Source organism: Podarcis liolepis (genome assembly GCF_965112155.1).
Source record: "Podarcis liolepis genome assembly, chromosome: 16".
Taxonomy (NCBI): domain Eukaryota; kingdom Metazoa; phylum Chordata; class Lepidosauria; order Squamata; family Lacertidae; genus Podarcis; species Podarcis liolepis.
The window spans coordinates 9,532,934-9,593,881 of NC_139567.1; the positions used below are offsets into that span (position 1 = coordinate 9,532,934).

Genomic DNA, 60,948 nt, shown 5'->3' on the forward strand with positions numbered 1-60,948 from the left:
GGCCTCACTCTATGATAGGTTAGTCAAGTGTCCTACTTTACAAGGACAGTCCTCTGTCTGAAAGGCTTCTCATCTAAGTCTGGTTTAAAGTTGAAGAACCATCCAATAGGGGAACAGAGGCCTTGGCCCCTGGAGAGAAGGCACTAAAGAAGGTATGGAGAACCTTTGATGATTGGATATTACTGAACTGCAATTCCCATCATCTCCAGTCATGCTTGCTGAGGCTTGGTTCCACAGAAAATATGAACAATTCTCACCAATTATATCTATTATCATACAGGTTATTATACCTATAATATTATGCACATATTCACTCCAGGTTTCCTAATGTAACGAGCACATAAACAGATGCATGCAGCAATGCATAAAACGGTATAAGAATGTATATGTATTAATATACTTATAAAATTATACTGAAGAAATATAGAACCGCATGGGGCTCAGCTTAACATATAAGCAAAAAAATGTTTTTTGTAAGTGTATAATTTTGCATAGCATTAGTAAGGCTTTAAAAAAAGAAAAAGAAAACACAAGCAGCTCAGACATAAGAGGGTGCTCAATACTAGAGGTTGATCAAAGCTCAGTTGGGTCAGACCTGACTCCTTCTCCTTCCCTCGCAGGCACACGGGTCATCTGGCAAGAGTCTTGTCCCCCAGTGCCATGGTGAGATGTGTTTCTGCTGCAACTGCAGTAATTCTATATAATGTTTCAGCTCTTCACAGAAGTCCGCCAATCTTCCCCGGTGGGCAGTGTTGCAGCCGGGCATCTGGGTCCTCAGAGTGATCTGGCTGGTGGCAGATGGGTGTCACCCCCCTCACGCCGACGCCAGCTGTGTCACGTCCCCGCCAGCCAATCATTGCCAGCGGGGGCATGGCTGCGGGTGATTTAAACCACAGTGCAGCCAAGGGGCTGCTCTCTTTCACCACATGCACATTTTATGCAAATCCCTGTCCTCCTTGGGCAGTGCATAACCCAACTACATGAGCAGTCTCAAAGTCATGCAAAGCATTTAATCATTTATAAATATTGTGGACTAAATAGGAGAAGTTGTTCAGAAGTGGGAAGTTTCTAGCACCAGGGAGTCATAGGGAGTTTCCTGCACCACAAGATCTCAGCACCTTGCCTCCTACACCAACAGAGTCAAAATTCTACCTCAAGCCTTGCAGGCTGGAAAGTGTTTCTTGACGCAATCTAAGTTGCAGTGCAAGCTGGGTCAACACAGTCACTTTACTTTTGACCTTTTAGTCAGCCACTTGACCTCAGCCACTCACACTAAGCTTTCAAAAATCACATAATCACTTTATGGTCTTCAGTCTGAGCAACTTGCCTCACTACAGAGGACCAGCCTGGCTGAGTGCCTGTTGCCCTTCCTACACTGCTGCCTTTAGAGGTTGCCTCACACCAGACGACAGTGCTTGTTTCTGGCCCTTCTGAATGTCAGGATGCCAAATGGCATGACCTCATCCATGCTAGATGGGGATATCAGCAAGCTTAGAGAAGCCCCCCAAAAAATTTGGCAGTGGAACCCAAGTGGGAGAAAAATCACCCTGTAGCAACGAGGATCATGCTCGGTGTGCATGAAATATTGACTAGCCATGTGATGGAAGACGGGAACACTTTTGTTGCCGGTCAAATATAGGCTGCATTCAGATGCTTGTTTTATTGTGTTTCTTTCACTCTGCAGTACCTGTTGTGTTTGATCAATATACTTTTTGATCAATATACTGCCATGTCACACTAAACCTCTGCTGCCATGCTATACTCATTTGTAAACCCTGAGGGAAAATCTGTACCCACTCCCTTGTGGAGCATCTTCAGGAGAAAAAAGGCTAAGGACTAAACCCTACACAAATGTGGAGTGGAGTCCCAAAGACGGTTGGATTGTGTCTTGTACTTCTGGCAACTGCTGCTGGTGCCCAACATATTGCTCTGCTTTCCTTTGGACCACATCAGTGAGGCTGAGAAGGGGAGTTTTGTCATCTGGGGAGCCCAGAACCTCCATACATACTGCCCAGACTTGTGCCCTGGAGAGGTCACTACAAGGTTTGATTTCATTCCTGAAGGCGCACTCCATTGTCTCTCAAGAAAGACAGATGCCAACAAGAACAAGCTAAATTTTAAATGGCTGGAAAGAACTATATGCTGTGATACCACCCCAGTTTTCATCACATGAGTATCATCATGAAAGCCACAGGAAAATTATATCATAAAACTCAGGCAGTGTAATTTTTCTAGACACAATTGTTCTGGAAACAGTTGACATGGAAATGTGTACTAAACCACCATGAGGTTCCACCAGATTTCCAGGAGTGGCTTTGGTATCATGTGAAAGACAGCAGAAATGTGAAAATTAACAGGTAAGGAAATGTCAGGAAGACAGAATAAATTGCTATCTGCATGCAACCATAGTGATAGAAAACTCACAAGCTGAGTTGTGACTGATATGTAGTGAAGACAATATGATCAAATTCAGAAATTCTAATTCATGCTGTTCATGAGTAGCGAAATTGGAGAGGAGGGTTTCCCACCAAATATTATTGGGAGGAGGTGAAATTATTACATGTGTCCAATTCTTGCCATACTCAGGGTAGACCCACTGAAATTAATAGACATAGCTAACTTGGATCTTTTAATTTCACTGGGTCTTCTCTGAGTCGAGCTTAGGTGGGAACAACCCATTATTATATTTGTTGATCACTTTTCGCAAAATGAATCAAAGCAGATGACAAAAAGAATTAAAATGCAGAAACACTTTTAAAACCCACAACACAGAGTAAAACAAAAGAATAAAAAAGTGTCTGTCTACCAATAAAAATAAAAAGGACGAACCCTTGGCGGGAGATGAACTGCAGTGGAGTGGAAACAGTGCTACAAGAAACTTGTAGGGCAAAATGGAAATCCAAGCCTTATTACATCCCTACCTTTGTATCATAGCTACAGCCAGTGCTTTTGACTGGCAAACCATCTCACCACAACTGCCCCTTCACACATACATATCCAGGAAACTTGAAGGTTTCCCTGATGTTCCATGAGGGCCAATCGGGTTCTTGCCCACTCCCAGTTCTCTGAAAGGCTCCTCAAATCTTACTCTAGAGAAAGTGAGGGGGCTTAAAAAAACCTGTGGCCCCCTGTCTCCCCCCACATGTGCTTCCTTTCCCCAACCTGCTTACTGATAATAATGAGCCCAGACACTTTTATTATCATTATTAATTAGCACTTTCAAGCAATGGAATTAAATCAATATGGTGGACTGAAACTAATTTTAACAAGCCATTGAGATCAATCATCGGGACTTTTATCTACATAAATGCCACTAAACTCAGCTCGTTAGTGTAACATTAGCTGGGGAAAGGGGTGGGGGAGAGAAAAGGAAGACTGGCGGGGTTTTAATTAGGGAGACATAAACCGTGCCATGATTTTTCTTCTTTGATTTGCTTTTAATCTCATCTGCAAGTTCTGCCAGTGCCCGACTTGATTATTACTCCCTTCAAAGGCAGCAGGGGGAGAGCAGGAGAGAGAGAGACACGCAGAGAGAGAGAGGACAGTAGCAAGGAGACACTCAGAACTGCTTGGCAAACTTAACTGGCTGTCTAGCACTTTCCCCCATTTATATCACTAATGGCTTCCAACTGCCAAGTGACCTTCGCTTCAAGGTAGACTAGAGTCAAGGGAACATTGGACAAGAGGAGTAAGGTCTGCTCTGGCTCCCCTGGGAGAGCACACATATACAACAATGTATAATTTTGACATTCAGTTCTGAATCCAGTCCGATGGTGCTGATGTGGTAGGGAATGCTGAGGCCTGAAGCAGTCTTTCCTCCAAGGACTGCCACTCATAGAAGGGCATTTCTGTAGCCCAGTGATGGGGCACCAGTGGATCTCCAATTGTTGTTGGACTACAACTTCCCTGACAGTCGGCCATGCATGCTGGGGCTTATGGGAGCTGTAGTCCATCAACAGCTGGAGGGTGGCAGGTTCCCCATCCCTGCTGTAGTCAGTCACCACCATTATATCAAACAGCGGTCATAATTGCCCACCTCATGGATGAAGCTACCAACACAAACACATTTGTCTGGTCTGCTGAAACTGGGCACAAATGACCCATTCCAGTTATACCTACACAAAGGTCTATATAGTTAAAGCTATGGTTTTCTCAGTAGTGATGTATGGGAGTGAGAGCTGGACCATAAAGAAGGCTGATCACCAAAGAATTGATGCTTTTGAATTATGGTGCTGGAGGAGACTCTTGAGAGTCCCATGGACTGCAAGAAGATCAAACCTATCCATTCTGAAGGAAATCAGCCCTGAGTGCTCACTGGAAGGCCAGACCCTGAAGCTGAGGCTCCAATACTTTGGCCACTCATGAGAAGAGAAGACTCCCTGGAAGAGACTCTGATATTGGGAAAGATTGAGGGCACAAGGAGAAGGGGACGACAGAGGACAAGATGGTTGGACAGTGTTCTCGAAGCTACTAACATGAGTTTGACCAAGCTGTGGGAGGCAGTGGAAGACAGGAGTGCCTGGCGTGCTCTGATCCATGGGGTCACAAAGAGTCAGACATGACTAAACAACTAAACAACAACAGTTATATTATACTATATACTATACCTTAAGAACATGTGAAGACCCTTCTGGATCAGATCAAAAGCTCATCTAGTCTAGCATCCTGTTCTCACCATTTGGGAAGCTCACAAGCAGAACTAGAGCACCACAGCACCCTTCCCAGTTGTCATTCTCCCTTACATCTAGTTTTCTATGTGCAATGATTTTTTGAGTATGGGGTATGGAGGAAAGCATTCAGTAATGTGAGTCTCCGCCAGCAGTATGAAGTGACAAAGCTCCACCATTGGCCTAGCATCAAAGTGAGCACTTTACTTGCAAAATATCAGCCTGAGTAATATTTCATTGGCTGCTTGAATGTTTAGGAGTAAAAGTGTGTGTTTGTTGGTACATTGGTTTGATCCAGAGGTGGGAAATGTGTGTCCTATCATCCCCAACCACTGACCACTTTGGATGGAGCTGATGGAAGCTGGACTCCCACAACATCTTGAGGGCAGCATGTTACCCATCCCTGTCTTAATGAACGGCCAAATTAGACTGCTACCAGAGGCAAACTTGCCTTTTGCATTCATTTGGTTCTCCTTTTCTCCCTTCCTTTCTTCACCAGCTTCAATCAATTTTATTTATTTATTTTTACTGTGGTTCTTAACTGGTGAAGATGTGATGGATTAGTAGAACACCATGTGTGATGTGCCCTTGTGAATGCTTCAGTCTGTGTCAAGATGTTTCAATTCTGGTTTGAGGATTTGCAAATGGGTTCATCATGTTCCAGAAGTCAACTTAAAAGTAGCTTTGACATGGATCCAGATCATCAAAACTGTATTGTGCAGACTTTCACAACAAATCCAGAATATCATTAAATATTGTATACTTCTACCCAGAAAGTAAGCCTCATTTAGTATAGTTGCATTTACTACGAGGTAAGTGTGTATAGATTTGCAGCCTGAGAAAACAACAATTTGCATATATTTGATTCCCACCCACCCCCATCTTTAGCCATGGACTAGATATTCAAAAGGCTGTTCATCTACAGGAATTAACATTTTCTCCTGTTAGACATGTGTTTACTCAGCTCATATTACAAATGATGACCACATAATATCTGACCTGTACATATCTGACCAATGGCCATCTTTGTTTGTGTGGGTCAGACCAACTGAAGGCATTGTGAACCATATTCTTTACTGCCATTTATACAACTCACCTAGCAAATTTAAAAATAATGACTATAATTTAAATAGAAATATGGCTTCCTAGAATGGGGAACAAGACTGTGACCAGATGACGTGTGCCTGCTCAGTCCCCTTCCTGGTGCTGTGAAAGGGCAAACTTGAGGCCTCTGCTCTCCCTTCTGATGGTACTTTATCTTTAAACCAGACTTGGACTGGCAAACATTTGAAGAGAGGTAGCCTTCAGACAAAAGGACTGTTCTCTGTAAAGTTGGACATATGGCCACCCTAGTCTCAGCTTAGCTTAAAATTTAGGATCTGTCCCCCATTGCCATGTTTACCCTACACATTCCTTTCATTCATATCTATGAAACAAGAGCCACTTCACCTCCTTTTTTTGTTTCCATGCAGAGGTCATTACTTTCCATTTGGAATCAGAGCTGAACAGGATCTCAAAGGTCATTTAGTCCAGTCCACTGCCAACGCAGAAAATCTCTAATAGGTAGACATCCAACCTCTCTTTAAAAGCTAAGCACAGTCTGCCACGTTCCAAGGCAGTCTCTTCCCATATTGAACAGTTCTTCCCATGAGGACATTCAAAATCCTGTTTCTTGTAATTTGAACCCATTGGCTTGACTCCTAGAATTCTGGAGCCAGGATAGTCAATGTGAAACCCACCAGCTGTTGTTGGACTCCAACTCCTATCATTCCTGATCATTGGCGATGTTGGCTGAGGCTGGTGGGAGTCCAAGAACATCCAAAGGGCGCCAAGTTGGTTGTCCCCATTCTAGAGCAACAGAAAGCAGATTTGTTCCATCATCCATTTTAGGTAAAAGGTAAAGGGACCCGAGACCATTAGGTCCAGTCGTGACCGACTCTGGGGTTGCGGCACTCATATTGCTTTATTGGCCGAGGGAGCCGGTGTACAGCTTCCAGGTCATGTGGCCAGCATGACTAAGCCGCTTCTGGCGAACCAGAGCAGCGCACAGAAACACCATTTACCTTCCCGCCAAAGCGGTACCTATTTATCTACTTGCACTTTGACATGCTTTCAAACTGCTAAGTTGGCAGGAGCAGGGACCGAGCAACAGGAGCTCACCCCATCACGGCGATTCCAACCGCCCACCTTCTGATCGGCAAGTCCTAGGCTCTGTGGTTTAACCCACAGCGCCACCCGCATCCCTATCATCCATTGGGATGGATGTCCCTTCTTTTTCCTTACATTTCCAACATTGCAACAACGGCGGTAAGAATCTTAATAGCACAAGGATGGAAGAACGAATAAATCCCAACCAAAGAACTGAAGCAAGAGAAACTGATGGACTATGTGGAACTGGTGAAATTGACACACAAACTGTGTGATAAGGACAACTGTGACTTTAAAGAAGAATGGGAACCCTTTACAAAGTACCTAAAGAAACAACAAAATGAACTGGACTCCTTGGCAGGTTTTGAATAGACATACACAAATTTATTATTGGAAACATACAGATAGATAAATTAAGGATCTTTACAATTTTATAATATGCAGAGAATAACATGTGCTGAAAAAACAGATAGGGGAGCTGAGGGAAGTTTGGGGGTGGGTTTTTTTCTTTCTTTTTGGGGAGGGGGGAGGGAAAAATAGGGGGGAATTAGGATGACATGTTTTTGATAAATTGTTATGTTGAAGTTCCTAATAAAAAATATTTTACAAAAGAAAGAAAGAAATGAAACATCCCCCAGATAACAGCCCCCTCCCGGCAAAAGCGGGGGGAAGAATCACTATGACAAGATCAGTTTGTGACAGCTGACTTCTTTTGTGAGATCTCCTCTGCAGGAGCTATTCTACAAATGAATTTGGTGAAACTCCCAATCCTTTGGTCCTCCTGGCCCAGTTCCTTCTGTGGGGTTCTTCGTGTGTGTTCACCTATCTTCTCAAAGCAAGGTTAGCAAATGAGAGGAGTGAGCAGGTACAATAACTTGCACACACTTTGGTCTCTCCTCTGGGAAGTAGTGTGGATCAGGCCCCAGAGGAAGATGGGAGTGAATGGGTGGCAGCAGCAGTGGCATGGCAGTAGCCACATTCAAGGGGTAGGGGTCCCACTTTGAACATCTCCTGCAAAAATCTGGAACCAGCACTGGAAACTGCAGTGATGGCTGCAGTGCAGGCTTCCCCAAGCTGGTGCCCTGCAGGTAATTTGGAACACAGCTCCTATCACCCCTGGTTACTGGTCGCATTGGCAGGGGGGCACCAGTTTGGTGAGCACTGCTATAGTGCATCTAGGTAATGGATGCTGCCCCTACTAGCCTTTGCATGTGATTATCTTGTGGTTCAAAAAGAGAGAGAGTTAATATTTGTATGCAGTGGGGGGGTGCGGATATTGAGAACATCAGGATGGCACTGGGATTTTAAATCACTGAGCCCTGCCTGTCAGCCAGTTTCTCTGCAGAAAGCTCTTAGCAGTTAATTTCTGGGTAATTTATTATCCTTCAGCTTAGCCCCACAGTACCATTAACAGTACAGTGACACAACTGAGTGAAATATTGTCTAATTTATTATCTTATTACTCCTCTGGAACAGGATCAATTAATTACCCATTAAAGTATTTCAGTTGCAGAGATTTATTAGGGGACTCAGCGTTTTAACAGATGATTAGTTATATATGTTTGTTTGCCGGAGGAACACAGACTAGCAAACAACTGGAGGGGAAGGGGAGAGGCACACTGTGCTAGGAGGGAGCTAATGGATCTTTTCTGGACTCTCTGAAAATGGAGCAGTCAATGACAAGAATTATCGACTCATTCACTTGTGGTTTGGAGATAACCATATGTACCAAGAGGGAAGGAGGGGGGAAGAGGGAGAGAGAGTGAAGGGAGAGGGGGAAAAACTCTCACTCAACTGCTTTTTCCATTCAATAAATTTGCTTCAGAATATATTGGATTGGGGTTTGATGGCTATTTCGTGTTTTGCAGAGTGCTGACACTGGTATGATTCAGTAATTATTGTTTCTTTTAAGTTATTGCTGTAATTTTGCTTTCTAAGATCCCAATCAATTCCTGCCTCTCAAGGGCACGCTTGAAAAGCGATATTTGAAAACAGCCCTCTGATAGATTGCGCCGTTAGACAGTGGCTGAGACAAATAGCCTAATCTGGCAGAAATTAGCTTGGCTTCCACAGATAGTTTTATACAGCAATGTAAATTATATTGTCAGGGACAGTCACTTTCCTGCTTAGAGTGCAGCTAACAAGAAGCCATGGAGATATTACAGGGGCTGCCTTTCATCCCTAGAGCAAGCTGCTGCAAAGCCATTTATAAAAGGGGGGGGGGGAGAGAAAGAACTCCACAGCAGGCGGCTGGGAGGAAGAATAGATCTGACTGTGCCTGAGCCTAGGCTCGGCTCATGATCAGCTATGACAAGGTGGGCATTGACAGGGGGTAGATGGAGTGTTCTAGAGTGTAACCCACACCACCTGTGGCAAAGTAGAGGAGGTCTCCTGAGGTGGAGTCAGTGTGGTGCAGTGACTAGACTAGCATGGGGGGAAACCTAGATTCAACCCCTACTCAGCTGTGAACTGAAGAAGAGGTGTTTGGCACAGCCCCCATGGTGGTAGATGGCGCCTCTCATCAAGTCTACACAGGGGAGTGGGCAGGCTTACTGAGGTGTAAGGTGGAATAATATCTTTCTTCAAATCAGGACCAGATTACCACCTTTCTAATACTCCACACTGCCCTGGAATGGTATAGAGGAGTTGTGGACAATTTTGAGGCACAATTGTAGGACATTGTGGACAACTGAAACAGCAAATACTGAGGTTCATGGAAAAACTGGGAAAGATTGCCCGAGGTGGTAGCATCAGCAGTCACGGGCTCTGAGGGGCTCCAATGCCTGCAAATTCCATCCACTTCTGTGAAAGAGGGAAGGAAAAGCTATAGCTGTTTTTAGATCCCCCATTTTAGTGAATGGGCAGGGAAGCACAGAGCTTCATTTTTAGTCCTGAATAATGAGTTGCACTGAAAAGGCACAGATCAGCTTTGAAACAGATTGGGATGCCTCCCAAAGCAGAAACAAAAGAATGAGCAAATGCTCTGGGTTCAAAAGGGAATCCAATAATACAAACTCTGCCCCAGAAGGAACAGTAAGTGGCTATTTAATGACCACTTCAGGAATGCCAGAACCACATGAATGGACAGGAAGCAATTAATTTAAGAAGCAGAAGCAGTTTTAAAAGGAAGCGGTAAGGGGGAAACTACTAATTAAACAAGTTGTTGTAGGGAGAATCTGAAACATTGTTAGATGGCCAGAAAAGGGAGGTATGTTGATAAATAGGGTTTACTATTGAGTAAACATGTAGTAGGGTCTTACCTGTAAGTATACTAATTGCAAGATTGTGTTGTCGGTGATATTAAGTGCTGGGTGAAACCAATTCTGCTTCCACTTATTATTCTTATATATTTATTTATGTCCGACCTTTCCCCCCGATAGAACTGAAAGACAGCTTACAGATAAAAATGAGAATCTCTGAAAACCTAGAGAAAACAATCATTAAATAACAACCAACACTGATAGAATTAAAATTATATACATATATAAAATATGTTTAAAACATACCAATAATGAAGGAAGGTAAAAGTAAAGGACCCCTGGACAGTTAAGGCCGGTGAAAGGTGACTATGGTGTGTGACACTCATCTCACTTCAGGCCGAGGGAGCCGGTGTTTGTCCACAGACAGCTTTCCGGGTCATGTGGCCAGCATGCCTAAAACTGCTAATTACCAATAATTTCAACAACACCAGGGAGCCAGCCTTTTCATTAAAAATAGTCAGTTTCTCAAAGCGCCTTGGAACAAGAAGGTCTTCATGTGCTAGTGGAAGGACAACAAGGAGGGAACCAGTCTAGCTTCCCCAGAGTCTGGGAGGAGCCCCTGAGAAGGGCCTTGGTTGCAGAAAATAACTCCTTAGCAGCATTCAAGGGTCCCCATGTGGAAACAACCTTAATTTGCTTTGTTGAGGGGACCATTTCACCAGGTAATCTCTATGCAGAGTGGAGGGCCTAAGTTAGTCATGCCCCATACTTTCAAAGGGTCTACACTGAGCATAACTGGCACTGGATACAAATCTTGATTTCTTCACTGATGCCACCGAAATAATATTGTTGACAATATAATATGATGGCTGTGTGTAGATTACCCTGTTCTACCCAGTGACGCCCTGTGGGGATTTGACCTGTAACACCCCAGAGCCCACCCGACCTGGATCCATCCCTGAATCAATTCAGAGGGCAAAACTAAAGGTTTTTTTTTAATATTTTTCTTTTCACCCATCAAAACCATTTTAAAAGGCAGGGATGCACAGCACCTCGCAGGACTGGATCCTCCTGCTTAGCTATTGTTAAGTGAGATGGTCCAGTCCTGTGCAGGTGCTGCTTTACACTCCACAGGAGAGATGCCTGATCCTGCAGGGTGAGGTGTCAAGCAAAAAGGAGAGACGTGGGAAGGCACAGTTGCCGGTGAGGCAGGTCTTGACCTTTGTCACATGCTGCCTGCCTCTTTTTCCTGCTTGATGCCACACCTCCTGGGAGCCACAGGTGGCTTTTGGCCGATACAACCCAACTCGCAGCAATCTGTGGCTGTGTGCACGTGATTCATCTGAGGCCCAGGGTCCTCTGAATATATGCAGTTCTCCTCGGACTTCAGCCAAATCTGGTGTGCAGCCCTAGATAATATTGCAAGAGCTGATCTTGGCGACCCTCTGTGCAAGACCTCTTCTGCAAGTTAAGAAAATAAGTAAGATTACCCCCAAGAGGTGAGCTTCCAATTTTATGATTCTAATCAACTATGCCTGTTGTCTTTGTCCATGGAGTTTTCTTGGCAGGGATACTGGAGTGGCTTGCCGGTTCCTGCTCCAGGTGGATCACGTTTCGTCAAAACTCTCCACTATGACCTGTCCATCTTGGGTGGCCCTGCAGGGCATAGCTCATAGCTTCTCTGAGTTATTCAAGCCCCTTCGCCATGGCAAGGCAGTGATTCATGAAGGGGGCAGTGATCCATGAAGGGGAGCAGAGACATCACCTTACCAACAAAGGTTTGTATAGTTAAAGCCATGGTTTTCCCAGTAGTGATGTATGGAAGTGAGAGCTGGACCATCAAGAAGGCTGATCACCAAAGAATTGATGCTTTTGAATTATGGTGCTGGAGGAGACTCTTGAGAGTCCCATGGACTGCAAGAAGATCAAACGTATCAATTCTTAAGGAGATCAGCCCTGAGTGCTCACTGGAAGGACAGATCGTGAAACTGAGGCTCCAATACTTTGTCCACCTCATGAGAAGAGAAGACTCCCTGGAAAAGAACCTGATGTTGGGAAAGATGGAGGGCACAAGGAGAAGGGGACGACAGAGGATGAGATGGTTGGACGGTGTTCTCAAAGCTACAAACATGAGTCTGACCAAACTGCGGGAGGCAGTGGAAGACAGGAGGGCCTGGCGTGCTCTGGTCCATGGGGTCACGAAGAGTCGGACACGACTAAACGACTAAACAACAAAATCAACTATGATTCCAACTTGTTAACAGGGCATTCTTGCCCCCCCCCCATATGGTTTTCACAGTGTATTCCTCATGATTTGTGCCCATGGTGGTGTCCGGGTGGTTATATAAAAACCTGCTTTCAACACAGTTGGCCCCTGCAGCGTTTTTTGGACATTTCCAACCAAGGCATCTCCTGCTTTTTATACCTCTTTTTTTGGGGGGGGCAGTCCACGCTTGCTGTGTTATACTGCAAAAGTGCCCCTCCAAATGACAAAAATGCAATAACGTCAGGAAGCATCCCGGACTGACGTGTGGACAGTCCAGTATAAATCCACCACTAATATTCTATTATTGCATTCATGGCATTTTGCAGAATACACCTGTGAAAAACAAAAACGAAAAGCAGACTGGAGGGTCCTTGTGCTCTTAAATGTATCATTACGAAGTCCCCTCCCCCTTTTTTTGTGTAGACATTCAAAATTTGATTCAAATGAATTCAGACATCAACATTACACACCTTACACTGGCTTTGTTGTTGCCAGTGGGAGACAGGAGACCATCTTCCAGTTTATGGGGTGGAGCCTTCTGAATATAGAACTGTCAGCAAATATGAGATAGCTGTTTTGCACGTCTCGCGTTTGTGCTGATGCAAGCTAGAAACAGCTCTGTGATCTGCAGGTATAACACGCTGCATTGCCTCAGTGTTTCTTAACAGCTCCCAAGGAGATGCACACACACACACACACAAACACATGCACACACAGAATAACCTTTCGAAAGGCAGGAGAAGGCAGCTGCTCTTTTACAGGTGTAGCTCAGGGAAATCAAGGGGTTTGCCCAGCAGCGTTCAGAATTCATGTTTATGCAGTATCCATTAGTGTATGGTTTCTCAGATAGCCCTTGAGCTGGAATGGGGAATCCCACTGCTGCTCGACTGGTAAAGCTCTAAAATCTTAGAGAATGTTGCAGCTGGGCTTTAGTATTTATGAAGGGCTGCCTTGCTTCATAGAATTGTAGACCTGGAAGGGACCCCAAGAGTCATCTAGTCCAACCCCCATAAATGCAGGAATCTTACCTAAAGCATCCATGACAGATGACCATCCAACTTCGACTTAAAAACCTAAGCCTAAATGGAGAACCTTACATTTGTCCCTGCTGAAATTCACTTGGTTAGTTTTGGCCTAGTTCTCCACTCTGTTAAGCTCATATTGAATCCTGATGTTCACTTCTGAAGCATTAGCTACCCATTTTGATCCTTCATCCAAGACATTTATAAATATGGACTGGTGACCTTGACACCAGGAAAGGTCCTAAAACAGATAAGTAAACAGTTGGTCTGTGAGTACTTAGAAAAAGATGCTGTGATTACTAAGACCCAGCATGGGTTTCTCAAAAACAAGTCATGCTAGCTGAATCTCATCTTCCTTCCTTCCCTTCCCTTCCCTTTTGATGGAGTTACAACCTTGGTGGATCAGGGTAATGCTGTGGATGTAAAGTATCTTGATTTCAGTAAGTCCCCCATGATATTCTTGCAGAGAAGCTGGTAAAATGTGGGCTGGATGAGGTAACTGTAAGGTGGCTTTGCAGCTGGGTGACTGACAGAACCCAAAGAGTGCTGACTAATGGTTCCTCATCATCCTGGAAAAAAGTGACACAAGTGTGGTGTGGCACAGGGTTCTGTCATGGGCCTGTTGTTGTTCAATTATTTATAAACAACTTGGATTAAGGAATTGATGGGTCACCAATGACTTTTGATCCATCTGCCCCTTCTCAGGAGGGACCAGCCCACCCATGAAGCAAGACAAGGTGTCTGCCTTAAGCAGCAGGATCCACCCATGTTCCCGATGTAGGTCTTTATTCCTCCTTTTCCCCTGATGTATATCTTCACTCACCCATTCTTCCCTGGCCAGGGAATTTAAGCCATTTTTGTGCTTAGCCTTGGTTGCTAAATTTTCTTGGGTCAGCCCTTTCCTCAGTCTCCTCACTATGGCAACCTGGAAGTGACATAACTAAAAGAAAACCTGTCCCCAACTTCTGCCCTGGTTTTAGAGAACTAGCAGGGATTCCAATGTGGTGGAGGGTCCCCCATTCTGCGTCTCCCCAGCCCCTCATTAGGATTGTGCTGCCACCCATTCATTTACTGGCAGACAATGAGCAATTTAGCTTTGCAACTGCCATAAGTGAAATCTGGAAATATTGCTACAGATCTGCAGTAACAAAGTTTGGAGGTGCAAGGGCACCCCAAATGGCTAGAGTGAGCAAGCTATTAATAAATGGTAGGATTTAGAAATATTTGGAGTATGGAAGGGGAGATGCCAGGACAGTAAAAAAATACAGGCTAAGCTTCTTTTCCAGGCCAGGGCCTCAACTGGGATAGAAGTCCTTAAGACAGGTATGTCCAAAGTGCATTTTGGGAGTCTAATCTGCTCCGCCAGTTAGTTTAATCTGTCAGTTAATTGTAAAATCCTTTTAAAAAACCCTCAACAACATCAAATATAAAAAAAGGTCAACAACTTTGGTTGGCCCTCACGGCCCTTCAATTCACCAAATCTGGCCCTCTGTGCAAAAAGTTTGAACACCCTGCCTTAAGAGAAACAAAAGGTGCTGGAAGCAAGTCATTAACCCATCAATGGAAACCGTGAACCAGGCAGGAGGTTCTGCCAGTGAGGGAAGGAGGTTGCCAAGGTGACAGGGGCATGATGTCACACAGGAAAAATGTTGTCCTTTTTAAAAAAAAACGACTGGATGGGGGGTGGCAAGCAGACAGATGGGGAGGAGTTACTTGGAGCAGGGGGGTTGGGGAAGTGGAAAGGAAGCAGGCAGATCTCCATGAGCTACTCTGAAGGTCAGAACCATCTTAGCAGGCTGGTACAGAGGCACGGAGACAGCGGTCAGTGCTGTCCCTATAATTCCCCAAGGAAAAGCTTCTTATTTTTATTTTATTTTTTACAAAGGTTATTTTGAACATCCTTTTCAATTCATTATATATCATTTCCCCGTAAGCTTTAACCTTACTACAAGACCACCACATATGCTAAAAAGAACCTTCTTTCTCTTTACATTTCCAACACTTGTTTGATTTAGATTTATACCTTTTTATAGTAAGAAAACCCACACAAGTGACACTGACACAAATGCGCCCCACATACACTACGTAGAAGAATAGAAGCATTCCCACCCCACCCCACTCACCATTGCCACCCCCTCTTGCCCCTTTTTATTCCTAACCTAACACTGTATGTAACACTAATGTCTCACAACAAATGAAGCTGATCTGTGGAAACCGCAACTTGAAAAATGAGACAATGCACATATGTTTCAAAAGTAATAATTCTTTAATGACAAATATATATATATATATTTGAAAAGAAATGAAGCAAAGTGAGAAGGACCCTGGAACCTGTTCAGACAAAGCTGCCCTGCACGTGGGAAGGTAGATAGGGGAGACCTGGCACACCTAACCCCAATAAAGAGAACCCCCCAAAGATAAAATCCTACGAGATCCAAAAGGAAGCCGAAAAGATAGAGAAAGGGGGCATCCGAGGGAACAAAATCACCTTGGAGGAAAGGCCTAAAAAAACCACCCTGAAGTCAAACCTCCAGTCCACCCCATCAGGGGATGAAAGACACACGGAGCCTCCGGAGGAAAGGAGAACATCGAGCCAGGGGATGACATGCTCCTGAATGTCTTTTCTGAGTGCTTGGAGCAATCGTGGTACTCTTGGCCACTTTCACAGTTCAGCCCACCTGCAAAGGAGGGGTGGGCATTGTAGAGGTGGCAGTCGTCGTGGCACCAGACTCCTTGATAAACCTCTGCCCTTTTCCGGTTCTTGGGCTCCTGCTGTCTGTCCTTGGCTGAGAAAGGCATCATAGGAAAGCGAATCGCCTGTGAGGAAGAGAACAAACTCCAGTCAAAGGCAGACCAACTTTGCACCTATGTGCCAATCCCTCCCTTGCCAATTTGTAAGGCAACAGAGGGGAAAAGCCTCCACACCATGGAGGCAAAGGAAACTGTTGACCTCATTTTTCCTCTGCTACAGCGTCACCTATATAATGGCCAGGGAGGCTGGTTTAGTCACTTCGAACTGTAAGGGAGGGAGGGGGAAGCTGGACCATGTTGCACTCCCAATGACATCACCAGGGGGTGTAACTGAGTCACCCAAGGTCTATTACCCTTTGTAGTAAAAAAAAGGGGGGGGAGGCTTGTAGCAACACCTTGGGTTGCAGATTCCAAAGCAGCAGCAGCAGCAGCAGCTGCAATACCCCCCCCCGCAAAGTGTGACAAAGAAGGTCAAAATGGTCTTTAAAGGGTGTCACACAAAAAACCATGCGCCCCACCCCTGAAGGGCCTCACCCTCCTTGCCTACTTCAGCTGGCCGTAACATTTTCACAAGTCGGGGGGGGGGGAGTCACGCTGCCTGCTGCTTCTCCCCAGCCCTGCGATTCCACACCACAGCCACCCTTCCTCCCTAGAGGGGGGCGGAGGATGGCTATGGAAGGAGACCGAGACACAGTCCCAGTCCAGCAGGAAGCTTCTCACATGTGCACTAGGTGACTCTTGCACCACTGTCTTGCCATGAGATTTGAACCAGGACCCCTCTGTGTCTAGTCCAACACTCTAACCGTCCCACACCACCCTGCCTCTCCCACCTTCCCAAGGAGAGGACCCAGGAGATGGCAGTGAAATAGAAAGCGGTGGTCGGAGCAGAAGGACTTGAATGAAGAAGGAGAGCCAATTACCCAAGGAGCTCAGCAGGTGAAGGTGGTCATTTCCCAGCCAGAATTCCATCAGCTGGCTTCCAAAAGCTCTCTTCCAAGAATCCCAGTCCTGGTCAAAATCTACAGAGCCATCACTCCGCCTTGGGAACACCTGCAAGGACATGATGACAAGGTATCTTTTAGGCCTTCATTTGGGTCTTTTACATTTCACTGAATACAACCATACATTCTTTCCTTGACTTCCCTTCCCCCTTCCATGGTTCTATATCTTTCTCCATTAAGATTGCCTGTTTTAATTTCCCCATATATTCCCATTTCTCCCTTCCCACTATATCTAGCATACTTTACACTACTGAATTTACAATCGCCCTGCTAACGTTTTAACCCGATTAACAAACAATGGTGGAAATCTGCAGGGGCCCACACCACCAGGGAACCTGGTGGGGTTTCCCACTTGGCATGGTCAACTGGCTCCAAAACTCCTTGGGTGATCAGCTTGTCCAGTTGTTCGTCCACCTTAGCCTTGAGGGAACCCGGCGTGGCTTTAGCTTGATGGGGGCGAATTGTGGATCAAGGCTAAAGGAGATGGGCGTACCTGTATATTGACCCAAAGTGCCGTCAAAAACCTTGGCAAAGTCTTTGACCAGACCCTCAGTCTCTGCGTTAGAGATGCAGTTGATGCCAGTGACTTCCAGGCCGAGGGCATCAGACCAGTCTAGCCCTAGGAGGCTTGGCTGCTGACCTTCGACCACCACCAGTCAGAGCAGGCCCGAAAAATCCTTGAAGGCAATCCAGAACCGGCCAACACCTACCACGTGTACGCGGTGAGAGTCGAGTTGCCTTTTGGACACTCTGGGTACCAGACTTTTGATGGTGCTCCAAGACACGATGGACAGGGCAGATCCAGTGTCAATCTCCATGTCACATGGAGCTCCTTCAATGAGCACAGTGACGTTCAGCTTGCATCGCATAGGCGAGTCAGTTTGGCCAATTGTGGTTCCAGACGGGCAGTGGCAGTTGGTGAGAGCGAAACAGCTTTCCTTGGTGGACTGGAGTAAAGACTTGGACTTGCGAGTCGGTGAAGGGGGGGTGTCAGACGGAGCCGATCGGCAGACCTTAACGATGTGGCCCCTTCTGGAACACTTCCGACAGATGGCGTCTCTGAATCGACACTGAATCCGCAGCTGGCACATTCCGATTGGCCCTTGGACGTCTTTTGGAACTCCCACTTTGTCTGGTGCACGTCATCGTCTTCACTGGAGGATGCCTCATCACTGCTGGCCTCTTCATGATGCACTGGGACTGGCTTCCTAGCAAGACGTGGGCCTTGCGGATCAGCAGCTTCTTAATGGTGCCCTGATAGATTGAATCGTCTGCGGGGTCTGGGACATCCGTCTGCAACGGTGTCTCCTCGCCAAGCCAGACCTCACGCTGCAGAAAGCCATTGAGAAGGCTAAGGAAGATAAAATTATCCTCCTGGGTGATTTTAATGCAAGAGTTGGGCGAGATTTCAATCTGTTGCCTGGGATTATTGGGGAAGAAGGAAATGGCAACAGCAACTGGAACGGAATCTTACTTTTAACGATATGTGCAGCACACAACCAGACACTCTTTCAACAAAAAAATAAATTTAAAACTTCATGGAGGCATCCTCGGTCAAACCACTGGCACCTCTTAGACTATGTTATTGTCTGTGCTAAAGATCGCCGTCCTGTGTTCCTTCCCAGAGCTATGACGAGTGCCAACGACTGCTGGACAGATCACCAACTAATAAGCGCCACGATGGCTATCAAGATTATACCTCAACGCAGACTTCAAGGAAGGAAACCAAGGTGCAAAATGAACACTCAAGCCCTTCAAGATCCCATTAAGCAAGATTGCTTCCAAACGACTCTTAAGGCCCACCTGCTTTCAGAATTCCCTGATAACATTGAGGAACACTGGACCAAGCTAAAAACATCCATTATTACAGCCTGTGAACAAACTATTGGATACCAAACCAAGAAACACCAGGACTGGTTTGATGAGAATGACAGCGAGATTGAGTGCATAATTGACAAGAAAAGGAAGGCCTTTCAGAACTGGCAAAGAGGTAGAAACTCATCAGTTCCAACAAATGACTTTTGTTGGAAAGTTTGAAAGAGCATTAGGAAGATCAGGCAACAAGGCCAATATCCCCTGAAACAGCCTGTTTTGGGTGTCTTTATAATAAAAAATATTAAAGATATTATGGTTTTTTAAAACAACAACAACATGGTGCTTTGTATGTTTTATTTTTGCCTTTTTAGATTTTTATAGTATTTTTTTTATATGGTATTGTTTTATTTTTGTTTCATTGGAGGGAGGGAGAGAGAGAGAGAGAGAGAGAGAGAGAGAGAGAAGGAGGGTGGGAGTGACTGTTTAGATATCAAGTGATAAATATATGAAACAAATAAATAACACTCATCATCATCATCATCATCATAATTTATTTATACCCCGCCCATCTGGCTGGGTTTCCCCAGCCACTCTGGGCATCTTCCAAAAGAATATTAAAATGCTATGATACATCAAACATTAAAAGCTTCCCTAAACAGGGCTGCCTTCAGATGTCTTCTAAAAGTCTGGTAGTCGTTGTTCTCTTTGACATCAGTGTCCGGGTAGAACGGCGCTGGACCTCAGCGTCCGGGCAGAACAATGGAGGTGGAGATGCTCCTTCAGGTATACTGGGCCGAGGCCGTATTTTCTAATCTTAAATCCAGGCTTCCTCAACCTCAGCCCTCCAGATGTTTTTGGCCTACAACTCCCATGATCCCCAGCTAGCAGGACCAGTGGTCAGGGAATTGTAGTCTCAAAACATCTGGAGGGCCGAGGTTGAGGAAGCCTGTCTTAAACCATAGCATGCTGTAAATTTTATATCCATATTTCATCTAGAACTCCCAGCAGGGAGGAAGGGCCATAGCTAAGTGGTGGAGCATCTACTTTGCATATAGAAGACCCCATGTTTAATCCCTGATATCTCTCCGCAGAGCTGGTAGAATCCCGTCTGGAATCCTAGGGAGCTGCTGCCAGTCAGAGTAGACTATACAAAACTAGATAGGCCAATGATCTGACTTGGTGCAAGGCAGCATTCTATGCTCCTGTGTCAGATGGGCAAAAGGTCCAATCTTTTCATGAGGCTGCTTCGTATGGTCCCATGCAGTCTTTCTCTTATGCAGTCGAAGGATGGCTTTCTAACCCTGACAGGGTCTGGATTTAATGGCTTGACCTTGGGAAGGCTTCAGCAGCAACTCTCCTTCCCCCAGCACCGCTTCTGCGTCTCCTTTTATGCACATTTTACAGGTTGCACATATATTTGAATATATAGCATCTAAATGGAGGGGGAGGACAGAGAGTGCATGCGGGGAAGGAGAGAGAAAGGGAGGGGGGAAAGTCCCTTTTATATCTGCGGGCTGCCTTCAGCAGCAGCAGCAGCATTCCTAAATAGAAGAGGTTAAATATATTACTGCCATTACACTCTACAAGGAACACATTCCATAAAAACCAAGGTGCTGTAAATTATACAAATATGATGCTAACAAGGCAGGAAATGCACTGCTAATGAGGTCAGTGATAGAACTCCTGCAGTTCTGCAAATCATGTGCCAACCCAGCGCAGGAGGGGTACAAGCAGGCCTGGGTCAGCATTTTCTGAGCTGCATTCGCAGCCTGCTGTTTAGAGAATAGTTATACAGGTAGATAAAAAAATCTCCCCCCACCTTCTCTCCTTATTTATGTGTCAAATAACCAAGGCACCAGACGAGCCCGCTTTGCATTAATGTACTTTGCTATTATGCCTATTGTTCTGCAGTGCGGGGTAGGGAATTAGTCACTGCAATGTGCAAATATTGGTTACACTTTGGAAGCAAGCTTGCTTTTGTGTTCCTATCAAGCTTCCTCCTTGGAGGTATTAAACATGCTGCCGTCAGAAAGGTTGTGTGTTGGGCTCTCGCTTTTTTAAAAAACATATCTTTCTGGTTTAAACACAAAACGCACACACATATATTTGCTGAAGCTTTAGAAAACATCAGACAGCTATCCACTCAGCTGATGAGTTTCTAGCAGCCTTCCTCTGCAAGGCAAGCAAGGGAGACAAAGGGCAAAACAGAAGAAGCTGCCTTATGCCAACCATGTTGTCCATCTAGTTCAGTACTGCCTGCACTGGCTGGCAGCAGCTTTCCGGGGTTTCGGGCAGGAGTCTTTCCCAGACCTAGAGCTGGGATGCATGCCTTAGTTACATCCTGGTTGGACTACTACAATACACTCTATGTGGAGCTGCCTTGGAAAAGTGTTCAGAAGCTTCAGCTGGTCCAGAATGCTCCCACCGGACTGCTGACGGAGGCAAGTTACAGGGATTATGTTACACCCCTGATAAAACAACTGATCCATTTCCAGGCACAATTCAAAGTGCTGGTTATGGCCTATAAATCCTTCCTATTTCTAAGATAAAGTTCAGAGAGGGGGCTGTGCCCAAGTAATACTCAAAGTAAACCTATTGAATAAAAGGGGCTTAAGTTAGTCATGCTCAATGAATCTCCCTGGGCCTACTCTGAGAAAGGCTAACATAGGCACTGGGCAGCCCTTCATTTGATGGGCTGCTGGAGGACAGTCCTCTGTTTGAATCGAGACATTTTTGCACCGGGGGCAAACCACAAAATGGCGCTCTTCTCCCCTGCCAGGGAAGGAGGGATGAGCGAGATCTGCATCAGGAACAAGGGGGTGTCAAATCAACCGTATTCGGCAGCTGAAGTGAGATTCTGAGGCTGCTGCAGGGAGGGAAGGGTCCCACTCTGAATCACACCAGGCAGGAGCACAGCCAGGAGTCTGCAGAGGGCAGATATATTACAGTATTTTAATATTTTTTTGGAAGCCGCCCAGAGTGGCTGGGGAAGCCCAGCCAGATGGGTGGGGTATAAATAAATTATTATTATTATTATTATTATTATTATTATTATTATTATTATTAGGGTGTGGGGATACCAGCAGCACCTCCTATTTGCCAACAGGCCATTGTAGAGGCAGCAGTGAGGGGGCTGTGCCAAGGAGGTGGCACATCCAGCCTCCAAGGAGTGTGCCACAGCCATTTCTGCTAGCGCAGCAGCAGCAGGCAGTGCATTTCTTGGAGGCCAGATCTGCTGCCTCTGTGAATCCTGCAGCTCAAGGTGATCGGTTCACCTTGCCTTATACCCATAAGGCAAGGCCAGCCCTGTCATGTGTCAAAGACACATGAGAGCAGAAGCAGCAAAGCAGGCTGGGAAGTGCTGGGATTGCACAGTCATTTTGAAGGAGCATATTACAATATAATTGTTCTATTATTGAAGGACATGCTCCCACATTGGCTCCCAGTACGTTTCCGAGCACAATTCAAAGTGTTGGTGCTGACCTTTAAAGCCCTAAACGGCCTCGGTCCAGTATATCTGAAGGAGCGTCTCCACCCCCATCGTTCTGCCCGGACACTGAGGTCCAGCGCCGAGGGCCTTCTGGCGGTTCCCTCGCTGCCCCAAAGTCTTACCCATCTGCCCCAAAGTCTTACCCAGATGCCACCACTACATTTTGTTAGTGTGAATTGCAAGAGCGGTCGTTCACCAAGATTTAGCATTCTGGAATTCTGTTCCGGCAACGATACACACAGACTTGTATGCCAGGAAAGATATATGTTGGCACAAAACCACAATATTTGAATCTTATTATTGACACTAGCTGACCAGAAGGAAGGAGACCTTTTTAAAAAACTTTTTTCCACTACAATAGACCAATGCACTAACCTGCATTACTTTTACCCATCTTTCATTTCAGACAGAGCCACCCATTTTCATATACATATTCTCTTTTCAGAGATCAAATTAATCACATGAATATCCAATGGAAAGATAGTTGCGCTTCAGATATTGTCAGACTCCAAATCTCATCAGCCCCAGTCAGAATGGGGAGTGATCAGGGAAGATGGGAGTTGTAGTCCAACAACTTCCATCCAGTTTTTAGACTCAACACATACCAAAAATAGGAACCTTTCTTTCATTGAGAAATCATGCTTAACGTGAGGGTGCAAAGAAGACCAGCAGCTCTAATTTGGATAAACATTTTTGCCCAATGTAAACAATTTCCATGCTTCTTTCAAAATGCTTGTTATTATTATATGAATGGCATACTTGTGACCTTCCAGATGCGGTTGGACTACAGCTCCCATCACCCCTGACCATTGAGCATGCCAGTCTTGGGTTGTTGTGAGTTGGGAATACAAGAACTCCTAGAAGGCAACAGTTTCCCCATTCCTGCCTCAAGAAGCGGCACATGGAGGCATTTCCATTGCGAAGCAGTTGGAATTGTGCAGCTTTTATTTAAAAAAAATACTAATTCCAGCTGTGTACAAGGGATATTATTTTCTTCTAAGTACCCCAGTAGAATGGTATTTGGGTTCAAGGTGATTGTATGTATGTATAACTAAGAGCTGTTGATCTGGATTGGCATGACCACCAAATATGTATGTGAATATGTTCTGGTGTTGTCACACATCTTCCAGAATGCCACATCCTGCTTCAAAATTATAATTGTGGAATGGCATGCACACTGACAACTCTCCTATCAGATTTCTAAGACACCCCCCACACACACACACAAACATCATGTAAGCAACCAGTCAACCTAGCCACCATGTTCCATAATCCACCACTGAGGGGCAGAAATATATCCCCTGACCATCCCAGTGCAGCCTAGTGCCCATTGGGCCTGGTGGGGTGGAAGGAGAGTAGCTCAGTCAGTAGAGCATGGGACTCTTAATATCATGTCCCATGTTGGGCAAACTATTCCTCCATTGCACGGAATTGGACAAGATTACCTTTGTGGTCCCATCCAGCTGTACAGCTCTATGATTCTACGAAGGCAGAGAGCCCACAGTAGGTGGAGCCAGAGCCAATGACAGGCAGAGCGAACTCATTCTGGATTTGTCTCCCCACTGCTCCCTGCTGAGTTCTACAAGGGCAACATTGAGACAAAGGAAGCTGACTGCCGGGCTATCCCCTGAACTGGTTCCAAGTAGGAAGGAAAGTAGATTGAGTGAGGGCGCATGTGCTCTCATGGGTGAGGCTGAACTGGCCCATCTATTCTAGGAAACTGAGGGTGACTGTCTAGTTGCTGTGAGGACACCTCTGGGATGACTACAGAACTCTTGTTGTTTTTAAAAAGCAAAAACTGAGGAAGATGTCCTCCTCGGTGGCTTTTCCAGTGCAAACTGTGGCACGTAGAAAAGTATTTCATATTTAATAAGCATGATATTTATTTTAACTAACCAGCCGCTAATTATGAAAACACACTTTAGAAGCTGAGCAATTACGCAGTAATATTTTGCACAGTTGCTAAGCTTCCCATACACATGTCCCTAATAGTCAACATATTAATTGTAGGCACTCCTCCATTACACAGAAATGCAGCTATTACATGGAGACTTTCCAGGGAATTTATATTCTGTAGCTAGGCAAAAATGGGGGACACTTGATGGAGCGTTTTTCCTAAGATCTGCTACGGGGAATCCTTGCAGGACATCGCCTAAGCAGCATGCCTTTTTGACATTCATGCCTTGTTAATAACCAGGGGATTTTGCAGAACCCCGCAGCACCCAAAGTATTATCAGAAATAAGATGAGTGATTGTATGAAATTCATAGATGTCATAGACTCATAGTGTTGGAAGGGATCTCAAAGGTCCAACCTAGTCCAGTCTCTTGGTGATGCTGGAATTCCTCTTCTACATCATGTTGGGCAAAAGATTCCTGCATTGCAGGGGATTGGACTAGATGAGCTTCGTGGTACCTCCTAACTCTACAGTTCTATGATTCTATGATCACCCTTGGTGTCCTTTCCATGTTTTGTTGAAATCCTCTAACAAAGAAGAATCCACCACCTCCCACGGCCATCTGCTCCACAGTCAGGAAGTTTTCCCTAATTTACTGCAACAAGACGGGACTTAGCCAAGTCTATGGAGGAAAATGAGATAAGGAAAGCCCTGCCAGATTATCCCAAAGGCCAGCATCCTGTCCTCACAGTGGCCAACCAGATGTTCATGGGAAGCCTGTAAACAGAACTTGAGTGCAACAGCATGCTGCCTACCTGTGATCCCCAGAAACTGGTTTTCAAAGGAATACTGCCTCTGATAGTGGAGGTAGAACATAGCCATTAGGGCTAGCAACCATGGACAGAGTGAGTCTTTCCATTGCTATTAACCCAGAAAGCTGTGGGGATCCTCCAGGTTCAAAGATGGTAAACCTCTGAGTATCAGCTGCTAGGAGGAGGCAACAAAACGGTGGGCTATTACCTTCATGCTCAGCTGGTAGGCTTCTCAGAAGCTTCTGGCTGGCCAATGTAGGACTCACAGTGCACTGCTGGGCTAGACAGACCATTGGTCCTATTTAGCAGGGCTCCTTCTTGTGTTGTTAGAAGAACACATGGCCACCAAGACTGGAGAATCATGACTGAGAATGTAGCAAAGCTTTTATTGGGTTAGGGCAGTTAACTTATTTGCATCTGCAGTGGCTGCTCCCTATTCATGCCAGGTGATATCATGGGAGGTTAGAGGACATCACAGTCAATAAGCTGGTTCTGCCCCTGTTGCCTTTCACACTCCATGAATCGGAGGATGAACTTGTGAAGTGGGGAGCCTCCTGCATTCACAACTTTGCCCTCTACGTTATGGAGGATGGTAGGGATGCTGCTGTGGAGCAGAGATACTTCACTCATTCCCACATTCACTAATACCAGGAATGGGAATCCTCAGTACTCTGGTCCTCCAGGCCTCTCTATCTGGTCCACAGAACTCTCCACAGGCTGGACCCCATTTTATAACCTGTGGGGTTTTTTTGCCTGGCTGGAATGTGTCCTTGAACTATGAATAGGGTTCTTGCTTGTCTGAATGGAAGAAGTGTATGCGTGTACAAATTAACCTATTGTACAAAGCTAAAATTTGTACAATCGCTCTACCCACTTTTGTCTCTGGCCTCTCCCATCACCAGCAGGTGGCCCATGAAAGGTTGCTCCTCTGACTAAAAAGGTTCCCCAGTCCTGACTAACACAGAAAGAGGAATGGCAAGCCCCAAGTTGAGATCACTGCTAGGAATATGATCCAAACTGCGGTTCCAGCAGCTCACCAACATGGAGCAGCTGTGCAGAGAGGAAGGGGGAGAGAGCTGAGGAGGGGGCTCCAGTTTTTAGCCCCTGTGGCTCCTGACATTATTGGAACAAAATGCAAAAGTCGTTTTTATTATTTATTTATTTAGTTGCCCCCTGAAAAAAAGACCGTTTGATTCAACATCCACTTGTGTATTTACCAACCATATTCACTTTAATACATTTTGTTGACTTTGGGGTGATTATTATTATTATTATTATTATTATTATTATTATTATTATTATCCTTCACACTAACAGTTGTCTCAAAGTGACATACAAAGCCATAAAATACAAATACAGTGGTACCTCGGGTTACATACACTTCAGGTCACAGACGCTTCAGGTTTCAGACTCCGCTAACCCAGAAAGATTACCGCGAGTTAAGAACTTTGCTTCAGGATGAGAACAGAAATTGTGCTCTGGCGGCGTGGCGGCAGCAGGAGGCCCCATTAGCTAAAGTGATGCTTCAGGTTAAGAACAGTTTCAGGTTAAGAACGGACCTCCGGAATGAATTAAGTCCTTAACCCGAGGTACCACTGTAGTGTAACAATCATTAAAAACAACAGCAAAATGCCTGGACATGCTTGCCCCTCCATGACTATAAAAAGGGTTATTCCGAACCACCCCACTGCTGGATGAGCACTGTAATACAGGCAAGAAATCATATGATGATAATGCTTGCAACAGATTTTCTTTTTTAAAAAAGAGAGTGCTAATAATGCTAATACCATTAAATAATGACAACAGCAGTACAGCGGGGGGGGGGGGTCCTGAAAAGAGGCGTCTGGGAAGGTGATTCTGCCATGTCCTGCCCTTTCTCTCTCTTATCTTCTTTCCAGGAGGGTCTGTTCCGCCTGCCCGCTGCTGCTGGCGGTCATGTGTTTCTAAGGGCTTCTCTGCCATATGGCTCCTAGTTGGGATGATTTATGAGGTGAAGAAAGCAGGCTGATAAATTTTACTGCTAGTCCCAGCATAGACCAGGGTATCAACAGCCCAATCCAGACAGCCCTAATGGAAACTGCCGGCACCACAGAGCAAGGCATTATTTATGACTGTCTGTAATGCCACTGTTGGAAATTTATCATCACTTCTCTTGCGCAAGCTGGAATCACAGCAGAATGGCCAGAGGAAGGAGGAGGAGGAGGAGGTGGCGGTGTGGTGGATTGGGCAGAAAGCAGCCTTGTTCTTGGGAATCGACTCCCTTCCTGCACTGTAACAAGCCAAAGGTTTCTTCAGAAACAGGAGGGATGCTGGTGAAAAGTTTCATTGGACCCCACATACTGTGCTATTTACCAAGGGAGGAAATGACACGTTACAGGAGGAAAGGGGATCATCAACAAGCACAGCACGCAAAGTGCAGCAGATGCCGGATTATGAGAAACTCGGGGCATATTCACAAGTGACACTTTAAAACCGCATTTGGAAACCAAATGCTCATAAATTAAAGGACAAATATATATTTCCTAGAAAGTGTGGTTTTAGGAACATAGGAAGCTGTCATATAGTGAGTCAGACGCAGGGCTGGATTTAGGTTTGATGAGGCCCTAAGCTACTGAAGGTTTTGGGGCCCTTTATATGTGATATTTTAGGGAGCAGGCTAGCAGGCGGGGCCCATTATTTACATCATAGAAGCCTACACAACACAAAACACTGTTGCTGTATGTAGGTTTTATTTTATTTGTATTTTATCTTTTATTTTGGAAATGTACATCCAGGGGTTTTTTTCTTTAAATTTTTAGGGGCCCCGCAAAAGAGTGGGGCCCTAAGCTATAGCTTGTTTAGCTTATACACAAATCCGGCATTGATCAGACCATTGTTCCATCTATCTCAGTATTGGCAGAGGGCCTTCTCGGTAGTGGCACCCGCCCTGTGGAACGCCCTCCCATCAGATGTCAAAGAGACAAACAACTACCAGACTTTTAGAAGACATCTGAAGGCAGCCCAGTTTAGGGAAGCTTTTAATGTTTAATTGGTTTCGTAATTTAATATTATGTTGGAAGCCACCCAGAGTGGCTGGGGAAACCCAGCCAGATGGGCGGGGTATAAATAATTTATTATTATTATTATTATTATTATTATTATTATTATTATTATTATTATTATTATTATTCCGGCTGGCAGCAGCACTCTGGGGTTTCAAGCAACTTAGTATTTCCCAGCCCTACCTGGAAAGTGCAAAGGATTAAACCTGGTACCTTCTGCAGGAACAACAGATGCTCTTTCACTAAGCTATGGCACTTTCCTCAAACAGCTCTTTCACTCATTCATTTCATGGCAGGATTCCTAGAATGATAGAGTCGGAAGGTTCCCCAAGACTCATCTAGTTTAGCCTCCTTGCAAGGCATTAATTTCAACTAAAGCATCCCTGACACACGGCCTTCCAACCTTGGCTCCAAGGAACGAGAGTCTGCCATCTTCCAAGGGAGTCCATTCCACTGTCGAACAGTTCTTACCATTAGAATGTTCTTCCTGATGTTTAGTCAAGCTCTCCTTTCTTGTAACTTGAAGCTATTGGTTCAGGTCCTACCCTCCGGAGCAGGAGAAAAGCAGCCTGCTCCATCTTCCACGTGACAGCCCTTCAGATATTTGAAGAGGGCTTTCATATCTCCTCTCAGTCTGCTCCTTCTTCTTCAGGCTAAACATACCCAATTCCCAGACCCTTTATCATCTTTGTTGCCCTCCTCTGCACATGTAGGGTAAAGGGTAAAAGGACCCCTGACCATTAGGTCCAGTCGTGGCTGACTCTGGGGTTGCGGTGCTCATCTTGCCGGCATACAGCTTTCGGGTCATGTGGCCAGCATGACTAAGCCGCTTCTGGCGAACAAGAGCAGCGCACAGAAACACCATTTACCTTCCCGCCGGAGCGATACCTATTTATCTACTTGTACTTTGAAATGCTTTCGAACTGCTAGGTTGGCAGGAGCAGGGACCGAGCAACGGGAGCTCACCCCGTAGCGGGGATTCGAACCACCGACCTTCTGATCGGCAAGTCCTAGGCTCAGTGGTTTAACCCACAGCACCACCCGCATCCCTTCTGCACATGTACTACCTTGTCAATAGCCTTCTCAAATTGTGGCCCCCAGATCTGGACACAATACTACAGCTGTACTCTGACCAAGGCAGAAGAGAGTGGTACTATGACTTCCATTGATCAGGACACTGTACAGCCTAGACTAGCATTAGCCTTTTTTAAACTGTTGCATCACCCTGTTTGCTCATGTTAACTTGTGGTCTAAGACTCCTGAAACCTTTTCACATGTACTACTGGCAAGCCATGTGTCTCCCTTCCCCACATCTTCAATTTGTGCAGTCTATGAGTGGATGAAAGAGAATAAATGAGGGGGACATATGAAAACAAGGCTTTTTCATCTAACATTAAACCAGGGTTTGGAACTGCATGTGAATGGATCTACAAGTGCATCTAAGCTCTCTAGCCATCTTGGAAGGGCATTTTCTCTGAAAAGTGGTGTTATAAATCTGTTCCTAAGTAATTAAGATGGTGTTACGTGTGAATGCAAGATAAGAGGGATAAATTATGGGGAGAAAAGATACAGAGTTGTTTAAAAAACAGTAGCCATGGCTTCATCCCACATAGATAGTTGGAATCCATCAGTCTTTAAAGACAATGGGGTGCATTGTCAAACTGCTGCATTGGCAGCACTGAAGTGACCTCCCCAGGGCCCAAACCTGGGCAGTGTGTATGGAGGTGCTGGGCTGTCCAGACAACAAGACACCCCCCTCAGCCTCACTGATGTGGTCCAAAGGAAATGGTGTACTAGGTGCCATCCAACCATCTTAGAGATTCCACTAAGGATTTGTGTATTGTTTACTCCTTAGCTTTTTCTTCTCCCAAACATATCCCGCAAGGCAGCAGAGGTTAAGAATCAGAGCCTTCCTTCTCTTAGATGGGCTAGCTTCCTAGGTTGAAGAGCCCCATCTGCCACTCATTTCCGTCTGCAGCACCTGTGGAAAGTACCTTCTTGACTATTGGACCCACTATTTGGGTTTGACACCCATCGGCCACTCTCACCTGGTTTAGCTAGCCAGTTGAAGCTATTCCCAAGGTGTGGCCGTTTTTGCATGCTGACAGCTTCTAGGAGCCACAGGTGAGAGCTGAGTGCAGGGTGGACAAACCAAAGGTGGACAAACAACCCAGAAGGATAAAGATGTGTCTCCCACCGGAGGTACCAACCCTCCCCTAACAACCCCTACGTAGATAATGCATCTGAATTAACATGAGGAAATGAAGGAGGGTGTTCTTAGCATCGCTTATGAAAATGCCATAAGCAATTGATCTCAAGATCTCAAGTTGGAGCATCTCACTCAGCCCCTGAAAACTAAAAGAACAGATGGAAACCCACTATGTGAGACAAAACATCTCAGAATCAAGGATGCAGTGCAAACTATCAAATCTTTTTTTTTTTTTTTAAAAAGCAATAAATTATGGAGATCTGCAAGTAGAGTAGTAACTGTCTCAGTGTGGAAATCTAACTTCAATGAGGGTACTCAAACCCTAACTCTAAAGCATGCATTCTGTAAGAGGCTAGGCTTACTGGATGAACAGATCTTATCCACAGGATAGTGATAAAAGCAAATATCAGAAAAGATTCCAGCAACTGTATTCCTTCTATGGTTGCCCCAGCCTAAATTTCTCTCTACTTCCTCAGTTGTTTGCCCGTGTGTTATTTTAAATTGTAAGCTTCTCAGGGCAGGGAGCTCTCAAACACGAAATTCACCATATACTCTCCTGTACAGACAACTGTTGCATGGCCTATGCCTTTGGGAATAATCAAACAAAATTAAAAATTATGCGTACAACATTACTCTGTGCTTAGCTGTAGCAGGTAGGAGTGCAGGAGAAGTTCAATGCTGTTCACAATTAAAGGCAAACCTAACTAATTTGCAATTTCTGAAACAACATATGAACCAAAGCACAACCTTCCTTTGAAATTCACAATGCAGCTCTCCAGCAAAGTAATGCATACACAAATGCATACTGGAATTAAGCGTATATATAAATGCATATATTAGTTAAAATAACATATACAAATGCAATTACTTTTGGGGAAATTGCTTAGCAGTGATGCATCTGCTAGGCAAACTTACATGCAAGCATTAGGAGAAATTCACACTTAAATGTTGATTAATTTTCATGAAGACATATTGTCAGGGAACTGACATCGGAGCGAGAGGCGAAGGGGAGGCTCCCAGATGATGCTGGCGAAGGACCCAGCAGCAGGGGGAGAAACAGCTCAGTAGAGGGGGAAGCCAATTAGCGCAACACCAGGGATAAAGGGGGGCAGACGGGGGAATTGGAGAGAGGGCTCCAGGACTCTTCACTGGACATCAGTGAGGAGAGCCCAGGTCCTCCGCTACCCACGCCTTCCCTGTGCAGAAGACTCCCGCGCAGTGAGAGGAGGAGGAGACTGGGTGTCAAACAACTTTTATGCTGGAAGAGGTTCAAGAAACGCCCACTGACGGATTCTGCCAGTGACTGAGGCAGCCACGATGAGAAGGGGCTGTGCAGTCAGAAAGGTTTAGCAAGGCATATTAACCGAGAAAGGCACCAGTTTATGTACGAGTAACTCATACCTATTGACAAAGGGAACCTATTGACATGGGAAACTGCAGTTAAGGCTGGAAAAATGAGAAACTAATATTTACAGATTCTCTGTCCATGGGCTATAGCCAACATTTGATGTGTGAGTTACAAATACTGGGCAACAGAGGAATCAGATGCAACAGTTGTGCTAGCAGAAACTCATTGCACAACAGACTGTGCAGCCTGTTGCAGTCTGTTCTGCAGCAAAGTTCACAGCAACCTGCTTGTGCATTATCTTGTGCCGTATTATTTTTCCAGTGGAATACATCTACTGCTAAGTACTTTACATTGGATAAAACCTCCTGCTCTCAGGTGCCTCAAAGGAAATGAGAAGTAGTCTGAGAAGTTTAAGGGCGGAAGTGGAGTTCATTCTTCTATTTCAGTATGAGCAGTCAACTCATCAAGCATATTCCCACCAGAACTAAAGATTGGTCAACTCCAGTCTTGTGGCAGTCTATATGCAGGCCCCTCTGAGCAGGCTGGATGCATCATTTGACGATGCTAAGGATGCCCTCTTCGATTAGGCACCTCAACTTGTTATATGCACCCAACTGGGCATGCCCACAGCTGGATTGTGGATCAAAACATTGTTGCAAAATATAAACCAAAGCAATTCTAGAATAAGGTTACTAAGAACATACATTGACAGGAGATGAGTTCATCCACTAGAAATTGTGACGTCCTTTACCAAAATGTTCCACAAATACATTTTCAACGTGTCCCGTGTGGCATTATTTGTAGGCTTTTGAGCAATCCTTGTCAACAGATTTCTGATAAAGATGGAGACACCAAGCTGTGTGCTAATGCTGTGAGTTTAAAGAAGTGTCAACGGTTCTGTATTTATGGAGCAATCTCTAGACTTCCTGATGCAGTTGATGCCAAGGTTTTTATCTCTCTCCCTCCCTCTGTGCCGGACTTTGGAGGTAATAATACTGAAGCTGTCTTGGGGAGAACACTGACTAATTCTAGGGATGTAGAAGTCATGCTTAGCAGACAAATCTTACCAAGTAGGAAAATCCATCAGCAGAGGGGGAAGAAAACTCCCATCTTGGCAGTGATCAGAATTCTCAGCACTAACAACATTTGCTCAACTTCCCCAACAGTCCCCATGGGCAGAAGTGATTAAGGCCTTTGTCAATAGGACAATGATGCTAGAAACTGGCTGATCAAATACTAAATATACTTCCGGGAGGGGGTGGCATCCAAAAAAAGGAAAGATAGGATAGAATTTCTTTTTAGCACCTACTCACACTACATAGTGATCAGTAAAACTGCATCAGTAAAACTTCATGAAATAGTTTAATTTTCATATTGATGTCTTTCTGATGCAGCTAGAGCAGAGTCGCCAACCTCCTTTGGCATGCGGTCACAATTGGAATTTGAGAAAGTGTCGCGGTTGGCAGTCAGAAAATGGTTACCATGGAGGAGTGGCATTAATACAAAATGGCTGACACATCTGAAATAGCAGAAAAATAGAGACAAGGCCACAAAATGGTGCCTCTTTTCATATTCAGCAGTAAATTATTATTATTATTATTATTAGTAGTAGTAGTAGTAGTAGTAGTAGTATTATTAATAATAATAATACCCCGCCCTCCCCAGCCAAGGCCGGTCTCAGGGCAGCTAACAAGCAATAATAAAAACAAGTTGAATGAATACAACTTAAAAACAAGATTAAAATACAACAATTAAAATACTGAAACATTAAAATATTAAAATGCAGCCTCATCACAGGAGGAGAAAGGAAAAAGAAAAAAGAAAAAAGAAAGAGGGGGAGGGAATCAAACTGGCTCCAAGCCAAAGGCCAGGCGGAACAACTCTGTCTTACAGGCCCTGTGGAGAGAAATCAGATCCTGCAGGGCCCTGGTCTCATGAGGCAGAGCGTTCCACCAGGATGGAGCCAGAGTTGAAAAGGCCCTGGCTCTGGTTGAGGCTAATCTAAGTTCCTTAGGGCCCGGGACCTCTAGGGTGTTGCTATTTATGGACCTTGAGGCTCTCCGTGGGGCATACCAGGAGAGGCGGTCCCGTAGATATGCCTAGGGTCCTAGGCATAATAATAATAATATCATCAAATAATAGTCTCTCATGTATTCTGGATTTTTGAGGGGGTGCTTACCGAGACTTTCACAAGTGACATACAAGGCACTGGTGGGCTCCCTAGTGCTCCTTATCACCACATTGGCCATCCCTGAGCTAGAGTGAGACCCAAAGGGCAGATTGGATGTGGGCAGACAGAAAGAGGGAAGGCTGGAAAGGGTAGAAAGGAGAAATGTAGTTTCAATATAATGAGGAAGAGATGGAGGTGGGTGCAACAGGACTAGGCCATGGGCAGCAATCTGAGGTGGGCTAGGAGCTGGAAATGAGGAGGCCAAAAGACAAAGCCAATCATCTGAACAGCAAGTAAGAACCAAAGCATAAGCCAGGAGACGAGACTGAAGAGGAAGTAAGAAGTCAGGACAGGAGAGTCATTGGAGGAACTGGGCGACCAGGGTTCAAATCCCCACTCAGCCATGAAGCTCACTAGGTGACGTTTAGGCACTCGCTGTCTCTCAGCCTAATCTACCTCACAGGTTTGTTGTGAGAATGCAATCTGGGGGAGCTATGTATGTCACCTTGACCTCCCTGGGGGATAGGTGGGGTCTGAATGCAATAATCAATAAACCAAGAATACAGGAACCCACAGGAGCTCAGTAAGACTTTGTTGCCCAGGTATGGCTTAACATGCGCAGGAAGCTCTCTTATAGCGCTCCCTGTCCGGGAGGATTCAATGGCAGATTCCATGCAGGGCACAAGGCTACTTCACCCAAAAGCTGTCAGCTGCTTTTAGTGGCTCAATACACTGGGCAGCTGTGCACAGATATCAGCAGCTCCTGACATTGTGCATGGAACCAGTTGCCTACTTTCTCAATGTCCAAGGTCTTTTTTTGAGAAAGCAGCTGTGTGGGGAGAGAGCAGCGGCAGAGCACATGCAGAAGGTCTCAGCTTCAATTCTTCAGCAATTCCTGGTAGGTTAGAGAAATTTCAGAGCCCTTTAGTACATAGCTTTATTCCGAACAAGATTGGTTTTTGATCTGATCCAGTAGAAGTCTTGCTATTTATTATATTTTAAAGTATTTATATACTGCTTGCTATTTCAAACATCTCTCTAACTCTCTCTATATATATGTCAAAAACACAGTATAAAATTAGTAAAACAGTGATAAAAAGCAAATAAAAGTGGATTAAACAGAAATTCAAAAGATACAAACACAAAACCTGGGCAAACAGGTAAGTCTCCACATGACATCTGATACAACCGATGGTTCTACTTCATGGTTGACATTCCACGTTTTTTAAAAAAATGCCAGTTTTCAGGTCCCCACCCTGTCAAATGTTTTGCCAAAAAAGCATATGGCTAGTCTCCTAGCCAGTCCAAAATAATTCTTGCTCTGCCCTTGATCATAATGAAACAGCTTGCCCTCTTTTCTAGTCCCCCAAACTATGCAGTTTGGGAGGAAATATCATGCTTGAAAATGCAAATTTGCTTGTTGGGTTTCTGGCAAGGGTCAGAATGTAAGAATACAAGCAATTCACATGGAGGGGGGGCGGGGCAGTCTGATATCATGGGACCAGAGACAGAAATGCATGTGACAACAAAGTCAGCTCTTCAGAGATATTATCAAGCCTCTCGGTCTGCTAGTGCAAGAAAGCCTGATAAGGATCTGACCTCCCGGGTGTTGCTCTTCAAAGCCAGCCCACAAAATTCAAATGGGACATCCATCATTGGCTTTCATAAGCAACCGTATCTCCCTGGGCAACCCTCCCCACCTTCGCACCCCTCAAATTTCATTCCTGGTAGATTTCCACTGGAGCCACTATGAGTCTGCATTCCACGTGAGGTTCCTTTGATCACAGTGATTCTGCAAATCTGGCTTGGGCTGACAGGCTAGCGGGGAGGAAGAACATTGTTTCTTGCCTTCCAGGATATGGGTTCAGTTCTTCTGGAACCACAAGGGGGTCACTTAGGTTGACTCTAAAGTTTTGATCAAGCACAATGGGAAACAAGGTTTGCTGGCACAAGCAAAGTCTTTAAAGGCTTCCTGACCCTTATAACCCCTTCATCCTCTGAGAAGCAGGTACTGGAGACAGCTATTTTCCTCAAATGACTTTAAACCTTTCCTTTGTCATCAAGGAATTCTCTGCCTTAATGGTGGATATAGTTTTCTCTTGAGGTCCAATGTAATGCTAGGTATGTTCTCCAGAAAAAGAAATTGTTGTTCTTATACCCTGAAAAGAGGATTGGCATAATTTGCCCTTCATTTTCAGGCTGTAGGACAAAAGTAACTACGGTGTCTGTCCACACTGACTAGTTTAGGTTCTTTAATCAAGAACCCAAACATAGGCATGCATACCATTAAAAAAAAAATCTCCTAAAAATATTCACTGCTTTTTAATACCCATGTCACAGGCAGATATCATGGGACCGGGAACAAAAATACATGTAACAATGAAGATAGCTCTAAGTTAACTATTTAGGTGATGCGTGAATAAGTATTTTCTTGTGTCTGTCTTGATTCTTCCAGCATTCAGTTACATTCATTCAATGAACCCAGGTTGTAGTATTCTGAGGAAGGGAGAAAAACATATCCCTATACACTTTTTCCATAATCCTAGACCAGTGGCGTAGCGTGGGTTGTCAGCACCCGGGGCAAGGCAAGTAATTTGCGCGCCCTAACCTGTGGATTTGCGCCCCCTAACCCTAACCCCCAGATGTTGTGCCCGGCCCCCCCTGCACCCCCACGCTATGCCACTGTCCTAGACACCCCTATCTGTCCTTCCTTGCCTTTTTTAAAAAAAACAAAAAGTTTAGCACTAATTTCTGTGTTATTTGCAAGCAGATTCTTTTTCCTCCTGGAAGCAAATGAAATTGAAATGCGCACTAAACTTGCACTTTTTCTGCTACATTCCATGCAAAGGTTCAAATATAATGTGAAAATTAACAGTTAAGGAAATTTTTGGGAAGGAGAATAAACTGTTGTGTGAATGCGACCTTGCTATATATTCCTCTATATTTCTGGAAGTATATTGTGAAATTAACAGTTGGGGAAATGGAATAAACTGCCCTATGAATGCAGCCACGAAGAGTAAACTTGCACTTAGGGGTGCAAATTCTGCAGGTGATGTTGACAGCAGCATCATTCATAGGCTGAAAGCAAGTTAATTCAGAGTCGGACCTCTCAAGGTCAGCCCAGGAAGATTCACTTGCTCTTCCCCGTTCTGGATCAAATGAACTCCCAGCTCTCCTTCCCCAGTCAGTGCTGTTTTATGTTTACACCTCCAGTGACAAGCAAAAAAACCTTGACAGACCAATTACAATCCACTTGGGTGTTCCTCTCCCCAACACAAAAGGATCTCTAAATGTTCTCTCAGTGAGCCCTTAAAACTCACCACTCAGTGAGGAGCAGCACTGACAGGTACGGCACGAGGCCCTTATTAAGAGTGCAAGGAAGATCATTCAGGTTTGAACACACAGGCTGCCATCGGAGTCCAGCCTGAGAAAATTTGGTTGTTGTAATTCCATTCTGAGATTCCCAATTAGCAAGCAACAGCCTGTCAGCAAGCTGTTAACACACAGAGTTTCGGAGGAAGAGCAGCACAGAGCAAAGCAGAAAGGGAGGCGGGTGGAGAGAGAGAGAGAGAGGGACTGATACTAAGGGTAAGCAGCATGACAAGTACTTTGGTTGTTGCACTGACAGGACTGAACATATTACATGCCGTTCAACAGTGCCTGGTTTGAACAGGAGCAGTGCCTCCTTTTCTCAGGTTGCTGGTGGTTGTTCTGAGGAAATTATTCCCAATTAAATGTTCCTCTGGATTTGGAGGCTCACAATGGCCTGTTGTTCTTCTTGTTATTATTTTTCCAGAGCAACACTGATAAGTTAGAAATTTACAATTCACCTCCCATTGCTTTCTAGATTATGCACAGTCAAGACTCCTTCATTCCTCCTCTGTGTGTACATGGAGGAGGGAGGAGGACCAGGTCTCTGCAATATTCAGTGCATCACACAAGCAGAGTGAGGGTCCGGTTTGAAAGATCTCAGCCGCTGGAGCAAAAACCTAAATGGGGAAACCGAGACAGCTGCCTACTGTAGACCACAAGGCGTACACTGCAATGTCCTGCATATCCAAGTGCAAACCTACTTCTCAATCAAGATTCCGAAATTCTATCTTTGATATGGGGGGGGTGGTTCTTCCTCCTGTTAAAATACAGGCAACTCCCCATTTGTGCACATTTTTTTTAAATGATATTTATTAAGGTTTCAAAGAAAAGAATTACATGAATTAAAAAAAGAAGAAAAAGAAAAACAGAAATAAAAATAGAAGAAAAAATACAGAATACACAAAAAAGATAAAAAACACTTTTTTAAAAAATCAGTCTTTCCATACCTTACATTCATTTCCTTGTTTCCCTGACCTCCTCACGCCTCCTTTTTTTGTATTCCAATTCAGTTAGTTAATTCAGCAATTTCTTTCCCTCTTTGTTTTTATCTTAGTCCTTTAACATAATATAACTTTAGATTCTCACCTGTTAACAATCCATTTTTACATACACCTTTATAACATTGCTGCTTAAACCACTTAACTTCATTCTGACATCATTCTAACATTCATTAATTTTGCAATATTTCTGTAAATAGTCTTTAAATTTCTTCCAATCTTCTTCCACCGACTCTTCTCCCTGGTCTCGGATTCTGCCAGTCATTTCCGCCACCCATTTGTGCACATTCAAGTCATCCTGCCAACACACATGGTGCCTTGGAACAAAACCCCATGAAAATGGGGAGTTGCCTGTAATGGCAGGTGGGGAACCCCTTGCTGATCTAATTCCATTCATCCTGTATATGATGTCAGTTGTAGAGCACGTGGTCATGGCTTGGACCAAACAGCCTTGTGGATGTGCCTTGGGCCAAGTAGCCTTGCAGGTCAAATGGGGAAGCCTGGTGGGCTGGCCACTCCCCACTAAAGCAATAGATTCTGATCTCCTGCCCAGCCCTGGCATAACAGTTTAATGATGCATTGAGCAAGGTTAATCAACACCCATAGGTCCCCAGATCCTCAACTTTGGAATCTAGCTTCCCAAATTTGACTTGGTAAATACATAGGCAATTATATTGCATCAACATATTTTCTTTTTCTTCAGGAGACGTCCGGCCGGGAGGGACAAATGGGAGGGGAACTATGTGTCATAAAAGGATTGTTGACTCTTCCATGTTCTGGCCTCCCTAACCTAACAGGTAAGCTTATAACAAACCCACCCTCTCCCACATTTTTGTGTTGTGGTTATGCAACGATTGAGAGGGTTTGGTGTGTAAGTACATGAAGAAAGACGTGTTTACCTGTTGCACCCCGGCTTTCCCCTAGGTGATGCAGTTTATTCTAATTAATGGTTGAACGTTGTTGCAGAAATGTAATAAAGGAGCACATATAACTCTTGAAAGGGAAGGTCTAAAGCAAAGCTTAGCCCCCTTCATTCCATGGGAACCATGTGATTACTGAGTGGTCTCAGGCATACTACTAATGCAATGTGGGAGCTGACCACAGGGAGGTAGTGGCTTGGTGAGAAAACTAACATATCCTAGCGTTTGCTAGCTATCGTAATCCAAAAGGCATAAATCCCATCCCTAGCAAATAATGGCAAAAGAATTCTGCTTTGCAGATCCCGTTTTTAACTGTGGCATGTGTTGCTCATTTAGGGCCTCTGCAATTAATTAATTAATGCTGCAACCACCCGAGAGCTGCAAGGGGGATTTGCCATCTGTTGTGTCTCTTCTCCCACCAACTCATAGAGCCACATTTCCAGGTTGGCAGAATCATTGTAATTAACGCTGTATCTGGACGTTAAGAGAGGCTGCCTTCTGGCATTTGCTATTACCAAGAGTCAGACCCCGTGTTGCAGCAAAGCCTATCAAACAGGTTGAGATTTTTTTAAAAAGGTTTTCTCGGCCCCATCACAAAAAAATTGATGCAGCGCAAGAATACAGCCCCCAATTGTCGGGGTATCATTGTCCCATCCTGAGTAGCAGCCAAGATCCAAGTAAAAGAGGAAAAGGTGCCAGTCAAGGATCTCTCAGCTGTATGGAGGATCTATCAATTATGGCTATGCAATTATGGCTAAGCTTCCCCACAACCCAGGGACCACCTACCCCCCTGCCCCCAGATCTGCCCTCAAATCAGTTCAGGGGTGGGGCTAATGTTTCACTAGAATTTTTTAAGCCCTGAGTAAAAAATACAGTTGGAAGGGGGCTAGAGCCACTGTGTCACCGAAAGCAGGCGGGTTTGAGCCTGCAGGGTGTTGCTTCACAAGCGCCTTCCCCACAGAGAATGCATTTGCAAAGCACATAGGCCTGCAAAATCAAATTCTCTGCTCACCAGGATTCAATCTTGCTGGGCTTTGCTTCTGTAGTTTATTCCCTGTGGTGGGGCTGCCTGCCTCACCTTCTTGCTGCCTCTGGCAGTCCCAGATTGCTTTAGGAGGCGCAACCCACAGCAAAATAGGGCTGGCTCTACCTGACTCTGCCCAAGCCTGGATCCCCCCCAAATCGGCCTGGTCCAGTTCATCTTACCTCAACACCGGCAATGGGGCAGCAGACTTCGCTTCATTTCAGGGCAGCAGGCTAGCTTGTTTAGGTGTCTCAAGTGAGATGGAGGGGGGAATTGCTGACCTACCCCTACCCCTTCAGCATATGCCTCTCATGGCAGAACCAGCCCTGTAGCCCAGGGGTCAGCAAACGTTTTCAGCCAGGGGCCAGTCCACTGCCCCTCAGACCTTGTGGGGGGCCGGACTATATTTTGAAGGAAAAAATGAATGAATTCCTATGCCCCACAAATAACCCAGAGATGCATTTTAAATAAAAGGACACATTCTACTCATGTAAAAACATTCTGATTCCTGGACCGTCTGCGGGCCGGATTTAGAAGGTGATTGTGCCGAATCCGGCCCCTGGGCCTTAGTTTGCCTACCCATGCCGTAGCCCAAGGAGGTGAGCATGCTGGAGAAGAAAAATGGGGACTGCGGAAAGGGGAAGTGGCGAAAGAGGTGGCAAGTGGGAAATGAGACGAGAGTTGCTAGATCATAAAATGCATTTAGCACTTTAAAAAGCAGACGCAATCTCCCATTTGCTTTTGGACTCTGGAACTCAGCCGACTATTGGAAAAAGCACTGGGAATCGATCAAAAGTGACAAAGCCACCAACTGCAAAACAGCCAGCGGGGCTGAGGGAGCCCGGCTGATCGGCTGCGCGTCAGTCACATAGCTTCAGAGAGTCTTGTACACATCATGCTCAAAGAATGTGCAATCTTTTGATTTCCACATGACATTTCCCCTCTAGCAGTGAAAATAAGAGCATTGCATTCATGCTCATGGAGAAACTGGGAGGTTGGCTGGGGCAGCAATTCCACACACCCTTCATCTTTTGTATCTCCCAAGGCTAGGAGTGCAACCAAATGCCTACATTCTCTTTGGCCAGCACAGTGCCTGACATATATGACATTTCCTTTTAAAAGCATGAAAACATGCAGAGGACGGAAACAAAGAGCCCACTCATCAGCAGCCCTGATGAGTGAGAACTCATCCTTCTCCGAGGAATTCTTGGAAATATGAATTTGCTAAGATCTTTTTTTTAAAAAAATAGCAAAATAAAATCACTCAAATGGGTAAAGATAGGCGCATCTAGCTGAGGGTGAAAATATGCAGTTGTTTCAAAGAGATGTGCACAACATCAGCTAGTCTAAGATGTCCAAAGCCAATCACCATTTCACATCGCCATTTGGGTTGCATTTGTTTTGATCCAATCAGGCATGGAGTGTCAATGCTCAGCCTGCCATGTCCAAATCTGAGAGAGGTAGCCTTTGAGACGCAAACAGATCCTTTCCATTCTTATCCAAAACACACAGGAGAGTGGGCAGACACCAGGATTTTCCACATGTCACTCTCAGTAACCAATATATATCTAAATCAGAAAGCAATGCTCTGTGTCTTCTTCCCCAAGCCGGCTTGCAAGTAGGGAATTTCAGTTTATCTCTGTTTCCCATTTTTCCTGTCTTAAGTTCCATTCTATACATTTCCACATCACTTAGTGGGTTGTTTTTTAAAGTCCCCATGAAAATTATTTAGCACACGTTTTTTGCAGAGCAATACAGTGGTACCTCGGGTTACATACACTTCAGGTTGCATACGCTTCAGGTTACAGACTCCACTAACCCAGAAATAGTACCTTGGGTTAAGAACTTTGCTTCAGGATGAGAACAGAAATTGCGCAGTGGCAGCATGGCGGCAGCGGGAGGCCCCAATAGCTAAAGTGGTGCTTCAGGTTAAGAACAGTTTCAGGTTAAGAATGGACCTCTGAAACAAATTAAGTACTTAGCCCGAGGTACCACTGTATTCCCTGATGTGAGGCAGATTCACCAGTATATGCATTTTATGTCCATCCCACCATTAAAAACAAAAACACAGATGGATTTGTCTGGAGAACTGCATGGCAAAATCCGGAGATGCGCAAATTTCAAAGGATGGCTGAGTTTCAGTTCATGTACTGTTTCAGAAAGTGAAAACTGGGCAGGTTCACCTTTGAATGCAAATTTAACTGATTCCCATCATCCCTACCCACAAGTAATGAGTTTCCAGCACTCTTTGTGCCACAGCAGCTGGAGAGCACCAGGTTGGCAAAGGATGCCCATAAAATCTTCCGAAAATACAGAAATAGGGACTTATCCCTAGAAAACAGGGCAATTGGTGTATACAGGTCATCATGGGATCTGGTCATCTTTGGTTCCCTCCTTGTCAATAACATGAGCTCCTGCATTGTTTAGCTGTGGATCAGGCAGATATATGTTGGAACAGAAACATATGCAATGGGTTTCTAAAATGTTCTACACATAAAGGCATTTGATTTATAGAGCGTGCTTAACCATTACTGAATGCGACAGTAAATTACATTTGAGCCAGTCTTGGAACAAGGCTTGAAATCTCAGTCTGCAGTTAGTGAAAGGTTGCCTTGCCCTGCTCTGACGCTACCTTATCCCCAAGTTTGTTAAATATTTGTTTAATATCATATTATTACACTTTGTAGCCAAGACCATTATATAGCAAACAAACCTGCTTGTCAAGAAAAAAGAAAACAAGTGAAGTAGAAAGGGGAAAGAAAAAAGAAAAATGACACATGAAGGAGGAAAGGGGCAACATAAGGCGGGACCCTCTAAAGTACATTGAATAGGCTAAAAGGAAAAATATTCAATATTCAAAAAAATATTTTTTTAAAAAAGTATTTTCAACATTATCTCCAGTTTTAAGAAACTGTTTCATAGACAAGCAATTATACTGTAGTAGCTGGTTTGGGCAGGATCAAATCATTTCATATGAACAGGCAGCAATAATAATCATAGATGCTCACCATATATATTTTTTCATATATATTTTTTCAACTGAGACATATAGTAGAACAACTCAAAGTTAACTGGGGGTTACCATGTGGAAGAACCTCATATGAACGTCTTTTTGAGCGAAATGATTAAATTAATAACAAAGATCTCTTTAATACTCTCAATAATGTGCAAAAGAATTTCTCCATCCTTCATATAAAAGGAAATGGGACTAAACAAATAGTGGGTTAATAATCTTTGAATCAGAATGGATGTGGGCATTCAAAAATATTCCCAGAACATTTACTAGTGTGAACCTGAAAGAGAATTATCTTAAGACAATTTTCCAATCCTACTTAACTCTACCCAGAATGGGTTTTTTTATTATTTTGCCAAAACATGGCCTGCATTGCTGGAGGTGTAACGGAATTAACGTGGATTTAATACATATTTTTGGAGCCATGTTGGTTGCTTTTACTTGTGCTCATTTCTGGAGCCTCTAAGAACTAGAGTTAGCACTACTCGGAAATAAGGGTCAATATTAAAGAACCAGTGTGATGGAGTGGTTAGTGTTGGACTATAATTTAGGAAAATAAGTCCCCGCAGGCATTAAGTTCATAGGGGGACCTTGGGCCTAACCTAGCCTCACAGGCAGGCTAATCCCACATTGCAGCTGGCAGGACCAGGTGACTCTTGGAGTCATTTTCATCTCTGCAATTTATGATTCTAAGTATAAAATCGGGGTTGGGGGGGACCATGTACACCACCCGGAGTTCCCTGGATATAAATGTAATAATGAGTTTAGTTTTAGTTAGGAGTTTAGTTTTTGGTAATTACTAGATAGATCAGGGATGGGGACCTGAAAGATTCTTATTTCCCCTACTCCCACCCCTGGGCCCAAATTTGACAAATAGCAATCCACCTGATGTCACAATGATGTCAGGTGACGCAACATTCTAAAGCAGAAAGACCAGCTGTTTGGGGCGACTTTAAAGCACCTGTCTTTTTTTTATTTTAAAGTAATATTTATTAAAGTTTCAAAAGGTACAAAAAACAAAACAGAAAAACAAAGAAAAGCACACAAAAAATTCCACCTTTAAGATCTCATTTTCAATAACTTCTTTTCACGACTTCCCCTCACCTCCCCTTCTTGTATTCCAAATCCAGTTATTTGTTCAACAAGTTTTTATCCCTAATGTCTTAACCATAATTTGTTAATGTATTTCTTTATAATAGATTTTAACCCTTAATTCATTATTATATTTAGTTCAGTTTATAAAACAACTTTTAGATTATATACCTTGATCATATGTAAAAAAAAAAAAACTTTTTCTAAGATTGACCCTATTTCCCTTCCACGAATTCCCCATTCTTATAATGATAAACAACATAAAATTTAACACAGCATAAGAAAGATCAGGCCCCCTTTGGACTTCCAAACCCCACCCTTCTCTCCCCGGTTTCAATCCCAAACCATAGTCCATTAGTCCATCTATTTAGCCTGGTGACCTTACGTCCGAGGCTCTCAAATCTCTCTCAGTCCCTTTCAGACGGCTTCTTTGAAAGTCCCTTATGATTGACACCCAAACTCGAAGAGGCACTTTCTCAATAATGTCCATGATCCTTCCAGCCAGGCCTACTTGTTTAGAGGTGGAGCTCAAGCTCTGTTTCTTAAATCCATGTGTCCCAAAGACTCCAGCTTCCACCTTGGTCGAGCTTGAAGTCATCTTGACAGGCCTCCGGCTCTCGTTTACCTTCTGTAACATTTCGGCCACCCTCCTTTCTGCTCCTCCTGTTCAGCAAGTATCTTTTCCTCCTCTTCAGTCTTTGGTTTCTTTTCCTGTCCAGCTGCCTGTGTTTTGAATATCCTTTTCCAGCTCAGAGGGTATATTTACTGTTGACTTCGGTTTTGTAGGACTTGTAGACAAAACATGGCCTTGCTCATACATCTTTCGCAGCTTTCCCATGAGAAAGACGACCTCATCCAGATCTGCCAGAATTTTCCAACCTATTTCCATTCTTGTAATGTCCGTGAATCCCCTCTAGAGGGATTCTGGTTACTTAATATTCCTTTCACTTCCGATCCAAAAGTCAAATTTATTTGTATCAATCTTTCTTTACTTTCAATACTTTGTAACGATATAACCGGCTAAAGCCAAAGCTTTCATTTTTTTCCGACTTTGACAGCTAATTTGACAGCTGTCAAAGTCTTCTGTAAACCCCCAGCAGGCTCTTTTCACGGGTTACTCCCGGTCTCGAGAAGAGTGGCACTTAATCTGAACAAATAAACTCTTGTCCTCCAGCACAGTAACTTAGACTTTTAAATCCGTGGAATTAATAACTTTTATCCAATCGGGGGGGGGGGGACAGCTCTTCTCGCAACCTTAGTTGGCAAATCCTTGCTTTGAACTGTTTACAATGGGGGGGAGACGGACTTCCTCTTTGCACCTCCCCCGCTCGTGCCAAATCCACAAAGAAAGTAATTTTAGTCCAATTTCCAAATTACTCACGGGTTGTTGTTCTTGATTTTAAGTCCAAATTTTTAAAAGGAAGAAGTCAGCGCTCTCCGACAAATGGCATGCGGCTTCGCTCGGCAGGGGAAGCAGAAGACTCACAGCACCACGCCGCTCCCAGTCACCCGTTCCGTAGCCTTTAAAAAGGCTCCTTCGCGGGTCGGGAGGGCGCTAACAGTGCCCGCCGAGTCACCATGTCCACGGGCATCCGCGCCCGTGGTTTTTAAGGGTCCCCGCGTCGCCGGCGCGTAAAGAACCGGCCCCTGTCGAGCAGATTCCCTCCAGAGCTTGGAGGGAATCGGCCATTAGCCGATCGCGCTAACCCGGAAGTCCTTAAAGCACCTATCTTTTTACCTGCACACACCTGGTGCCATTACTGTCAGTTAGCATTTCTTAGTACACTCTGGGCGGCTTCCATAGAAACCAAAAACACACTAAAATATCACACGTTAAAAACTTCCCTGAACAGGGCTGCCTTAAGATGTCTTCTGAATGTCAGGTAGCTGTTTATCACTTTGACATGTGCTGGAAGGGCGTTCCACAGGGCGGGCGTCACTCTGCCTGGTTCCCTGTAGCTTTGCTTCTCACAATGAGGGAACCACCAGAAGGCCCTCGGCGCTGGACCTCAGCATCTGGGCAGAACGATGGGGATGGAGACGCTCCTTCAGGTATACTAGACCGAGGACGTTTAGGGCTTTAAAGGTCAGCACCAACACTTTGAATTGTGCTCGGAAACGTACTGGGAGCCAATGTACGTCTTTCAAGACCGGTGTTATATGGTCTGGCGGCTGCTCCCAGTCACCAGTCTAGCTGCCGCATTCTGGATTAGTTGTAGTTTCCGAGTCACCTTCAAAGGCAGCCCCACGTAGAGCACATTGCAGTAGTCCAAGCGGGAGATAACCAGAGCATGCACCACTCTGGCGAGACAGTCTGCAGGCAGATAGAGTCTCAGCCTACGTACCAGATGGAACTGGTAAACAGCTGCCCTGGACACAGATTTGGCCTGTGCCTCCATGGACAGCTGTGAGTCCAAAATGACTCCCAGACTGCGCACCTGGTTCTTCAGGGGCACAGTTACCCCATTCAGGATCAGGGATTCCTCCACACCTGCCCGCCTCCTGTCCCCCAAAAACAGTACTTCTGCCTTGTCAGGATTCAACCTCAATCTTCACCACCTTCACTGTTTCTGATTTAAAAGAGAGGTAGAGCTGGGTATCATCCGCATACTGATGAACACCCAGCCCAAACCTCCTGTTGATCTCTCCCAGCGGCTGCATAGAAATGTTGAAAAGCATGGGGGAGAGGACAGAACCCTGAGGCACCTCACAAGTGAGAGCCCAGGGGTCTGAACACTCATCCCCCACCACCACTTTCTGAACACGGCCCAGGAGGAAGGAGCGGAACCTTTGTCCCTAGCCCGCCGGAGATCATCAACCAGTGCGACCAAGGCAGAAAGTATTGATCTGATGTGTAGAGATCTTTCCTGTTCTGCTTAGTTCAAGAGGGTTCTGGAAGGTTTCTTCTCTGTGTGGAAGAAGGCTCTTGTTTGGGTTATTCCTTCTGAGAAGCTAAGTAAAGCTGGTTTAAATTGGTTCTGTTACCCTTCTGTCAAGGTCATGCTGACTATAATAGTCAGGCCAGAAGGAATCTGGGTTTCACTTACGTTCTTTTTCTATATCTTTGTTTGGGTGTGGTGTTCTGTTCTGTATATAGTGTTAAGTTTAGTCTTATTATAAGTTATTGTTAAGTTTAAGTTAAGTCTGCTCCAACTGGATTTCTGATGAACTGTGCCAGTCCTGAATGTATTCAATTTGTGACCATTATGTTCATTTTCCTTCAGTAGCAGTAAATGGATGGAAGGGGGGGAAGTAATAATGAAAATGAAAGTTACTGATCATGGCTGCTTATTGGCACTAGTAGATGGCAACTTCATACCAGAGTTTCTTCAAAAGTCCTTGCGAGATGCCATCTGTTTTTGGTGACATGTTGCTGCTTAAACTATCAATTTACCCTGGAACCTCTCCTATGGTTTTGTAAATATGGAGATCTATCACAAATTGATTATATACAGGTGCAGGAAGCTTGTTGCTAACACCCTCTTCAGTGAAAACAGATACAACAAATCCGTTGTTTGACTCAATCACTTGTGACATTTTAATGAACGTCTTTCTCTGCGGTGGCTTTTATGTCTCTCTGCGTTTTCCAAAATTCTTGCAGTTCCTCCACAAATTCCATTCTCTTCTTACATTTAAGCTGCCATAATTTATGCTGTTTTTTTTTTGTTTTTCCACATTTGGATTTGCAATTCACTTTGTAAATTATGTCCTTTCCCCCCTTCTTTTAATAGCTTCCGTAATGCTGCAATTTAGCTGGGTGGGTTTGCTTTTTAGATCTCTTTCTGCCTTTCTCGAAAATTTGTAGCGTCCATATATTTTTCTTTACTTTGTGGCATACATATATTTTTTTGTCAAATAGTGCTGTTAGAGCATTATCTAAGTCTCTGCCTGGTGTGCTTGTTTTAAAGAGTATCCATTAATTTCTTTAAAGCACTTTTTTATTTTATTACCTGACCATTCATTCAGGCAATCAATCATTGTAACTAGTGCCTCTTAATCTTGATGTAGGCGTCCTTGCTGAACTTAGTTCATTTCACTCCAGTGAACTGGATGCTTTGGCAGCTATAGAAATATGTGGGAACTGCAACAGAATGTTGTAGCTAGAGATGGAGGGGAGGGATTCCATTTATTTCACATTAAAGGCGAACCTACCAAATTTGCACTTTCTGAAACTGTGTGCAAACTAAAACACAGCCATCCTTTGACATTCACACTTCTCTGTACAGTGGTGCCTCGCAAGACGAAAAGAATCTGTTCTGTGATTCTCTTCGTCTAGCGGTTTTTTCGTCTTGCGAAGCAAGACCATTGACGGATTAGCGGATTAGCGCTATTAGCGGCTTTTAGCGGCTTATCTGCTTATCGGATCAGCTGATAAGCAGCTTAGCGGCTTAGAAAAAGGGGGGAAGGAAAAAACCCCGCAGGAACTCGCAAGACATTTTCGTCTTGCGAAGCAAGCCCATAGGAGATTCGTTTTGCGAAGCAACTCCAAAATGGAAAACTCTTTCGTCTAGCGAGTTTTCCGTCTTGCGAGGCATTCGTCTTGTGGGGCACCACTGTATTTCGCAATGCAGTTGTCCAGCCATGTAATGAGCACTCACACTTTACATTGTGGGTGCCCTTTGCAGGATAGTGCGTGGTGCTACAGTTCCCAGGGAGCTCACTGGCAAACAGGGGCTGGCTTGCCTCTCAGGGTGGATTTTTGGAGGTTCATGCCCAACCTCAGTAATCAAGTTTCTTGCTCGGAGGTGGGGCCGGCCCCATTTATAAATAGGGGGTGGAGCCGACAATAGCCAGGCAGTCAGCTCTGGAGATTCACCTTCCCTACCCTCCCTTTCAGAGGACGAGATGGTGGGACAGTGTTCTCGAAGCTACCAGCATGAGTTTGACCAAACTGTGGGAGGCAGTGGAAGACAGGAGTGCCTGGTCTATGGGGTCACGAAGAGTCAGACACGACTAAACAACAACACCCTCCTAATGTTTGTTGTTTGCAGGTTAACTTTTTCTCCCTGTTTAGCGGGCGCTGCTACAGTCTTTGACTGGTTGCTGTTGAAGGACCGGGAAGAAATTTTCCTGCATTGGCAGGTTTTGTCTTCCCCGTAGCAATTCATCTCAACTTTGACCGTTATGGCCTTGGGTGGAATCCTTTAGTCTTTTCTTCCCTATATGGTGGGGGGGCATGAAGTGGTGACTCACCCCCCTGCGGCGTGATTCCAGGGTCCCCCTCTTAAAGGGGTTATATATATGGGTGTCACTGGCCATATGCTGAAAGTTCGTCAGTGAACTACCCCGCATGTGGGGATATGGGCTTGGCTGCCTGCTACACTTAACGTCTTGCAGAGCACTCCCATATCCCATTTACCCTGAGGAGCCCCAGTTCCCCCTGGCTGGGGGGCTGGGAGGGATATATGCCCAAGGCCTAAGCCAAGGTCTTCCTACATTCCGAAGTTTAATAAAGTTGTGGCCTAATTTTAATGGAAATATAATGTTGTCAAAGTCTTTATTCCTTCCTTATGATCCCTGGGGGCTGGGGCTGTCGCCGCCGGGTCACACAATGTATGCATAAAATGCATATATTCGTGAAAATAACTGCAGTTTTCTCCATGACGTGTTAGTATTCTGATCAAAAAATTTTTTGTCCCCATGGATCAAAAGCAAAGCCAGCAAGTGAAGCTCTACACACTTTTTCAGTGAATGAAGGAGGTTATTGGAACACCCCTTCTGTGTGGCTTTCTACATTTTATTTTCCCCCAATATGCTGCCATATTTCATAAGTATGGGTAACGATTATGTAAGCAACACCTCTGGGCTGCTTGGATAACCTGCAAGCCATTCATAAAGTTTGTTTCTCCAAGCAAGTGTTACAGAAAACAACACCCATGCTCTTTTCTCATTTTAATATATATCCTAGGCCAACTTCCTTCCTCTGTGTAAAAATGCCTGCTATCCCGCTGGTGGTAATAGAGGTCTCATTTTTCCCCTCTAACTTTCTAATTTCAAACTGTGAAAGATCTCGGCATACTGATCCTGGTGGTCTTAACAAGTCTGATAAAAAAATAATAATACTGGACCTGAAAATATTCAAACAGCGATTCCATCTCTTCTCCAAAATTAAATTTAAGATTTACTTAAATTCATTTACTACCCAGTCCTAGGGAGGTTTATTTTGAAGAGTTCTCAATGGGTTGTGGAAATGTGGAGGAGAAATTTGTGTGGCTTATATCTGAATGCAAACTGACCCAATTTACACTTCCCAAACCAATACACACACTCTGAAACATGACTATCCTTTAAAATCTACCCCTCCAATTTTTTTACAATTCACTTACAGTGGCACCTTGGTTCTCGAACCTAATCCATTACAGGAGTCCGTTCAACTCCCGAAACAATTCGAAAACTGAGGCACAGCTTCCAATTGGCTGCAGGAGCTTCCTGAACTCAAGCAGAAGCTGCGTCAGACGTTCACTTTACTTCCGGGTATGTGGCTGTTCGAACTAAGCTGTTCGAAAACCCAGGTACAGCTGTATAAAAAGTATACATGGGTAAATGCTCACAAAAATGTGTATATTACTGCAAATAACGTATAAAAGTTCATTACGTTGGGCAAAAATATATACAAAATGTAGGTATTAGGAAAGCTGTGTGTCACGGGAAATGGGGTTGCTTGTGTGTAAACCTCCAGCCTTTCCAAACTGCTTAGGGGTGGTTGTGTCTTTCCCTGACTGAGCAGCCCTTGGCGCTGCTGCTCAGTCGCTAGCAGAATCTGTGAGTGGGCGTCTCCTAAATTTCCTCCAGCATAAGAATTCCTTAATGGACAACCTTCGCCTCGCCTCTCTGCGCAGAAGCCTCCTGCGCAGAGTGGGCGTGCCGAGTGGTGGTCCTCCACTCTCCCCACTGACTTCACTGGAAGAGTCTCGGAGCCTCGCCTCCGAACTGCTCTCTGCCTCTCCCTTCTTCCTGGTGTCACCTGGACTTCTTTCCCCAGAGGACGTTCTCTCTCTTCCCTTACTAGTCCCCTCTCCTGCAGAATCTGGGAGCCTCGCCTCTCCACTATGCTCTGATGTCAGTTCCCTGACACTGTGCATTAAAAGAGAAATGTTTTTTGCCAACTTTTAAATAGAGCTGGTGTGGAAATGTAGCAAACTGTACATAAGGCTGGAGAAACTGGAAACTGGAAATGGGAGATTCATCCATCCCTAATTATGAGACTGTAACAGAGCGAAACCCATATCTTTTCCTCCCTTGGGGGGAAAAATCCATTTTTTTTGCCATGGAGTCATTTCCTCAGTGATATCTTAAGTGAGCCAATTAATTCTACTTTTGTCCCCCATCCTCCTCTCTGCTGAGTTCTACAATAACAACACTGAGGCTAAGGGAAAGGAAGTTGGCAGGTATTGCTGCAACACGCTGGACTTGGTTGTAAGAACAAGGTCTGGGTGAGGGCAGATCAAGACAGGTGGGGTGATGTTGCAGTTGCCCTAAGAAATCAACCTCCACAACTTCCCTCTCATTTGTTGGTTTCTGCTACTTTCCCTCCTGGGAATCAACATAAAAATGGATAATTTCAAAGATGCATTCATCACTGTCGCTTGGGAAAACTTGTGCAAAGGCCACAAGATGGACCCCAGGCCCTTGACCTGTAGAAATGCTCTTCACTTTCACATCTTTATGATTTAATTCAAGTAGATATGAATTAGGCAAACAATATTTCTTTATTTTTTGTAACCCGTCTTTTTCTTAGATCAGATCTTTGGAGTGATATAACTTTTGCTCTGAAGTTTTCTCACTCACCCTTCTAACCAGCTGAGGTCCATGCTATAGATTTCTAAGGCAAGGTTCACAATAAAGACAGGGTGAAGTCCAGCTGATGGTGACTTGTGGACTTAAAGCAAGCATAAGGAACTTCAGACCTAGGAGGCAACCCTCCAGGAATCTCTCTGTGACCCTCGCGGCTCTTCCCAGCTCCTTCCTCCAAACCACACTCATCACTGGCTCTGCTTTACACCATCCTTGAGTGTTTTTGCCTGGCTAGAATGTGTCCTTTAATGCTAATCATGCTTCATGCGTGCCTGGGTGGATAATAGAGAGCAGGGTGCAAGAGTGAAGAAACTGGCCCACTGCACAAAAGATAACATTTGTATTCATCCATCTGCTGGTTCCACCCACAACGAGCGTGTGGTCCCTGGAAGATGATCCAAAAGGGAATGTGGCCATTGAGCTGAAAACACCTCTCCACCCCCGACTTAAGGAGAGAACGTTCCTGCTCAAAAGGAATCTCACAGGACGACAACTTCAAAGTCAGGGAAACAGTGGTGGTGGTAGAAGCTTCCCCAATAACAATTTCACTTTTCATGTTTCTTAATCTAAAGAACACCAAACGTCTTGGCTCATAGAACAGTAAGAATACAGCATACAGCAGCTGGAATAGCCTCCAGCAACACATAAGGTATGGAGGGGGTTGGAGGGAAGGGAGTCTTGGGCAGTGATCCTTGGTATGAAAAATAGTGGTGTCACAAGTTTGACCTCATTTCCATCTGTGCAAGGTGTGAGGGTATGGGCTCTACCCCTTCATTCCTCTGCATGTGTAGACCAGGCCTTATTTAATCTGATCTTCTGGCTGCAATTTCCTAGTTGTCTCGGCTGTTGTTACTTATTCAGCTGCTTCTTATACTTCACTGAAGATTGCTAAGCAGTTCTTAATGTCCTTAAGTCCCTTTCCTTTGTGGCTTTTATGCTGCTGACAAACTCACTACCAAACCCCACCTATTACGTTAGACACTGCAGAAGTGAGTTTGTTTAAACTGATTGCTTTTTTCAATGGAAAATTAAGACCTTTAGGGATATTTTACTATTTTAAAATGTAATGTGGCAGCCTTCATCCTATTGCACGATGTGCAGAACCAGCCTGTGTACAGTGGTGCCTCGCAAGACGAAATTAATTCGTTCCGTGAGTTTTTTCTTCTAGCGAATTTTTCGTCTTGCGAAGCACGGTGTTGGAAAAGTTTTGGAAAAGCTTCAAAAATCACCAAAAACCTCAAAAAAGGCTACCACACCGCGTTCTATGAGTTGCTCCTCGAAGTCAAGTTGCAGCTGTATTAACGGTGTTAAGAAAAAGGAAACAAACTTGCAAGACGTTTCCGTCTTGCGAAGCAAGCCCATAGGGAAAGTCGTCTTGCGAAGCAGCTCAAAAACCGCAAAACCCTTTCGTCTAGCGAGTTTTTCGTCTTGCGAGGCATTCGTCTTGTGAGGCACCACTGTATATTGATTCCAAGTCCCACTAAGTTAAATGAGATTTGGGGTACAATCCTGGCCCCAGCCACTGCCTGGCAGGATCTAATGGAGTGGCTGCATCTGCAGCTCTGCTCAAATTTCCAGCCAGGGTGGAGGGGGGCCAGTTGCACAGCCATCGGGCCTGATGATGTCACATAACACCCAAGGAACCAATGGATTTCAGGCCATCTCAGCCCCTCCCTCTCCAGAACACTTCATTTCATGGCTTTCTGCTGATTGCTTCAAGTGGGTAACTCTGTGGCACAGCTTCCACCTACCCAACTACCCTAAGGAAATGGAAGGTCAGGGGGGGGGCAGGGCACTGTGCTGGCATCACTCCATAAGCAGAGACTGGTGGAGGTTGACAGTGCTTGGCAAAGAGTCACCTCTGCCCCATCCAACTCGTCCCCAACCTCACCCAAAGGGAGTTTAGAATTGCTCTGCGATTCTGAAGGATTGCAGACTTAGTTCTAGATAATATTGTGTGTGTGTTTTACTAGCTTATATTCTTTTTATTTATTTTTATTTAAAATGTCTGTAAGGAGACATACAGTCCAAAATGAAATAATGCCAGATCAAAGCTGCATATGTTAACAGCACGATTGCATACACACCTAGATGTGATTACAATCTGAACTCCAGTTTTGCTGGAGAAGGGGAAGGTGGGGTGTTGCTGTTGCTGTTGGTGCTACACCAATGTAAACCTATAGAAGTATAACCTAGCAAGGGAGAAGAAAACAGTGGTGCAAAAATGGCAGACATGCCCCATGGGATTGGTGGAGAATATGTCAGTTTTGATTTCTCTCGTCTTCTCACTTTTTCAGTCTTAAATTTGCCTCTCCACACTTCCACATCAGGCTGCAATTTTTTTAATAAAAAAAAACTTTGCATGAAAATTCATAAGAATTTCAGTTCTAATCTCTCCCAATAAACACATGCTTGCATGCACATTTTTGCAAAACAATTTGTCCAACTATACGGCATATTTTTTTACTAATATATGCATTTATAGTTTATGCATTTTAGTACATAATAGTTGGAAGGAGAACTCCATTGCAAAACTCAGAAACAGGCAGATTTGGAAGGATATTTTGTTTCAGACAGTGGAAATTAGGCAAATTTGCCTTTAAATGTGGACTTTTCTTTTTTAAAAAATCTTGCCCTTCACTAGTAGAGATGGACTAATCTGTTATTTTTGGGTTTCCTCGGTTTCTTATTTTTCTAATCTTAAATTCAGTTATTCACATCAAATTATGATTTTTAAAGGAAGAAGAGTCACACAAATTTGTCTGCATTTTAGGAAACATTTCTCTTAATATACACATTATTATAAGCAAATTTCAGTAATATAATGCGTTTTTGTATGTTATCATCACTTAAAATGTATGTATTTACATGCACACGTTCCCCTAATATACACATTTTTGTACACATTATAAAATGTCAGCGTTGGGCTGTTTAGCTGGTGTTTGCAGCACCACATTCTTGCCTTGACCCAGGGGAGGAAGAGGTGAGAAAGGCTTTGCCTAGTCATCATGATTTCACAAAGCAAGAACAACAACAAGGGCTACAATTCAGGATGATGGTGCACATGGTGCAATAAAAGAGACCTCACCTCTGGAAGATCAGCATCTTCTCTGGGTCACAGAAGCATGGAAAAGGCCTATTCATTGCTACAAATCAAAACACTCCTCCCCCCCCCCCCAAGAGCCTCTGTTGAATCCTCTCTCTCCTCCCTTGCCATCTTTCCCATAAGAGGCAATTCACATGGGGGAGGGTACTTGCCACGCAAGAGGCTTTCAGGGGAATTTCTGTCTATGTTTGGGTTATTGAGATTTGTTTAGTTTTAAAAAAACCAAATTGGCAAGGATGTTGACTGCAAATCTAAAAACCCAGAAACACGAAAAAGAGATGTTAACAACAGAACAAACAAAACTTTTTGATTAACCATTTCAAATCTTTGGATCAACTAAACTGGTTCCCCTCGATTTATTGAGCAACATGCCTTTTAAAATAACAAGAACCCTTTAACTCATTTGAAATATATGTTCTTGGAAAAAAGCTGTACATTGCGGGGCCCATCGAGGAAAAAGCCTCCCCATTGCTCTCACTAAAGAAGGAATGTCTCTCCTAAATATTGATCCCTGCTGTGACACAGACATACGTCATCTAACAACAAAACTTGGCTGTAGTGAGGGGGAGTCTTCAAAGTTCTTGTTTTATTCTGTTCATGTATCTTTATAATTTATTGTCATAAAGACTGAGCCAGGCTAGCTCTAGTCTCTCCCTGACCCACTACCAAACAGAGTCCTCAGAGGACAAACTGCACAACCTGCAGACTAAGGGCCTTGAGGAACCCCTTGAGAGGCCCTCAAGGGAAAGACCTGCTGAATAAATCCTAGCCCTACCAGAGACAAAGGCTGATGCCCTCAAGGATGCCAGCATCAAAAAGTCCAGCCCTGGGTCAACATAGTACCTGCTTGCAGACCCCGAATACTCATGCACCTTGGGACTAAAGGGCTCCTCAAGCAGCAGTCTCCTTGAGATCAAGGAATCAGTGAAACACCATCATTACCAGCAGCTCTGGTTAGGGTGTGTCCTGGGAGGCCAGAGTGCATCAACTCTTCTTTTTGAGCCTCCCAGTTGGTGGGGACACATATTTCTGGCTCCTTGATCCTGAACCTTGGCTCCCATGGCTGCTTTGTGATGACCTTGACTTTCTGCCTGAACTTGCATTTGGATCATATTTTGGACCAATTCCCTGTTTGTAGCCCTCGTTTGTCTTGGTCTGTGCCACTTCATCACCCCTGCTTTCCTTCGTGAGTTGGAGACTTGTACCAAGTGGTGTCTGGTGCCCATTAGGATTAGTAGGGTGGAAGGCTAGGAGGCTACTGGTAGGTAGACTCAAAGTACATGGCAGGCAGAGCTAATGACAGGCAGAGTCAACTAATTCTGGCTTTCTTCTTCTTCTTCTTCTTCTTCTTCTTCTTCTTCTTCTTCTTCTTCTTCTTCTTCTCCTCCTCCTCCTCCTCCTCCTCCTCCTCCTCCCCACTGAGTTCTGCAAGGGTGCAAAACTGGGACTTAGGAGGAAGAAGCAAACAGCGAGAGTTGCTTGTAAGTAAAAAGGCAAACAGGTGGCATGTTTCTGAGGTCAGAATTAGGCTGGTGTAGCACTGTCCCATTTGCCTTCACTGCTTATAAAGGTAAAGGGACCCCTGACCATTAGGTCCAGTCATGACCCACTCTGGGGTTGCAGCGCTCATCTCGCTTTCTTGGCCAAGGGAGCCATCATACAGCTTCCAGGTCATGTGGCCAGCATGACTAAGCCGCTTTTGGCGAACCAGAGCAACGCACGGAAACGCCGTTTACCTTCCCGACGGAGCGGTACCTATTTATCTACTTGCACTTTGACGTTCTTTTGAACTGCTAGGTTGGCAGGAGCAGGGACCGAGCAACGGGAGCTCACCCCATCGCGGGGATTCGAACCGCGACCTTCACTTTTTTGCTGCTTAATATAACCAAATTTCTAAGCAGAAACACATAATATCAAAATTAAATTCCCATAAAAATATTAGCAAGAGCAGTTAAACAGAAATACCAAGCAGTGTGATTTGAAAACTAAGAACCAGGGAAAGCAAATTGTGACCTTGTGTATGGGGCAGTCTGTTGTCTTTGTCTATGGAGTTTTCTTGGCAGGGATACTGGAGTGGCTTGCTGGTTCCTGCTCCAGGTGGATCACTTTTAGTCAAAATTCTCCACTATGACCTGTCAGTCTTGGGTAGCCCTGCACAGCATAGTTCATAGCTTCTCTGAGTTATTCAAGCCCCTTTGCCATGACAGGGCAGTGATCCATGAACTTATATGCTGAATTCATCATGCGAAAGGCTGGACTGGAGGAATCCCAAACCAGAATTAAGATTGCCGGAAGAAATATGAACAACCTCAGATATGCAGATGACACAACGTTGATGGCAGAAAGTGAGGTGGAATTAAAGAACCTTTTAATGAGGGTGAAAGAGGAGAGCGCAAAACATGGTCTGAAACTCAACATAAAAAAACTAAGATCATGGCCACTGGTCCCATCACTTCCTAGCAAATAGAAGGGGAAGAAATAGAGAGATTTTACTTTCCTGGGTTCCATGATCACTGCAGACAGTGACAGCAGTCATGAAATTAAAAGACATCTGCTTCTTGGGAGAAAAGCGATGACAAACCTAGACAGAATCTTAAAAAGCAGAGACATCACCTTGCTGACAAAGGTCCATATAGTTAAAGTTATGGTTTTCCCAGTAGTGATGTATGGGAGTGAGAGCTGGAACATAAAGAAGGCTGATCACCGAAGAATTGATGCTTTTGAATTATGGTGCTGGAGGAGACTCTTGAGAGTCCCATGGACTGCAAGAAGATCAAGCCTATCCATTCTTAAGGAAATCAGCCCTGAGTGCTCACTGGAAGGACAGATCCTGAAGCCAAGGCTCCAATACTTGGCCACCTCATGAGAAGAGAAGACTCCCTGGAAAAGACCCTGATGTTGGGAAAGATGGAGGGCACAAGGAGAAGGCAATGACAAAGGACGAGATGGTTGGACACTGTTCTCAAAGCTACAAACATGAGTTTGACCAAACTGCGGGAGGCAGTGGAAGACAGGAGTGCCTGGCGTGCTCTGGTCCATGGGGTCACGAAGAGTCGGACACGACTAAACAACTAAACAACAACAACATGGGGCAGTCAGGTGAAAAAGAGGGGAGGGTTACTACACCTTTAATAGTTGCAAGGAAGAGGGAATGTCCATTGGTTTAGCTCACATGGCAACTATTCTACACAACTTATTGAAGGTGCAGGATCCCCCTTCTCTTTTCCACCTCATTGCCCTACCTGTGTGGTGTAAGCTCTGGTGAGATACCTAGAAGCTGAGCTATGGCCATGGTTGCTCTTTGAGGAGCAGCTTTTAGGACTGGGGGATTCTTTGCTGAGGAGATTTCTGAGACAGTTTAACCCCCAAAGCTTTTGCAACGTGCTCCACCTCCTCCTCCTCTGACAGTTCCAGAAGTTTTTCATCAGGTATCAAGAAAGAGGAACCCCTGCCTTGAAAATTGTGTGAGGGGGTGGAGATATAAGAACTGTTTAATGTATTTTTAATCTCTTGTTGGAAGCCGCCCAGAGGGGCAGGGGGAGCCCAGCCAGATGGGTGGAGTATAAGTTATATAAATAATAATAATAATAATAATAATAATAATAATAATAATAATAATAATAATTAGTGTTCCAAATACTCAGCGAATAATGAAATAACAACAGCATGCACGGAGCTGTCTCACATATACATACACACCTCATCTTAAAGTGAATGTGGCTTACATTTTCCTTTCAGACTGAAGCTGGTTTGAGGAAAAACACATCAAACTGCAGCGTTTTTCAAGAAACTACAGGCTCATGAGCCAGTGTGGTGTAGTGGTTAAGAGCGGCAGACTCGTAATCTGGTGAACCGGGTTCGCGTCTCCGCTCCTCCACATGCAGCTGCTGGGTGACCTTGGGCCAGTCACACTTCTCTGAAGTCTCTCAGCCCCACTCACCTCACAGAGTGTTTGTTGTGGGGGAGGAAGGGAAAGGAGAATGTTAGCCGCTTTGAGACTCCTTAAAGGGAGTGATAAAGCGGGATATCAAATCCAAACTCTTCTTCTTCTTCATGGGTAACATCTGTATGTGGATTCACGTATAAGCATTGGGAGTGCACAGAGTAAATGGTCATGTGTGTGCAGCCTACATGCTAAGAGCACATGCTTTCCATGCAGAAGACCTCCGTTTCAATTCTTGGTATGGTATCACTGGGTAGACCATGAGGGGAAAGACCTGCACTGGAACCTCTGGAGAGGTGCTGCCAGTCAGAGAAGACACTACTAGGCTAGGTGAACAAACATAGTAACTTTGTTTAAGGCAGCTTCCTATGTCAACCACATAGGAAAAGATTATTATCTTAAAGGCAGCTGCTTAGCAACTCAGAATAATCCATTTCTTCTGTAAAGGGTTCTGCTTTGCCATTTGAAAAGAGATCTTTGACTAGCAGTGACGGATGACGGTACTTCAAACGTTTTGGTGTTGCTCTTTCAGATAAGCATTTAAAATCTTTTTTACAGGATCTCCAGACATCTTTGATACGGAATTAAGGCTGGCTATCTTTTGGAAGATCTTTTGCTGTTCGGTCTGCTAATGAATCATGAACCAAACTGGCAGACGTCTAGAGCTTCCACTTCTGGTGTGACATTCATCAAAGAGTAATTGGGAACTCAGAGAAGCCGTTAGATATTAAGAAACGACCTCAGGGGAAATGTCAAGGGTGTGTCTATATAGGTGTGTAGTTGTTTGCAATACTTATAACTTTCTAGTGTTCTACCAAACCCAAAGCTGCTAATATTTGTCAGAATATTGTACGTCCCATTGAGAGAAGTGGGACTTACTACCAAATAAATATTAAATTTATTTCCCTTCCTCCGCTATATGCACAAATAAGATTTTTCAATGTGGTTCACATTGGTCTGTTTTCACTTAGACTGGACCATGATGAAGATGATGACGTCATGGCCATGACAGGCGAGGAATGTCCAGAATGAGGAATTAACTCTCTATTGCTCTCAACTAGGGCCAGGACCTTTTCAGTACTGGCCCCGACTTGGTGCAACGCTCTGTCACAAGAGACTAGGGCCCTGTGGGACTTGACATCTTTCCACAGGGCCTGCAAGACAAAGCTGTTCTGCCTGGCCTTTGGTTTGGACTCAGTCTGACCCTTATGTTTCCCTCCCCTTATGGTTTTGATCTATGGGCTACTTTTAAAATGAGGCTGCATTTTAAAATGCATTTTAACCTGTATTTTAAATTGGGTGGGTTTTTTTCTTCCTCTTTTTCCCCTATTATGTTTTTACTGTGATTTTATTGGTGTTAGCTGCCCTGAGCCCGGCTCTGGCCGGGGAGGGCAGGGTATAAATAAAATTTATTATTGCTGTTGTTGTTGTCAAAAGTACACTTTCAAGTTAGGAAAGTCATGTCTCTCAGTCCTACGTCAAAAAATCGTAGAGTTAGATGGGACTACAAGGATCATCTATTCCAACCTCCTGCAATTCAGGAATCTCTTGCCCAACAAGAGACTTGAACCCACAACCCATGAGATTAAGAATCTCATGATCTACCAACTGTACTACTCTTAGGTGAGCATCCAGTGAGGCAGTTGCAGCAACAGACAGGCCCCACCCCCAATCAGGGGCAGAGAAGGGGGTGGTGGGGGCGGTGCGGCCCAGGTGTCATCACTGAGGGGGGTGACTTTTGGCGCGCCACCTGCCCGCGACTCCCAAGCCTACCCCGAGCTGTTGGGGGAAGGGGAAGAGCTACACCGCCTTGCCGGAGGCCTCCCCCCCTTCCCCCTTCATTTTCACAG

General features: G+C 44.6%; 2 long non-coding RNA genes across 2 annotated transcripts; one reads left to right on the plus strand and one right to left on the minus strand.

The window, feature by feature from the left end:
- Positions 1–15,550: 15,550 nt before the first annotated feature.
- On the minus strand, positions 15,551–17,505 carry LOC310695907. The gene is made up of 2 exons (XR_014520343.1): positions 16,975–17,505; positions 15,551–16,120 (listed from the first exon to the last, which is right to left on the minus strand). It is a non-coding gene; the product is annotated as an uncharacterized lncRNA (long non-coding RNA).
- A 20,981-nt stretch (positions 17,506–38,486) lies between these two features.
- LOC310695865 lies at positions 38,487–60,476 on the plus strand. Its single transcript, XR_014520309.1, has 4 exons — positions 38,487–39,003; positions 50,584–50,729; positions 59,657–59,870; positions 60,070–60,476. It is a non-coding gene; the product is annotated as an uncharacterized lncRNA (long non-coding RNA).
- The last annotated feature ends 472 nt before the right edge of the window (positions 60,477–60,948 follow it).